The following is a 72,089-nucleotide window of genomic DNA, read 5'->3' as shown; positions in this document are numbered from 1 at the left end:
GAGTCCGATTTTTCGAATAATCCAGGATTTTTGAGGCTAAGCGAGCTAAGCCTAACCCGGGCGATACATGGGCTGCGTTCCAATACTCCAAGTAGACGGCTACTTAGACGTCTAGCCGGACAGCCGCCATCTTGGGACGCGTTCCATTTCTCGGCGAAGCAGTCTCATAAGACTGCTTCGCCGAAGTCCACATCAATGCAGGCTAACTTGCTGTCTAAAGATGGCGGAGCTGATGTACGCAGATGAGCGAGTCGTGCTCTTGCGGGCGTCGGACTGTACACGGAGTATAGGAAAGGAAAAATGTGAGCCATTCCATTATGTTATTTGGTACGCAAACTAGTGGCTAATTAATCTTCGTGGACGTGTAATTCCTAGCAGTGAATCACGCAGGAGAAAATCGTGCAGTTGAGAGCTTTGCTAAAGCAGCGGACGCTGTAGGTCTGTTTACGTGATCCGGCATCTGACGATGCCGGATCTTAATTAGCACCTTGATTTTAGAGAATACTCGTCCCTGTCGTTGGTTTCCTCGACGGGCGTTAAGACGGCTGGCGTCATGGTTAACAAATGTGTTCTTCTGTTGCTGTATTAGTTGCACCAACTCTTTAGCGTGCATTCTTTTTTATCTTTACACTCTCAGAACAAATACACCGGCATGTTGCGAATTGATTTTAGTCTTTGCAGGATTAAAGATCGCTGCTGTATTTAGGTCTCTCGCTGTCTCCGAGTGCCTCGTACGGCAGACAGCAGGTTTAATGTCACGTATGTGTTTTCCTGTTGCAGTGTATATTAGCCGTATCGCATTTTGCGCATATTGATTACAGTCTTTCGTATTCTTTCTTATGTTTACAGGACCATCTGGACGAGCACGTTCGAGGAGCATGTACAGTTTAGCATCAATAATAAAAGAATAATCGCATATCACTTTAGCGTCGTCTTCGGAGAGCGGTCCCGTCTGCTACAAGTAGACTGACCGATAGGCACATCCACCAGTCCGGTTTACGCGCAAAGTCATTGCAGAAGAAATGTGTAAACTTGTTGAAAACACGTTTTTAATTATTGTTATTGCTCAGTTTGTGAAAAATAGTAGTACAACTGTTCATAAGCTTTAGTTACATTATTACGCCGCGAGGCGGCGTGAGCAGTAGACAAGTTCCAATGCATGGACATGTAGACTGCTTCCTAGACGTCACACTAGACGTCTTGCTAGACGTCTAGAGTATTGGAACGCAGCTATTGTCGGAGCCCCGGCGGGAAAGCCGAGGGAGCAGCAGCGGCGCAGCGGCGCCCCTAGCGTGAGGAGCAGCAGCGCCACGGCGCGCGGCACGAAACGCGCGGGAAATTTGAAACGAGGGCGGCCATCATGGAGGTGGTTGAAGGTGACGAAGTGGACCCGCGGGAGTTCACGGCGCCGGGACAGTGGTTCCAGTGCAGAGGGAAGAAGGTTGTCCCGCTCGAGAAGAGCAGGAGGGAAATCGAGGCCGAGCAGTTCAGGCTCCGGCAGGCCGGAAGAAAACTGGCAGCATTTTCAGTAGAGAAACAGGAGGCACAAATACTGGAGGGAGCGGACAAGATTATTCTCCGACCCAAAAGTGGACTAGATAGACTCCTTCAACGTGGACCTGCATACTTAACAAGAATGATCAAGGCGTCGGCGGGCGTGAATATTCAAGAAACGGAAGAGGAAGACATCGTGATACCCAACACGAAACAATATTCCATCCTCATCGCTACGACAAGTGGGGAAAGGAAGATGAAATACGTGAGCATAAACCTAATCAAGCTAGGGGAGGAAGAACAGGTGCCAGTCTTCGCCTACGTGGCCACTCCGGACGGCTGCGGCAAGGGAGTGGTGCACGGGGTGGATAGGATTTTCACCCAAGAGGAGATCATGCAGATGCTAAGGCACAAGGCAAACCCGGAGGTTATCGGGGTAAGAAGACTCGGGAAAGATTCCACGACTATATTAATACTCTTCAAGGAGGAGAGAGTACCGCGAACAGTCATCCTTGGGGGAGCCCCGCACAGATGCTACCTGTATAAGAAGAAATACGAAGTATGCAAGGCATGCGGAAGACTAGGCCATAGAATCGACGTGTGTCCAAACCCGGCAAACATCAAATGCCGTGGTTGCGGACAGGAAAATCCACCAGAGGCCCACACCTGCAAGCTGAAGTGCCAACTCTGCGGGAAATATCACATGCTGGGGGACAGCAAATGCAAGCTGATCCATCGTACACCGTACGAAATCAAAAAGAGACACTGGGAAAAGAAGATGAAGGAAGAAGCGGACACGGGGGGAGCAACCAACCGCATCGCAAAAACCCAAGAACACCAGAGCCGCCCAAGGGCCAGACCAGACGGGGAGAAGGAAGGATACAAGCCCAGGACGAGTTCCTTCCCTAGACTAGGAGAGGAGCAGCGGACAGCCTCCAGGGGACGAAGCTCTTCCAGAGGGAGGAACCAATCCAGGGGACTGTCGAGCTCGAGAGCCAGGACCCCCAGTCGAGCCCGAGGCGCATCAACAACCCATAATGGTGAGAGCAAAGGCGGGAGCTTCGCAAGCACGGCTACCCAGGGCGGAAATATTAAGGACAAAAAAGACGAGGAAATAGAAAAATTGACAAACATTATTAAGAGCATGAATGCAACGATCCTTAGTTTAAAGGAGGACATACAAAATTTAAAAACAGAGCGCAATACTGTGACGCCTCAATCTCAAACAAAAGCAGGCGGATCTAAAATAGCGGCGCCCAACAAAATCGAAGGCGACCCTCTTAGCGCTCAAGCCGACAGCCAGGGTGCGGAGATTAATATGATGGTCGAGGGTACCTCTCCACCCCCATCTAAACGCAAAGTAAGGGAGGAAAACTACTCAGACCTGACAGTGGATGAAAAGCTAGAGAAATTAAATGCGAAACTGGAGAGAAGTCTTAAGAATTTTGCTAAGGAAAGAGACAGTAAACTTGAGGACTTAGCCAATCAGATTCAACAAATGCAGATAAAGATGCAAAATCACTTTCACCTCATGACGGAGGCGCTCCAGCAATTAAAGGGGGAAACCGCCAACCTAAATGCGAGAGTAGCTCTACTTGAGGAGAACATGACAAAGTTGAATAATGGACAGACCACCCAATAACATCCAAATTTGGCAGTGGAACTGTCGCGGGTATCGGCGCAAGCGACCGGTATTGCAGAGCACGCTGTCGCTCCGCGAATCAGCCCCCCTTGCTATAGCGTTGCAGGAGACCGGTGGCCCGGCCAAATTACAAGGGTATCGCGCCTTCCACAGTGGGAAAGGGGACAAATAGAGAGTTACAACACTGGTGCAGAGAAACGTAGCAACGATCGAACACGAATTAGAAGACAACGTCATAGAAAACGTCTTTGTAGAAATTCTAACAGGTAAAAAGGAGGAATCACTTTCCTACTCAATATTTACAGCCCACCGCGACAACGGAAGGTCCGCTTCAGGGCGATAATGAACAAGGCACTTAAAATAGCGGGGAACCAGCCGCTAATTATAGTAGGGGATTGTAACGCCCATCACCCGGAGTGGGGGTACGCTAAGGAAGACGCAAAGGGGAGACAGTTGTGGGAGGACACGCATAACCTGGGGATAACATTGCTGACTGACCCGTTACACCCCACGCGGGCGGGGAACAGCATTACCGCCGATACCTCACCGGACCTGACCCTGATTAAAAATGTAGAAACGACCCAATGGATAAATACGGAACTCAATCTGGGGAGCGACCACTCAATAGTGGAAACCACGGTTGAAATCAGTAGTAAAGTCAAAGGAAAAAAGTGTTTCCGGACGAAAATCACAGACTGGGACCGATTTAGAGAGATTAGGGGGAACAGAGACATAACAAAGATAGGAAATATAGAGGACTGGTGCGAAGCGGTAAAGAAAGACACCAGGAAAACAACTAAGACGCTAGAAGGAGAAAAAGCTCCGGAAATAGCGGATGCCCGACTCTTACACATGTGGGAGGCCAAACAGGGCATGGAACGTCGACTTAAAAGGCAAGGTAGAAACAACAAAAACCTCAGAAGAAGGCTGGCGCGTCATAACAAAGAAATAGAAGATTACGCCTTTAAGCTGTGTGAACAAAATTGGACTAACAAATGTAGTGACATGGAAAGGAATATGAATCTCCCCCAGACGTGGAATATCCTAAGACATTTATTAGACCCTGACACGTCCAAAACACAAGCACGAGTCAAAATGGCAAAAGTTAGACACGCATGCGAAGAACAGGACGACGACATATTCATGAAAAAACTCGTCGAGACATACATAGGCGACACGGAAATTAGAGAGCTACCCGACTACCACGGGATTCCAAATGAGAAGTTAGACGCGCCCATCACGGGAGCTGAAGTAAGGGCGGAGATAGCGAAACTCAAAACCAAGTCGGCTCCAGGGCCAGATGGAGTCACGAATAAGATGCTCAGGAACTTAGATGACACCTCGATAGAGGCCCTTACCAGCTACAGGCAGGATTGCTGGGAAAAAGGGGAGATCCCACCGCTGTGTAAAGAGGCTACCGTGATCCTGATTCCAAAACCCGGGAAGCAACCGCAGCTGGAAAACCTCCGGCCTATATCACTCACGTCATGTGTCGGAAAGTTAATGGAACACATCATTCAGACCAGAATTTCAAATTATATGGAGGAAACAGAGAAATGGCCAGACGAGATGTATGGCTTCAAGCCCCATCTGAGCACGCAGGACGTCATGCTGCGGGTGCAGCAAGACATAATTCATTCCAGAACCAAAGACGCGAAAGTCATTATGGGACTAGACCTAAAAAAGGCCTTCGACAACGTCAAGCACGAAGCCATTCTGGAGGGGCTCCAGCAGGCAGGAATAGGGCTAAAAACCTATCGTTATATCAGAAATTTTTTAACGGACCGCACGGCGGTTATAACTTTCCAGGAAATACAATCCGGCGTGATCAGGCTGGGTAACAGGGGGACACCTCAGGGATCGGTACTGTCACCCATTCTTTTCAACATGGTCATGAGAGGGCTCCCGAAGGAATTGCGAAAAATTGGGAACTACAACTTAAACTGCAGCCTGTACGCGGACGACATCAACCTCTGGATCAACAGAGGGAGCGACGCAGAGATCAATCAAACGCTGCAGGCGGCAGCAGACGTCATCTCAAAGTACGCGGAGGACAGAGGACTTAAATGTTCGCCTGAAAAATCAGAAATCTTCGTGTATAATGACAAGGCACTCAGGAACAAACCTCCCTCTGACCCACAGGTGTACGTGGAAGGTAGGAAAATACCAAAGGTAGAGACAATACGAATATTGGGCCTCCACTTACAAACACACGGGAGGAACACGATCGCAATTAACAAATTAGAAAACCACGCGACCCAGACATTAAACCTCATCAGGAGGGTCTCACGTAAGGGAGGTGGCCTCAAGGAAAAAAACCTCCTAAGATTGGTACAGGCCTTCATCATTAGTAGAGTGGGATACGCCACGCCAGATCTGAACCTAAAGGCAGATGAGAGGAGCAAGATAGACGCGCTCATCAGGAAATGCGTAAAAAAGGCCCTAGGGCTCCCAATCTGTACATCGACGGAGAAGCTACTGGCCCTAGGACTGCATAATACGATTGCAGAAATCGCGGAAGCGGTTAAAACCTCGCAACTTGAAAGACTCAGCACGACGCGAGGGGGAAGAGCTACGCTAAGTAATCTTGGAATGGCCACAGACAGGGGGCAAAAGGAAAGGGTCGACATTGACAGGGAAATCAGGGCGCACCTAAGAATCCCTCCCCTACCCAAGAATATGCCCCCTGAGTTTAATAAGGAAAGGAGACAGAAAAGGGCGGAAGCGACAGAAAGAATATATCGGGGTAAACCCCGAAATGAAGTCGCCTACGTAGATGCGGCAGGGGACAGACACAGTCGATACATGACCATAGTGGCGGTAGATGGGGAGGGCACCCTCATCACGGCGGCCACCATACTAGGGAAAGAAACCGAGATAGCGGAGGAAGCCGCGATAGCGATCGCTTGCGCTGGCACCAAAGCTAGATATATTATTAGCGACAGTAAGACTGCAATCCAAAATTTCAGCAGAGGGAGGATAAACCCCCTCACCAACAAAATTTTAACACAAGGAGTGATTGATAGGACGATCAACATCATCTGGACCCCGGCGCACGAATCTGTCAGCGGTAACGAGGCGGCCCACAGTGCAGCTCGAGATCTCTACCTCCGTGCTGTACAGGATGGGTCGGCTCAGGCCGAACATGATAGAGAAGGGCGATTAATCTCGTATCAAGAGATTACAGAACACTACAAGCAATGCCGGAGGTGTTTTCCCCCACCAAACACGGCGTTAAATAGGAGTCAGGCGACGGCGTGGAGACGCCTGCAGACTGGAGTATACCCAAACCCAGTACTAAACAAACATATCCGATCGGACTGCGAGGACGATAAATGTAAAAAGTGTGGGGCGAGAGGAACCCTCGACCATATAATTTGGGAGTGCGCTTACTCCGCAGGCTGGGCGCAACACATTAACAGTAGGGAAGCCTGGGAAACCTTGTTGCGGAGCTCGGACCCTGAGCTCCAAATCACCGCCGTCTAACTGGCAGAAGAGGCCGCCGGCGAAACCAACCCGGCCAGCATCGAATGCGACCATCCCGTGCGGCTGGGCCGCTCCTAAGTCCTCTCCCCTGTAAAGGGGGGTGAGACAGAGCGGCCCAGGTGGTGTGGTCTTTCTCTGTTGGACAATAAAAGTTTTCAACAACAACAACAACATAACGTAATGAACAGAGTTTCACGAGTTTTCTTCGAACCGTGTGTCCGTTGAACGAGTTGGTGCTGGGTCACCGGCGATCAGTCTTGTTACTCTGTCCGTTTGTGCCGCGATCTTCAGCTTCAAGGCAGATCCTGAATTCCACCAGCCGAATCGTCCAGGAGTTCCGCCCAGATTCCAACCGCCCTGCCACGCGATGGCATTTGCTGAACCGCCGCCCAAGGCGCACTGCTTCTTCCTGTGTGTGCCAGAAGGTAGCACTAAAGACATCAGCGATGCCTTGGAAGTTGTTACCTGCCCCGCAGGTGTCAAGTTCCTCCAGGAAATGGGAGGAGTTAACTGGCGTTGCGGCTGTTTCGCACAGCGCAGCATCAAAGATCAAGAACAGGAGAGCCATTCTTAACGGAGTTTCGGTACCTGTATCAAGTGTTGGACCTGAGATTGTTCACGTCTCAATCTTTAGAGTACCGTTATGGGTGGCTAACGCTTCAGTCACGGCAGCCTTATCAGAGTACGGTAACGTACAGCAAGTCCATCAACCTGTTTTCAAGGGCCGGCCTGGAATCGGCACAGGCATAAGAGTGGTGAGGGTTGAAATGAAGACCCCGACCCCAAACTTTATCTCGGTCCAAGGTCACACTGTTATATGTGACTACCGCGGTGTGCAAAAGTTGTGTTCAAGATGACAACTTGCGGGCCACATCGGACGAGATTGTCACACCCCCCGCTGCTCGAGGCGCAGCGTTTTCGGGCACGCAACCAAGGGGTGTGAAGAGCCGTGTCGAAGGTGCGCCGGGGCCCACGCCACTGTCGACTGTGTACGACCACGATCTTTCGCGGCAGCCGCGGCTGCTGAGGTGCAGGTCGTATCCACCCCTGCTACAGATGCACCAGGCGACAACACCGGGAGCGATTCAGATCAAGCTTCCGGCCCTGAAGATTTGGTTATCGATGAAAAGATAGGTGAGGAAGATGCACTGGCAACCACGGACACCGATGAACCACAAGACAAATCCCCTGCACTCCGGTCAACCACGCCAGACGAGTCTAGCGGAGAGGGCACAGGCGGGAGCACTCCGCAGCTGGCCACTGCAACTTCGCCGAGAAGTGAGGCCAGCACTAGCTGCAGCGGTGACAGCAATCAGGACTTCACCGAGCCACCTCGCCAGTCGGCTGGACGTGGCACCCGTGCAACAGGACGCGACACCCCAACCGGCAGGCATGACATGCCGGCTAGTGTCGTGCAGAAAGTGCACATGAGCAGGCTTTTAACCGACTCACGGAAAATGGACTCGAAACATCCAGTCGATCCCCTCGTTGGTTCACCCGCGGGTGACGATGCCATGGACTGCGACCGTAAAACCATGAAACGAGCACACCCCGAGACGACCGACAGCGACAGCTCGCCTAACACCAGTAAGCCCCACAAGATCCCTTTATGGCTTTAGTTTTGTTTTTCCTTTTTTTCTATGTATCGAGAATATTCGCGTGTGCTATTCTTACAATGGAGGCGGTCCACTTTCTCTCTCTGAATACTCGGGGCTTTAGAAACCTGGATAAGCAGAGGGAGATAGTGCGCTTCGCCAGAGCACACGACGCGGATATTCTTTTCCTACAAGAATGGAACTTTAGTTCCCCCTATGATGTTCAGTCCTTTTGTTCGCGCTTTTGTGTTGATGCCTTTTTTACACTTACGGACTCTTTTATGTCTGGCGTTGGAGTTGTCTTTCTCAAGCCACATTTCCGCCGCGGTGCCCACTGCACGTACGGCTTTGATGGTCGCACCCTAGCCGTGGGTTTTAACCTTCATTGAAGGCGAGTGAGAGCGCTTGTAGTGTACGCTCCAGCCCAACGTTCTTTTACATGTGAGTTTTTTTTTATTCTCTCGATTCTTTCATGCTAGATAGTTATCCAACTCTTATAGTAGGGGATTTTAACTGCGTCGAGGATTCCTACAGGGATGTAAGCGGTCGCAGAGAAGGCCGGCTGTATACCATGGTGTGCGAGCTTTAAAACAGCTCATCCGTAACTTTAACCTTATAGGCCCATGGGTCGGACTACATGGTAATGAGTTTGCTGCCACATGGCAACGGGGCTCGAACATGAGCAGGCTCGATCGTTTCTACTTTCCCCCAATTCTCGCTACTCATGTCACTAGTTGCGATGTCCTGGCTTTCCCGCCGCATGTTCTGCGCATAAACGACCACTTTCCAGTTTCTGGGAGGCTGCACTTTCGTCAGCCCTCCCCATCCAGGAATTTTTGGAAAATGGACATGACACTAGTGAATGACCCCGAAAGTGTGGCCACCCTACGCGAAGCTCTCGCAGACACGTGCAGTCATTCCGCACAACCACGCAGCTGGGACGATTTAAAAGCTAGTTGGCGTGACAAGCTGACCAAAACTGTCAGAGATAGAAAGTTACGTTTAACGGCACAAATTAACCACACCTGTCGTGCGCGCCTGACTTGGGCACATCCGGAGCCCCAAGTAAACACGTGCGGAACGCCGCCTGTGTGTGGACAAGAGTGCGTACGCTGTGATATCATTTTCTTTTTTTGACTCCACATGGAACTAATGAGTCAAGCGGACGGCGCCGGAGGGGAGTGCGGGGTGCGCAGGCGACCCAGCTTGGCGGGGCCTTATTGTTCGCAGCCCCGCTCCGAGAAGCAGCAACGAAGACGCGCGACGCCTTTCATCCCTACCGCGGCGACGCTGCCCAAGGCCATGACCCGGGCGGCCGTCGTTGAGTGTGTGGCCAGGAGGCAATTTTGGAGACACGTTCCTCATGCTCACTGTGAGCACTTATCAGCTCCATATGACTGCCAGGCACTTCCTGTGCACGTGCGGGCATCAAAAAGAATTGGGGAGCGGTGGCGCCTTAAGTGGCCCCTCGGGGACGGCTTTCGACAATCTGTGTGGTCCTCGCATGCTCTTTAAGCGAGTAAACATGCCGCCCCGCGGAGGAGGATGGAGGGATCCGAGAGTGAAATTACTGTTAGTATTCGTGATAATGACCTGTCCCCTCTCCCCAATCTTTGATTGGGCGTGCTTTACTCTTCTCTGTCTCCTTTTCAATGTGTTTTCCTTTCCCATGTGTTTTATTGGATGTGTTTTCCTTTCCCCGGTCCTTGATTGGATGTGTGCTTGTGTTTTGACCTAATTGGTTGGTGTCCCCACTGAGGGCAGGGACTTAGGGTTTAAAAGAACACGTTTTGGTGGGACCGGGGGTTGATTTCGTCTGGTCACTCTGCGGATCAATCAGTATGTACATAGTTCTCCTTGTTGTACCTTCTGTTCTGTCTTAACTATTTTATATGTGATTAAACAGTTTACTTCTTGAAGTTCCTCGAGTAATGTGACTGAGCAAGTTTAGAACCTCAAGACGTCGGCATCCAACATCTTCTACCTTTCCCCTTCGGGCTGACATCAATGAAGAGAAAGGGGCAAAAGGAACAAAACTACACCCTTCGAAGGGCACACATTGTGCAGCGTGGTGCGCCCCTCACTTTTACAATGCAGGATTACCTCAATCAGCTACAAGCGCGCTATGAACTCCTGCTCCGCCTCAGCTCCGAACTTCAGCAAAAACTTATATTAGTGGTAGACCAGTCGCGGACCCCGCTGTACTTCGCAGCGTTCGCTGCGGTTCCCTAGAGGGTCGAGAAACCATCCCGTTTGTCGAACTTCCGAATGGTGAACAGTCAGGTAGCGGCTGAGGATATCAAGGCTATCTTTAGTGAACATTTTACATGCCTCTTTACAACTGAGAGCACAGGCATAAGCGATCTAAACGCAGCTGTTCGTGAATTTTGTTCAGGCATAGCCTGCATACCTGAAGAACGCCGCGACAGCCTATGTAATCCAGTCACGCTGGAAGAGCTTCGCCTGGTTTTCCAGGATGAACGCCTCCGCTGCAGCCGGTCCAGACGGGCTACCACTTTTTTTTTTACAAAACTTTCTTCAAGGAGATACATGTGCACCTTCTGTCTATGCTCAATGGCCTTTTTGTCGACGGGCTTCGGCCGGAATCTTTTCGCGAGAGTCGTGTAGTGCTCCTTCCAAAGAGTGGTGGTGTGCCGTCCGACCCAAAAGCATGGAGGCCTATCTGCCTCCTGAACTCCGATTATAAAATACTAGCTGCAATATTAGCACATCGCATAACGTCAGCTCTCCCTCACATAATAAGCAATGCTCAGACATGTTGTGTGCCCGGACGCACAATTTTTTCGTCACTAGCTTTAACCAGTGATTTGTTCACTTTTGCTACGCGCACGCAGGTTTCGGGAGCTTTTGTTTCCCCAGATCAAGAAAAAGCCTTTTACCGCGTTGAGCGTGACTACCTTTTCACAGTTCTAGACTGCTTTGGCTTCCCAAGGCGTCTGATAGATGTCCTGAGTTTGTTGTACACCGACCTAGCAGCAAGCCTGGTAATCAACGATCAGATAACCGACCCCATTCGAGTGAGCCGTGGAATACGCCAGGGCTGCCCACTGTCATCAATTCCTTTCGTCCTTTGCATAGAACCGCTGTTGCAACAAATTCAAAGTTGCAAGTCGTACGGGGCTTTCCTCTCCCAGGCTTGGGCGAGGTTAAAGCAGCAGCTTACGCTGATTATATTTCTCTGTGTATTAGAAACATTGACAGCTATAGAGCATTTCTGAGGCTCTTTCGGAATTACAGTTGCCTGTCAGGTGCACGTCTCAATCCTGCTAAACGCCAGGCGCTACGGTTTGGATCTTTTAATGACCAATTTCCCGATGGTGTCCAATGGGTTGGTGGCGTAAAAGTCCTTGGGGTCACGTTCCTCGCCTCCGGTAAAGTAGCCCGAGCCACCTGGAATGAAATAAAACGCAAGGCTGATCAGCGTATCGAAGTCGCAAAATCCTTAGAACTACCTTTCTCTGAACGAGCTTACCTTATCAGAACAAGCATAATAACTACCTTATTCTACGTCGCAAAAATAGCGCGCCCTCCTCGCCGCGTCCTCCAGAGGCTGGTCACAGCGTGTGGATCTTTCTTCTGGGGTAGACACGCAGAGAGCGTTGCAAGAGTTTTTGTCCGCCTGCCCACCGACATGGGTGGCTTCAGCATCCCTTATCTTGAAGTTTTGTGTCGTGTATTGGCCTTAAGGGCCATGTGGACCTTATCTCAGACACAGCATACCGAGGAAGAGCACTCACCGCATATTTGATGGGAACATCGCGTCGCTTCTTTCAGTTATCAAATTGAAAAGGCCCTGCGGCTGAAAAGTCGCCAGCTTTCTGTACATATGTCGTGAAATCCTCACATTTTTTTGAAGGTACACTTCTTGATTGTGATTTGAAAGAATTGTCCGCGAGTGAAACTTGCCAATATGTTGCGCTTCGCACCCTGAATGTAGACCAGCGCAGGAAAGTGCGAAAAAGGCGGAAAGAAAGAATATTTGCCTCTCTGCTCGCTGATGTATCCAATTTTACCTGGCTTCGCTAAAGGGAAACGTTACCCACAGCTGACCGCCTTGCGGCGTGGGGCGTGGCGCCCTCCGCCTCATGTCCGCAGTGCGATCGAACTGAAACTCTGAACCATGCCGTTTTTGAATGCTCAGTCGCGCGTAATTTCTGGCGCTTGGTAGGGCGCATGCTCCAGGTGCGCATGCGGTGGCAGAGTCGCAGTCGCGATTTATTTGTTGAATTAATAATGTGGGTGGGTGCTTATGTACTGTGGAAAAGGAGGGGACTTTCTGTCTTGCGGGGTCGCCCACAGAAAGAAATGTTCCCTTTACTGTACCGCGTTAGAACTTTGATGCTGAAACACTTAAATGAAGAACTCGTCGTGTTGGGTGAGGAGGCCTTCCTCCTCCGCTGGCCAACAGGGTTCATTGTTGTTAGTGATAGAGGTGTGTCCACGCCCATCCTTCTGTATTAGAAAGTTTGGCGAGTGTTGCTCATTTTTTCCTTCCTTGCATTCCACTTAAGGGCATAATGAAGCTGCTTTAAGCCAGCTCGTGTAGAAACTGAATTGTTCAGTGAAATGTCATTTGCATATATGATACCTGTACAGTGATGGCTCATTGTGATGTCCTCGGAAACCAGACCACTTGTGTAAAGAGTCCTTAGCACTATAGATATTTTCGGAAAAATAAAATTCTCTTAAATAGTCTCAAGAAAAGCAGTTTACGAAAAGCGTTACACGTTATGAAGTCAATATGTTTATTCCAACTAAGAGTGTTAGTGACCAAGAGCCCTAGATATTTATTTTCTGTTACTTTTGTCAGTGTCATGCTGTTAATACAATAACCGAAAGGTAAGACTTTCTTTTTGTGAGTGATTCTCATTAGTACAGTTTGCTAAAGGTTAATGAACATTTGCCATGCTTCACACCATGCGAAAACTGTTTGTAACGCACTTTTAAGTAATAGTTGATCGGAGACATTTCTTACTTCTGTACAAATAACACAGTCATCAGCGTAAAGTCTAATCTTCACAGGAATGTTAGCGACAATATCATCAATATATATTGAAAACAACAGAGGCCCAAGAACAGAGCCCTGAGGGACGCCAGAGTGAACTGTAAGCCTGTCAGAAGAATGATCATTAAAAACAACGAATGGTTCTCTGTTTGAAAGGTAGGCTAAAATCTATTTTACTAATTGTTCCTTATAAAGTACTGTGTCCAATTTATAAATTAACTTTTCGTGAGTAACCTTATCAAAAGCTTTCGAGAATTCCATGAATACGTCATCAATCTGCGTTCCATTGTTAATTGACGAGGCAAAATCATGTATAGTTTCGTCTAGCTGTGTACAAGTTGAGTAAACCCTCCTGAATTCATGCTGATACTTAGTAAAAAAACTATTAGCTTCGAGAAAGTTTGGTATGTGATTGCACATTATGTGTTCAAGTAGTTTACTTGCAGTTGATGTTGGTGAAATAGGGCGGTAGTTCATGATCAATCGCTTGTCTCTACTTTTATGAAGCGGTTTGACTCTAGCAGTCCAGTCTCTCGGAATTTGACTTTTATTTAAGGACCTTGCAAATAAAACAAACAAATATTTAGATGTCCCTTGTGCACATCTTTTCAAAAAGGTATTAGGTATGTTCTCAGGTCCAGGTGATTTCTTTATATCAAGGTTAAGCAACGTGTTTTATATGCCATGCTCACTAATTACAAGGTGGCCAGAGGCGGCAGTGAAGCTTCAAATTTTGGAAAGATATTATTGTCATCAGTAAATACGGACTTAAAATGTTCGTTGAATACATTAGATACTGTTTGCCCATCACTGACCAGAACCACTTTGATTTCAAACTCATTATTGATCCTTGAGGTTGAGGAGACCAAACGCCAGAATTTCTCGGGATACTCTGATATAAAGTTGGGCAAAGATTCATCAGAGCAACGCTGTTTGTCAGTGACAGTGTTCTCTTTTAGTTGAGAACTAAGCAAAATAATTAATTTTTTTCTAATTCGGGAGAATGACTATTTGCTTTTTTTTCTTTTTCCTCCGTTTCAGTTTTCTTTTTAACTGCAGTGTCGCCCGAGAAATCCATGGGTTTTGTTATGTTTTTAACAATAACCGTCACGCGGCATTCAATACAGTCATGTATCATAGCTATAAACCAGTCCCTAAGTTTGTGAACACTGTTAGTGTTATTGCAAAATATATCGAAACTGAAGGAAAGAATATCGACAATGGAAACATAATCAGCTCGAGAGAAGTTTCTAAAATGTATTTCAGAGCAATTTTTGTCAACAGTCAGGCCGGAAAGAGTTAGTAAAATGGCCTTGTGATCAGAGATACCGGGTATCACTACACATTCAGCTGTATCCAAAATTGTGCCAGAAACAAAGAAAAGGTCTAGCATGGATTTTGAATTCCCTTGTATTCGGGTCGGGTGCTCTACAATTTGCGTCAAATCACATGAGAACGCTATATCAAGCATGGCCTCACTTGATTTATAGCCGCCGCGGTGGCAGAGTGGTTACGGCGCTCGGCTGCTTGCCCAAAAGACGCGGGTTCAATCCCGGCCGAGGCGGTCGAATTTCGATGGAGGCGAAATTCTAGAGGCCTGTGTACTGTGCGATGTCAGTGCACGTTTAAGAACCGCAGGTGGTCGAAATTTCCGGAGCCCTTCACTACGGCGTCTCTCATAGCCTGAGTCGCTTTGGGACGTTAACCCCCCATAAACCATAAACCATCACTTAATTCATCATTATGGATTTTGATTACCGAAGTTGGCCAGTCAACATCCGGTAAATTGACTTAGGTAAATAAACTTAAATTGACTTAGGTAAATTCATTTAAGGTGGCTTAGTGGGGATTCGTGGGTGGACTAAAGTGGAGTAGTCGGACAGATTAATATCATCCAGTTTGAAAATTCAGTGGTAGGTACTCGAGCATACTGATCGTAAGATTTTCAGATTTGTCTGTGCTAATGACGTCACGACCGTCTCGATCATTCGGTGAATTTCGTTACGGTGAAACTGGGTGGTTTTTGCAAGGCGATAACCTGAATGCTGTCGCATAAACACCGTCTGGAGCTGAAGATGCAGCCACCTCCGCGTGAGGGCAAGAGCAGTTTTGTGGGGTGCACACCGAAGCAACCAAGTGACCATCAACTCGGGTCGAGTCTTGGGCTACGGACCCGGACTCCCCGACTATAAATGTAACAGCCTTCCTGGGTAAGAAATTTTCTCTCTCGCTTTACCAGAAGAGGCCAAAGTTGAAAAAAAAAAACTATTTTTCTTTAAATGAGATCATATGTACACGTGCCATCAGATATTTTTAAAATGTAACTATTACAGGCAAAATTTAATTTATTTGCATTCAGATCGCATTGCTGAAGACATGGTGGCGCACTAGAATATTCGCATAGTCGGAGTTAAGCTGTATGCCCATCTTTCAGGCCTGTGTACAAAGCCGGCGAAGAAACTAAGCTTTTAACATCAAATCCTTTTTACTCTCATTCCCCGCAAACTCAGGCGAGCATCGTAAGAAAACCGCGGAAAACCTATAGGGCCGGACATGCGGCCGACCTCTGCCGAAATTTTCCGCCCGAGTGGTATCTAGGAGAAAGAAACATCATATCAAAGCCTTCAGCAGGACTCAAAGCAGCACCGCGCCGCAAACAGAGCGACTTGGCTTCGCGATGCCAAGACCGTTCTTACACTGCCTCAGCGTCTCGCTCTAGCGGCTGAATAGCCTTCGTCATCTTTCACCAGTTAGTTCTGCGCTTCCAGATGCTCGGCACTAGTAGCGCGGCCGCCATGGCTGTGCAACGGAGCCAGATGAGTCAAGAGATGAAAAAGTTCGCCTGCGTCGCCAGCGGCGCTGCACACATTTCGCAAATTCCGCACAGCTGGAAACAGAGTAAAATGAATTTGATTTATAAAGGGTAAGGCGATAAGACGAACATAAAATTCTTCCGACCGATTACGATAACATCAGTTATATTCAGGCTGGCGATGCAGGCGGTGAAAATAAAAATGCAGTCTTGGGTAGAAAGTAATAGAATACTCGGAGAATTTAAGAACGGGTTCAGAAGTGGTAGGCGCTTAGATGATTGCCTGTTCGTGCTTACCCAGTGCATAGATATAGCTAAGGCCGAAAACAGACCTCTGTATTTAGCCTTCCTGGACATAAGCGGTGCATACGACAACGTGAACAGGGAACTCCTGTGGAACATATTAAAAGGTGAAGGCGTCGATCATGCGGTGATTGATTTTCTACACGAAATATATTGAGAAAATAAAGTTGAAATAACATGGGAAGGAACTATGAGTAGGACAACTGTAGAGGTACGCAAACGATTAAGGAAAGATTGTCCTCTAGCACCGCTGCTGTACATGCTTTATATGATAAGTATGGAAAGAAGGCTGCAAGGAAGCAATCTAGGTTATAATCTGTCCTACAGATTAAGCGGAAAGGTTGTTGAGAAACGACTACTGGGTTTAATGTATGCGGACGATATTGTACGGTTAGCAGATAGCCAGGAAGATTTGAAAACTCTGGTTAATTGCTGTAGAGACGAAGGAGACAGTCTAGGTTTCAGTTTTAGCGCAACTAAGTCAGGTCTGATGGTTTTCAACGATGCAACTGATCAGGAGCTTACAATACAAGGCCACGAAACACCCCGAGTGGCTGAATACAAAAATCTCAGGGTATGGGTAAACGAAGGGCAGATGTACACGAAAAAGCACGAGCAGTCAGTCTCTCCTAGCAAAAGGGCGAAGAGATGCCGCGATAATGAAACATAGGGCACTGTGGGGGTACAACAGGTGTGAAGTACTGAGAGGCATTTGCAAAGGAATAACTGTGCCGGGACTCACTTTCGAGAATGCAGTTTTGTGCTTAAGGGCGGTATTTCAGTCGGGATTAGAAGTAAATAAGAGAGCTGTTGGAAGATTAGCACTAGGTGCCCACGGGAAAACCTCAAACGATGCAGTGCAGAGGGATATGGGCTGGGCATCGTTCGAAGCACGTGAAGCTCAGAGTAAAATACTATACGAAAAACGCCTGAGGAAATTGAACGATAACAGATGGGCAGCTAAGGTATTTAAATACCTGTACAGAAAGAGCGTTGACTCACAATGACGGAAAAGAACTAGGCAGATAAGCAGTAAGTATGCCAGACACGAGGACTGAGAAAGAGCATTTAACGACAGGTTAAAAACGCGGAAGGTAAAAATTGGAAAAATTCAATAGAAAAGAAGCATAGTGTAGAACTATATCGATACTGGAAACAGCAGATCAGGAAGGAAGCGTTTTATGAGAGCTCAAGAGGCAGTGCCCTACTCTTTGAAGCTAGGTCAGGATTTCTTAGAACGCGCATGCAGCTATAAAAAGAAATTTAACGAAGATGACACATGCGCTGTGTGCGGTAAATATGAACGTTCTACCTGCAGCCGCTTCCTTTTTCTTTTACCGTTGTGTCCGCCAACTCTATCTGCGTATCTCTAAATCAAGAGTGCATTCCAGACCGCGCAGTTTCGTTATTCCCAGTAACTCGCTCGATTGTCGCGGCTTTTCCGGGGTCATCTCTGGCGCTACCGATCAGCGCTATTGTTTTGGACGTGTCGGTCGTTGCGAAAGCAGCGTTACAACGCGCATTAGTTTGGTTTACGGGAGTTTAACGTCCCAAAGCCTGCAGGCTATGAAAGACGCCGTAGTGAAGGGCCGCGGAAATTTCAACCACCTGGGGTTCTTTAACGCGCACTCCCATCGCCCAGTACTCGGGCCTCTAGAATTTCGCCTCCATCGAAATTCGGCCACCGCGGCCGGGATCGAACACGCGCCTTTCGGGCCAGCAGCCGAGCGCCATAACCACTCAGCCACCGCGGCGGCTGCGATGCGCATTACGATCCGCAGTGTCGCATTACTATGCTCCGCAGTCTCCCGCCCCCCACCCCCCCACACACACACACACGTCAAGGCCGAGAGCAGTGTCCTTCGTGCCTCCGCGGTTCACGGACATCACGTGGAAGCGCCCGACGAGCGAAGGCGCGCGGCGCCTTTATTGATGGAAGCATTCTTCCGGTCCTGTTCGGTATCGCTCGCGCGACGTCTTCGCACAGGCAACACGCGCTAGCAACACATCGCCCTCGCAGTGCAGAGCAGCAGCGGACCCATTTCCGGATCGCGCATGGGCGTCCTTGGCGTCGGCGGCGGCTGCTTTGCGGGCATAAGCGCGAGGGGGGCAGTCCTTGATTGTTGCCGCCGAATGTTGCAGCTCTTTACGCGACGCCCCTTTCGGGGAATTTGTAACGGCCGGCCGCGTGCGAGCAGCCGCTCTTTTCGGGCTCGTTGAGCGCGTATAAACGCACGCACACAAAAAGAGACGGTGCCGTAGGCGCGCTCTCTGTCATGGTGTCGGCGCCGGAGACAGCGCTCCCCCATGCGTAAGCGCGCGCTGTTTGGGCAGCACGTGCTCTCGCGTTCCGAGTTCCTCGCGCACAGCCTCCAAGAGGGAGCTTTGGCGCTTTGGATGTTTCGTTGCTGTTAGAGGTACACGCGATTAATGGCCGGATAACGGCCACTCGACGATGCCGTTTCGAATGGAAGGCGCCTGCTTTCGAGCAGCTCGTAATTTCCTTCCGTTCGCTCACCGTCAGCCTGCTGGGGGCTCTTGCCTTGTTTTCTTTCGAGTTTTTTCCTCTTAACAAATGCGCCTCTCGCCACTATGTCGGCCGTGCGTTACTGGAACGCGAGAGAACCTTTAATCAGTGCGACTTGCGTAACCTGCATACACCGTTGTCGCTTCTGTGGACGTCACGGAAAGGCAATCCGTCAACTTTGCTCTCGCACCGGTGGCACGAAAATGTGCCGTCGGTCACGTAGTGTCCTGCTGTCAGTCATTTCTCGCAAACGTGGTGACAAACGAGTCGCCGCTATTTAGCGGGCGACGCAATCGGACGTTCATGTTTAGCTATTATATGAAGCTCAGACAGCAAAGATAGCGTTTACACAATGGCTTGTTTTTCCCCGAAAGTGAATCCTTTTGCCGCTCACGTCACTTTATGACAACGTTAATTTTTTTTTTTGCTTAAGGAAAGCTGATAGGTTTCGACGCACGAACGCAAAATAAGTCTGCGTTTCAAGCTTCCCATGTTTTCAGTAACCTTGTATATTAGTCACGCACGCCCGAGAACGGGCATTTCACCTGAAAATCAATAAACCTCACCTGGAGTAGAATCCAGGCCCCAGTGCACCTGGATAAACATAAACAACACCCATGTCCTTATAAGCGAACACTGCCTATGTGGCCGGGACACGTAATCCATGGTATCCAGGCGAGCTTGGAAGAAGTTGAGAGCGAAGAACCAGTAGACGAAAAGCATAGTCTCGAAGAAAATACATTGATTTACATAGGAGCTTCCGTGCGAACAACAGAGAAAAAGCGCACTGTCTAATGCGCGAAGCACTTCACCACCCAACCGCCGCGGTAGCTCAGTAGTTATGGTGTTCTGCTGCTGACCCGAAAGACGCGGTTCGAGCCTGGCCGCGGCGGTCTGCATTTCGATGGAGACTAAATGACAGAGGCCCGCGTACTGTGCAATGTCAGTGCACGTTAAAGGATCCCAGGTGGTTGAAATTATCCGAAGTCTTCCACTACGGCATTCCTCATCAGTCGCTTTTGGAGGTTAAACCCCGTAAACCAAACCAAACTTCACCACCCCTTGTTCAATCACTTTGTCGACAAAGAAAAATAGACGTCATTTACGCTTGTTGGGTAAATCCAGAAAAATCAGTGAAAGGTATAGTAAATTGTGACACTGTGCATAAATCACTGCCCTTTTTCAACCTCTCCTTAATGTTCTCCTTCATAGCACGGTACAGGTGTAAACTCTATGTAAGACCGCTAACGCGCATTTGCTTTCTTTGCAACTGTACTTATATAACTCCTGCGCAGACGAGTGATCATTATGGCTTCGGCAGAGCGAGGACGCTTTTGCCTTGAGCTATTCGAGTATTCAAGGGTGAAGCATCACCAGCGAGGACAGGCGATACTGCTATCGCTGAGTTGACCGCATTACGCGGCATAGCTTAAACATTGTCAATGTTTGTGTAGGAAATGTGTGGGCAAAAACATGCGTATCTTATCGGGTCGCGCCCCGAACGCGTTCTTCGTGTGTTCAGCCCTTCGCAAATTCCTGGGTGCTGGCCGTCACTTGATTTGAAAGGCGCTTTTGACAACGTTTCTCACAACGCCATCTTGAAAGAGCTCAACGCCCTCGATTGCGGACCCAAGATCTTCAACTACATCAAAAACTTTCTCAGCAACCGCACGGCCACGATTGGCATGGGAGATGTCCGCTCCGGCACAGAGCAGACACCCAACAAAAGCACTCCCCAAGGCTCTATCATCTCTCCTCTCCGCTTCAATATAGCTATGATCGGCATGGCAAAAGCACTCGAGGCTATTGAAGGCATAGGCTATACTATCTACGCTGATGATATTACCATCTGGTCCACCTGCGGTTCCCTTGCCGACAAAGAAAACACCCTACAAAAGGCAGTCAATTGCGCTGAAAGACAAGCAGCAAATTGCGGCCTCCGCTGCGCACCCGACAAATCCGAAATTATCCGCATTCAGGGCTATGCCTACAAATCTCCCGGCGACATCGAGGTTTACCTCGAAGGCACGAGAATAAAGGAAGTCCCTCTTATCCGCATCCTGGGCCTTTGGCTTCAGAGCGACAGGAAAGCCAACCACACGTTACAGCGTCTCCGGACAACTGCCCTCCAGATCTCCCGCATGATTCGGCGCATCACCCGCAACCGAAAAGGCATGAGAGAGGAGGATAGAATTCGACTGATACAGGCTCTAGTTATGAGCCGCCTGTCATACGGTCTCCCATTCCTACCACTTCTGGGGAATGAGCGAGACAATGCAGATGTCATCATCCGTACCGCCTACAAACATGCGTTAGGCCTCCCGACGTACACGGCCAACTGCCACCTCGAGGACCTGGGACTGACCAACACAATAGAAGAAATTCGAGAAGCCGTCCTAGCATCGCAAAAGGAACGCCTCCTCACCACCAAAGCTGGACGCGCAATCTTGGAAAGAGTGGGTTTCCCGGCTGACATACGCGCCGTCCAGGACAACCGAGACCTAGCCTCAACTCTGCGAACTCGCGTGTATGTAGCTCCACTCCCGAAGAATATGCACTCGGACTCACAAAAAGGACGACGAAATGCGCGAGTGGACTATCTGCGCCGCACACATCGACAGGCACAAATGCTGTATACGTCGACGCAGCCATGTACCCCGATTCAACAAACGCGGTGGCGGTCGTCTTGGACACCAATTTCAAGGAAATCGCCAGCGCCTCCCTACGAAACTGCTCTCCCACAGTAGCAGAAACTGCTGCAATTGCCCTCGCAATCCAGCACGGCGATGCTACGGGAAATGAGTTAAAAATTATTACCGACTCCCAGTCCGCGTGTCGCCTCTTCCTCTCTGGCAGATTTCCACACTCCGTCGCTCCCATTCTGACTACCCCACAAGTTCAAAATTCCACATGCAAGCACCAAATCACTTGGGCTCCTGGGAACGAGGGGCTCGAGGGAAACGAGGCCGCGGACAGTCTAGCTCGAGCGTATAATAACCGAGCGACTAACCTCCCCGACCTCACCCCTCTCCCCTCTACGTACGGCGAGCGCCTCCTCCTTCTCCGAACACAAAGACAAGTCTATCCCCCACCACACCGTAAGCTAACTGCGGCAGGGGCGAGGGAATGGCGACAACTACAGACGAACACCTTTCCTAACCTACACAAGTACCACATCATCTTCCCCGACAGATATGACAGCATCTGCCCCTGGTGTGGCGGAATTCCAACAACATATCATGTAACATGGGGCTGCTCCGGACCCAAGCCCCCCGATCTAGACAAACATCACTCCGAGGAACAGTGGGAGTCTGCCTTGCTCAGCTCTGACTTGGCGACGCAGCGAAAGCTGATATCCGAAGCAAGAGCAACTGCGGTGGACATTGGGGTCCTGAAATAAGGACTCGAGGAATGCGAATGCAATCGAGGAAGGCGAAGAGAGACCGGAGATATGCCGCCATGCCGCCGACGCTGCTGCTGGGGTGCTAGGAGCGACAACCGGAAGTTGCAAAGCGAACGTCATCTGATGACGTACTCATAAACGGGGCCCAACCCCATACCTGTTTTCTTTATTTTTGTCTGGTGCCCAGCGTGTACGAGTTGAGGGGGAGAGGAGGAGCGTCATTTTTAATCGTCTATATCTTCGTTGTTATTGATGCTAGCATAAAAATTCTTGCGTTGGGGTGACGAGTGATTAAATGCCTATCTCTCGTCTGATTTACGTAATCTCAATATATTTATTGCATAGTCCCTTTAACGCTGTCGCATCATACCCTTAAGGCGGGGCTTAAGAGTCCCATTTTTTGACAACGTTCGGCGTGTATGCATAACAATAAAGCCTTGCACATTATGAACTCGTGCAGTAGTAAAGACCAATCTTAGCGCGGATATGACTGCATATTTTACCTAGTACAAAGGGCGTGGTAGGGCAGGAGGGGTTTCTGCGTACGCGTCAATATTTGGTGGCATTGTTGATGAGGTAGCAAATGACACTCCTTCGAGAGGAGCTGTTACACATGCGACTGGATTGTCAGCGCTCAAAAGCCGAAAAAAAAGCAAATACAGAGTTGATTTCGCTTTAATAAAACAAGACGAAAACAAAAAGGCATGCTCATAAGGAACGGTTTTAGGGCTTCTATCTCCACAATTGTTGACGACCAGATGGCGAATGCACCGTGATACATGACGCGAATCTGCTGGCGTGTTCTTATAGCTTTAAGAATGATGGATGATATCTTTGCAGCCACTACATTCGAACGTTTATTTATATCTGCGGCCCTTTTTTGTTTTCTCTGTATGGCTCCGGTAGAACGAGACAGTGATGCGTGCTCTTAATGGTATACACCTCGAAGCAAGCCACGTAGTCGGCACAGAGCAGAAGCCATGTCGCGCGCGTTCCTTTTTTTTTCCTTTTAAAATACGCAGATATTTGCTTCACGCCCACGACTTCAAGCACTGGTGCATAAAGTTTGAGCCACGTTACGCAGCGCAGCGCTCATGGAATGATATCTTGTGAGTTCCTAATACAGTCTGACTGTGCGCGTTTTCCGAGTCTTCTGGCCTTGCGCTTGAGACGAATGGTGCTGCGCGTGATCCAAAGCTCCCCCCACTTGCCGTCGTTGTGTTTGTTCTCAATGGGGTTATCAGAAAAAGGAGCTTAGATGCGCACTTTGTAAATCGTTACAAGGTGTCCATATGTCTGAAACCAGTTAGGTGGATTTAGCGCGTTTTGTTATGCGTGCTTTACTCCGCACGTGAGGAGACTTACGAACGCCGCAGGGAAGAACTGCACGCATAATAAGGGGCACGGGGAACGCGAGTCAAATTCTCACCGCTTAATAATAGAAGAGACCTTGCACAACGAATTAAGCCAGCAGTGCAAAAAAAGTAAAAAAAAATCTCCCATTGGCGAGAGCGAACCGCGTGAAGCTTACGCGCGAGACGAAGTACACGGACGGAAGAGGGAGCTGCTTTAATGAGGGCAGGAAGTGTCCGTGTAGCGGATGGTTTGCTTGCTTTGTCTGTTGCTTCCGCTGATGATGGGGGACGAATGAGGCGATTATGCGGCACACTCGAATGCAGCAAGAGTTATTTCCAGAGTATGATTCAAGACCCTCGTACTGCGGAAGGGCAGCGGTGGTTCCATTGCCCACTCTGTCTCAGTACTCACGGCTGCAGAGAGCGTGGCTCGGATCGAGGACGCTGTAGTCGCACATCAGAAAACATGAGCTTTCTTTCCTATTATTCGAGGTTGATCATAACGGAATGTTAGCTTGTTTGTACACGACGAAAAAAAAACACAGGAGCCGCATTTTGCAACGACTCTTTTCACGACTGATTCTATTTTTTCATGCCGTTGGTAAGTCAGCCCTGCCTTCAATTCCCGTGCCGGCGAATTGCACTGATCATTTAGCTGTCAGTCATGACGTCACAAGATGCAGCTTCCAAGGGTACATAGGTGCACAGGCCATACCCACCTGGACCGTGCGATCACGGTGACGCACTGCCGAGAGCTCCCGCTCCTAGGGCCCGTGACCCAGACATCGATAGTTAGCCACATTCCGATTGGCCAGGAGGTGAATGGGGCAGTTTTTGGTTACGACGTAATACGGCACCTACAATGAACTCCGTGAACTCCAAGAATATCCCTCATAGAGATACTGCCTTAAAATAAAAACGGTTGATTAGCCATCTTTCAGGTGGATGCGATGAAACACAAACTAAACAGCAGCGTCTGTTTCTAATGGCACTAATGCAGCGGTAAGAATACTACAGTAATCCTGCTTCATAGGTAAACATAAAATCACCTAAATTAACCTATATGTCACAGCTTTTTTCCACAAAATGCCTGACCTGTTTCGAAAACGGCGATCGTGGAAGGCCGCCAGAAATATTTAAAAGTATGTTTTTTTGAGAAGCAAGGGCATAGTTTTGGTACGGTAGTGCTAGTGGCGGTGGACTTCAGGAAACAGGTGAATTGCATTAACTAGTAAACTGGTTTATTAAGTTCTAACAGTTAACTTTTCAACTATTACAGCTAGGCGCCTGCTTGTACTTAGAGATTTATAGCCAGCTATAGAACTTTGAAAACGCTACTATGCTCGACGCTGTGACACAAAGAATTCTGTGCATCTCGGCGCGTCCAACTGAAACCGTGTGGCTGTGGATCGCACCTCGCCACACCTTCCAATAGAATTCACTCGACGGCTCGTGAGTGACGCGACTGCTGGTACTAACCCGAGCAAGAGTGGCGAGTAGCGCAGACCGGGCATATAAAGGAGATAGCTGAAAAGTTTTCTACTGAAATTTAGTTAGCGCCAGTCATAAGGCAGGTGAATAGTTTTTTACCACGACCCATCTGCCGTCTGACTGCCGCCATCAGCGCGGCCACTAGGCCTTAAAAGCCATCTTTGCACCTCAAAACACCTATTTTCTGCCGGGCTTCGCTGAAATGCCCAGTGTAGTCCGACCGCTACGTATTTAGCCGGGGTATAGAAACTGACTTGGCCGCGCCAGGAAGCGCTGTTTCCGATCTCGGCACTATATTGAGAGAACGTTGCTTCCATCGTACGTCGTTTCTCTTTCGCTGGACGCCCACGAAGCGGTTTTGTATTCTGCAGCGTACATTTTGTGTCTTCTCCGGAAAATGGCTGCGGAGTGTTTGCCAGCCATGCAAACTAACTGCCCTTCTTGCAACACAGAGGCCACGCCAAACATTAGGCACTTGCTTTGGGAGTGCTCTAATTTCGCCGACGCGCGGCGGAAGCACCGGGGCTGGTCGCAACCTTCAGGAGTCAATTCGCACCTGGGTAAATGCACTTGACGGTTTCAGTTCTCAAACATTTGAAAGAACATTTCCCTTTTTCTACTACCATATAATTGAAAATGCAGACTTACCGCTGATTTTTCTTGTTGGTTTTGTGACTTATGAATGCCCAACCGCTTCAAGTCTCACTTTTCACACATGCCATTCATTACAGAATGTTAATAAGGTGGTCTGCTGAGCTAGTTTGTACATGATAAATTAAAACTTCAGCAGAGAGAAACGAAGACCAAGAAGAAACACACACACGACGAGGACGACGCTGATTACCAATGGGAGGAACCACGCATTCAACATTTGCTCGGTTCAATGGAAGCGGTCAAGTTTCGAAACGAATTACCGTCCCAGGCTCTCATCTTGAGAAATTCGTTCAACAGGCGAATCTGTCTCCATAGTTCTGAGCGTAGTATCCTCATCACCTTTCTTGCATTGCCCCATGCAGGCGAGATCATCCCGAGATCATCATTCAGCATCAGTGCTGAATGATTCCTATTCTATTCCGATCACGGCGGCCACATTTCAATGTAGGTGCCATGATAAAGCACCCGTGTACTGAGATTTTGGTGTCCCCATTCCAGGTGGTAAAAATTAATTCGGAGTCCCCCACTACGTTTCCTCTCACGCCCACAGCGCTTCTTTGGCGCGTAAATATCTAAGGAATGAAATATATTGATTCTCTGTGCACATATGCATTCGCCCCTAATTTGAAGAGTCGATGTCTAGAAGTCTGTGCCTGAACAGTGCAATTATTCCAGGCGCAGCAGCAGTAACCTGAGGTTAATAGCGGAAACGTTTTTCCCGAAGGTAATTATCAGCCTATGAGGAAACCCTGAATTGCATGAGGAGTGCCTGGACTATGGCAGCACCTTGGCGGAAAGCTCAGAGTAAATTTCGATGCCCTGGGAATTTTGAACGCTCCATAAATACTCAGTTCACTGGCGTTATTGCATTTCGCCCCCATGGATAAATACAACAGCCACGGACCTTTCGCTCATCAGCAGAGCGGCAATGCTGCTGAAGCTACGCGGTGGGTGTCCAACACAAAGAAACCTCAGCACAGCCATAATAAAGTGGTCTGCGTGTGGTCCGAATCTCTTTCAAACGGCTGAATGCGCAGAGGTGTTTACATCAAGTTCGTGAATCGTGATAGTAATCTGATGCGTACGTATTGTTAGGACCCGCTCTTTGTTAGCGAGCTAGTAATCAAATTCCAGCTCAATGAAATAACTATACAGAGATCAGCTTTATTAGCTGGCCTGAATTTTTTGCTGTTCTGTTTGTTCGGTATCGTTTTGCATGAGTGAAAACGGGACAACTGGCAAACAAGAAAGCCCTCTTACCTATAAATCACATTGGCCCGGCTGCGTCGTCACCGCTACAATGTTGAAAACGTGACTTGAGCTACGTATATATGCCCAATTAACGCACTTCTTCTAAATAACCATGTGTGATCACAAAAAAAAAACGATGGAGTAAAAAACCGTTTGTAATGCACTCTCTCGCTGAGCCGGAGCCGGGCTTGAGTTCTGAATGGTAGCTTCCTTCTTGCTCACTTTCACACTGAAAAGGGCTCACGCGCACACACTGACGCTAGCTCCAAATACTTCCGTTTTCCAATTAGGCGACTGAAAAGGTCCGCGTATGATCACTATCGGCACAGCGCAGGCAACGAAAAATGGGGCAAAGGTCACAAAAGACCTTAAATGACGCCATGACTAGACGCGCTTCGCTATTCAAGAACCGTGTTATACACGAGGTGGATATAGAACCAGGTTTGGGGCTAAGTTGTTCGAAAACAGATGTGTCTGCAGCGCTCCTGTTGTTGTGCTTTCTGAAGAGAAGACCCTGCCTTCAGACTTAATTCAGCAGTGCAGTGATATTCAAATTTCAGCTTTCAGCTCTCCTTTCAGCTGTCTCACAAAAGAACTTGAATGTATGCACTAATACTTCCTCTTCCGTATTTCGTTAAACATTTTGACATACGTCTAGTACTGATTAGTATCGCGATAAGAACCACTGGTTAATTCAACGTTAATTTTGCGTTGCATTGTGGCACTTTGACCATCGTCCGCTCGGTTGATATAGCATGGCTGCGAAAAACCAATTAGCATACATATAATCGTTATACATGCTTTTCAACAACGGTTTCTCATGGTCTTCGTGCAATCATAACAAGAAACGGTTTTTAGCGGCGCCAGAAGCACATGTGCACACGGCGAGCTAAGGTCGGCTGGCGATATGTGAACGAATTTTGTAATTCTCAGGCAGTGCATATGATAGGAATCACACGAAGTTTATCTCATTCTTCATTTATTTCGTTGGGCACAGAACACATATTTTGTTAAGTAGGAATTCTGTGAAAAAAAAAAAACATGCGGTGGAATGCCCTTTGTGGAGGAATGATGAAGTTGTCATAAAGCGCTGTAAATTTCAAATATCGACAAAAACATGAACATATTGCACACAAAAATGCGATGCCTGATTGCGTCACAAAGAAGTGCGTAAGCGAAACCCGTGTTCTATAGTTGGATATAGCTGAACACAAAAAACGGCAAATGCTTTGCAAGCAATAGCATCCACATGCTGTTAAGACGCCGCGGTCCGCCTTCCAACTGGCGCGGCCGATGGCATGTGCGCGCTAGCTGGTGCAAGGGGGTTGACCGCGACATCGAGGCAATAGGTCGACGCCACTGGCTGGAGGGCCTCTTTTGAGAGGCGTTTGCCGATCGCTTCTTGAGCTGTATCTCAAAGTGTAACGAGCGTCTTGGTCTGAGCGAAGGTCGCGACGTTTGGAAACACTGCTTCGTGGTTGTAATGTTCTCGCTATGAGAAGATGCTGAACGAGGAGTGTGGAGTGGTTAAGTCGACGAAGTCAATTAATTCCTGCTGCTTCATAAGCCGTTAAAACCCGGACTGATTAGAGGGCCATTCCTGGAGCGGAGGGATTCATTTCCATAGATTCCTGCTTACGGGCAAATACAGACCATCATATCAGAGAAGTACATAATGAGAGGAAAGGCAAGACGACAGGACAAACGAATGAAAAAGTGCGTAACCTCTTTGTTCGTTTGTCCCATCATCGCACTCTTTTCCTGCACCCACCATCCTGAGTTAGCACTCTACTGCGGAACACAGATGTCTTGCTATCGTTCTCTTTATGCAACCCTTACTACCACGTGTGTTGCCAGCCATTGGAAACCCGCAGCCACCCCTCATATCTGGCAGGACTGGTCACGGCGCCGTTACAGACTGTTGTACATCTTGGAGCGCGCACACAGGAGCAGCATGTCGGCCTCGCTCATGCTGGCCCTGGGAGCGAGGCCGGCGTTGGCGGCACGTGGCAGCGTCTTGCACCAGTCCTCGGCGTCGCGCAGGGAGGCGCCGGCACACACGTGGAATTGGCGCAGCAGCGCGCGGGTACGCCTCTCCTTGGCCACGTCGTACCAGATGCAGAGCAGGCCACTGAGGCTGACTACCGTCAGCACTATCCAGGGCAGGCTCACCACCACGCTGAAGAGCACGCCCAGCGCGGCCAGCGCGCACATGGCGATGGACATGAGCGCCGGGAACAGGTACAGGCCCGCCTCGTCCTCGCCGCTCTCGGGACACTCGAGGCTCACGAGATGCGCGCCACTACGCTGGCCCTGGGAGCTGCACGCAGGCGCCATGCCACCAGCGACGGCCAGGGAAGGCCGCTGACCGGCGGGCGCGGGGGGAAGCGCTGCGCGTCGCTTTCTTCACCGCATCGAAGGCGAAAGAGCACCGCGGGAGCGAGCACGAGCGCCTGCCGGCTTTCTGCTGTGCGCTCGCTGTTCTGCCGCCGCGGAGGTCACGAGTGCCGTTGCATTTGAGCAGTGGCTCGCATGCCGAGTGAGACCTTCTCCAGATTCCGAGCAGCTGACGCCGTGCGCTAGAAGCGCAGATGAAAGGAGAGAACAATGAACTCCCCCGAGTGTCATCGATCAAAGACTCCAGACCTCACTAGTTGCGACAAAGTTTACCAGGCTGGGTCTGCGTAGAGTGGAGGTTGGAATCTTCCGCAGCTTGCATTTCGCCTCTGGCAGTCTCAGCTTAGCCCGGAAACGTGTATCGAGCAATGTGTTCACAAAAAAGAAAGCTTCAGTGTTTTTCCGTGTGTCATTCTTAGGTACGTGGCTGTCGAGAGCAGTTGTAGCAAGTGTTGCTCGACCGCTGCTCAGTCGTTCGTTGTACAAAGAAACTCACCTAAATAACTAAAGTCAAGACGGCTACGACAAAAAAAAGCAAACGAAAAAATTCACGAATCGTACGGTTTTTCGACCATACAACACAGCAAGAGCACCATCCTTCCGGTTTCACAGCGTACTCGCGAACTATTGGCAGATAGCAAATATAGGCATGCAATTCGATACTGAAAAACTTTGTCCAGATTGTATTTTTTGGGACGCTTGTACTTTGTCGTTATTGTACTGTGCTTTTTTGGCTATGAAACTTTTGAAAACAGGACCATACAGGAAAGGCAAACGGTTTCAGCATACTTTTTGAGGGTGTCATATGGAACGCAACCGTCAGCCTCCCCAACAGCCCGAAGTAGGTAAAACTAGATGGTACTTGTAAACAATTAGATTTGCGTGCATGGACCATCTCATAGTAGATTTATACTATTCACACATTGATTGGTATCCTCCCTTCAATAAACTGAACATGCAAGCTAAATCCATTTGGGCAGCCTGTGTGGTGCTGCACTTCGAAGAATAATACGTTTCCGCCCTTCGGACGACCGCTAAGTCTTGAAATTCGGATAAGGTTGCGAGTCCGAGCAAAACAAAGTTCTAAAGACGTAAGACTGAGAGTACTGTAAACGGAAGACGCATCAATCAGTGTGTAATCTCATTGCTTACGTTGCGGCACAGGCAGGGGTAGGAAACTTGCATTGTCCAGCTAATCCTGACGTCGGCGCCAATGCTTCCTATAGCGGCCGGAGGTAAGCCAACTGGAGCGTCGTATCGTCGTCATAGCAACGGTATCTAGCAGGAAAAAAAAAACGTCATGCCAGAGTGAGAAACAAGCCAATGCCAGCGAAAACAGAGCAACTTCAGATTTGTGTGCCTCAGACGATTCGGTCACTTGTGGTGTCTCTGGTGATGACTGCATGCACAGGAATTATTCATTTTTAGCCATCAGTTCGTCTTCAGTCACCAGGGCGCGCTGAAGTATTTCGAACCAAACAACAAGGAAGAAGGAAGATTTTCAGAAGTTCATTGACTTATGTGGTACAGAGGGAGATAGATTAGGTTTCAAGTTTAGTAAGGAGAAATCTGCAGTCATGATATTTAATGATGAGGGCGGCGAGCGTAGAATACAGCAGTTCCCGCTAGAAGTAGTGGATGAGCACGAGTATCTTGGGGTGTGGATAAATAACGGTGCTGATTATCTGGCAGAGCATGAAAAATATGTAATGATTAAAGTTAATAGGAATGCAGCTGTCATGAAAAATCGGGCACTGTGGAATTACAATAGGTAGGAAGTGGTAAGAGGGGTCCGGAAAGGGGTGATGGTTCCTAGGCTGACTTTCGGTAATGCGGTCCTGTGCATGAGACCAGATGTTCACGCAAGGTTAGAAATCAAACAATGCGGCGTAGGGAAGCTGGCTTTGGGAGCACACGGCAATGCACCAAATCAGGGAGCAGAGGGTGATATGGGATGGGCGTCGTTCGGGAGCATAGAAGCTAGCAGTAAGATAGCATTTGAGGAGCGATTGAGAAAATTAAGGGGAAAGCAGTGGGCTAGGGAAGTTTTCAGATACCTGTACATAAGGAATGTTAACGCGAAATAGAGAAAGCGAACTAGAAAATTGACAAGCAAATATCTGGACAGCAGTAAGGGGGCAAATCAGCCATTATCGGTTAAGAAAAAGGTTAAAGAAACAGAGAGAGCTCTGTGGAAAACAGGGATGCTGACGAAATCAGCACTGGAAACATGCAGGATCTTTAAGCAGGAAATTGCCAAAGAAAATATCTATGATAATTGTAGGGGAAGCTCTTTGTTGTTTGAGGCCAGGACGGGAGTTTTGCGGACTAAGACATATAGAGTCAGGTACCACGAGATAGACACGTTGTGCGTTGCGTGCGGAGAGGAGGAGTAAACGGCTGAACACTTGATACTTTTCTGTAAAGGGCTTCACCCTAGAGTGGAAAGCAGCGGGGCTGATTTATCCAAGGCATCGGGGTTTAGGGACGGTGAAGGGAAATTAGATTTTAAGCGGGTAGAAGTAACCAAGCGATGGTTATCTCATTGGTGTCTAAAATCAAGACAAGAGTAAACTTTCATAAGTCATGGCTAGGTGGCTTGAGCCACCGCCCAATTTAAAGGGTTCAGCCTCATCCATCCATCCATCCATCCATCCATCCATCCATCCATCCATCCATCCATCCATCCATCCATCCATCCATCCATCCATCCATCCATCCATCCATCCATCCATCCATCCATCCATCCATCCATCCATCCATCCATCCATCCATCCATCCGTCCATCCGTCCATCCGTCCATCCATCCGTCCGTCCGTCTGTCCGTCTATCCATTCATCCATCCCTCCAAAACAAGTTGGACTCTTCTACCCCTGGCACGGGATGTCGAAAGTGGTTATGCGATAGCATTTCTATCTTCCGCGAAATACCTGCAACTGGCTCATGTCATTCATGTTAACACTTCCAAGACTAGAGACAAGGCCGGTATTCAGGCTCAGAAGCTAAGTAGAATACTGCCTTTCATGGTTTTGCTTTGCTCATGAACTATTAGAAACTGAGTGCTGCACTGTGACGTCACTAAACTCATAGAAAGAAGTACTTTTTTTTTCAAAGAGTTTATTTTTTCCTAACCAAGCAAGAGGAAGCTGAGGCAAAAGGCCTGTAGCGCCTGACGAGGTCTCAGCTTCCTTGTAGACTTTGCAATACAGTGCGGCGGTAAAAAAATAGAACATGTTACAAATAAAAAAAAATTCAACGTATTACAGAGAAAAACAGAGAAGGGGCTTGCACTTTGCATAAAACGTAATTACAACGAAGCAACAAATTATAACATGAAACCAGACTTCTCTTGCGCACTGAAAATAAATAAGTGCAATATACAAAACTGTTACAATACAATATAATACAATATTTTTATTCCGAACAACGTACACAATGTACATGTTTGAGGTGATGGGAGAAAAAGCCGCATAACAGCGGCTTGACGATGCTCACCGTCACGTATGATGCGTCCGGCAGCGCGGTGAGCGATGTCATGAAGTATTAGGGATCATAATAATAGCAAGAAAAGAGCATGAATTCAGGAAACGCGAGGGCAGTTTAACATTTTGAATGGTAACAGTACTGTTCAGACACAAAAAGGGGCTCTATTTAGTAGGTATGCTACGATTGTGCCAGAACGTCAGTGCACAAAAATTTGAGGAATAAGCATGTCATTTTGCATTAAGTAGCATTAGGTTATGGCATTAGAATGCTTGAGAGAAACCCTAAAATCGAGATTACCCAAGAATTTATTTATTTAGGGTATCACTGTTTTTTTCGTATTAATAAAACACGTTTAATTCACGCCAACCATCACGCCAACCGAGAGTTGCGGAATGTATCGTTTTTGCCAAACGTAGCCGGGAAACGGGGTTTGCTTTTCAGGCGTATACAGTGGAAGACCTATGGCACCCCTAAAGACCAAAGGGTCTCGAAAGTTGAGGACAAGGATTCTCTTTTCGTTACACGGACTCTAAGCCTAAGGGGTACCATAAATACTTCTCCACACGGCAAGCAGTAAACCCCGTCGCTTGGTTACTTTTGGCAAAGACGGTAGAGTTAGAAGATACTCGCAGTAAGTTAATGCAGTTAATATATCCCATGCTGTATATTACACCAGCGTATTTCTAGTGTATTCAACCTTTCTTGACAGGAGTGGTTCATTGCAAACACATGACACCGACGCTGTGTTGCTGGTAGCTGTGCTGCTAGAGTTGAAGTGCTTTGCAGGAGAAAGCTCTATATGGTAGGCTTTCTATCGCCGCCGGCAACCTCTACAGTTTGGTTACTTTGCTGAAGGAATAAGCGAAGGAACTAATTGGTATGGTATGGTATGGTATGGTATGGTATGGTATGGTATGGTATGGTATGGTATGGTACGTGTTTGACGTCTCGTAGATGCGTTTGGGCTATGATACCGTAGTGGAGGGCTCCGAATTAATTTCGATTAACTGATGTTTAACGCGCACTGACATTCAGCAGCATACAAGCGTTTTTTTTTTGGTCATAACATTTTTTCGCTTATAAGTTCCATCTAAATGTAGCCGGGAAAACAGGTCAGAAAAGGAGCCACTGGGGAGGCAGGAGTAAGGAAAAGTGGCACAGGACGGTGATGGACTGAGGGGAGACGCCGTGTTTCACGGATGGTGATGAGTGGGGGCCACGGCGCGCCGCGCTGTTGGCGAACATGTGGTCGCATGCTGTGCTGAACATTAGGCCCGCACGTGCCGCGCTGGCAGCACTGCACGTGCTGCACCGCCCATGCGCATGTAGCTTCCGGTACGGTGGCAGTGAGGAGGTGAGGAAGCCTAGAAAACGCGAGAGGTTGGGAGTGAGAGCGTTTGGTCGGATATTTAGTTGTGGTTTCTCTTTTACAATTTGCTTCTTTCATATCAGCATGGCAAAGTTTCAATCGGGAAATGCTTGCACATCTACGGAGTGGCATTGTTCACTCAAACCGTCAGGCCAACTCTGTGTGTGAGGGCCTTTCGCCCTGTCCCCGCGGATAATGCTAAAGCTCTGTGCATCCGTGATGGATACGCCTTTGGAATGAACATAACCAAGCCACCACCTGTTGGCTGACATCCGCTTCGGAGGAAATGCTGATGATGCCTCTGTTGCCGCGGAGACGTCAGCGGACGCAGCTGGCGAATTCATGGAAAATGACGCATCCTCGTGCACCGCGCCCACAAAGCTGCTGTTGTAACGTCGCGAGCATTGTTTCCTGGTGATATACTGTATCCAAGCGCTCTTACTCACGTACATCCGCGTCGCAAATATTGCGGCGTCCTTTGCTACAGCGTTGCCACCTCGGCATATCCACGGAACGTTGTAAATTACCAGCGCGGACAACAGCGACGAAGTAAAGGAGCACAAGCACTTGTGCCGTCTTGTCTTGCATTTCCTTTCATTCATCTTCGTTTTTTTTGGCGCTTGTAGTTTACGATGTATCGCCAGCTCTCTTATCATGCCATTGCTTTAGTCCACGGAATGATCCCTCCCGATCGGCCGTCATGACGAATAAGCAGCTCTTGCGGCTACTCTTTAACCGCCATCGTAAGATCGTGCGATGTTGCGGGATGTCTGAGGGAGAATGTGTCATATTGTAGAGGGCCTCTTCTCTTACTTTTAGAAGCGTGCGCAGTTTTGCATTCCTCCTGCTGCATCGCATGTTGATTTTGTTCCTGATGGTTGCATGTATAACAAAACACAGCATTACTGTCCTTTGAAAATTGGTAGGTTAGAGATATTCACTGCGAATTCACTGAAAATGTGCCAGCCACAGCCCCCCGTCACTCTTGAAGAAGGAGCCGAGCCGGCTCCGAAATGTTGAGCTTCAAATTAAAAAAGTTTTGGTTGGAGATGAGTCACCGTTTACTAAATGTTATCAAACACACCAACCAGACTGGAAATCCTGTATAAATGCTTAGTTTTCACGCAGAATAGTGCACTGGTGACGGAAGTGTACTGTGGCTGTAGTAGGATACAACTTAAAAAAAAACAGCAGTTGCTAACAATGGGCTATGGTTCATGGCATCGTGTATTCCTCCGCTGACCAATCACAACAGTACACGAAACCAATATTTTTTTTGACAATATCAAACCAGCCACAGGCATCGAAACTCTAGGGCATATAATTTCGTCTTTTGATAAGCTTCATGGTTAGGTAACAAGAAAAAGCTTTAAGAGCGGACTACTTTTTTCTTGTCGCGGAGGAATTCTGTGTGGCGCTCCTGAATGCGGATGGAGCTTCACAGCAGACAAGGTGTATCCGACTATAGCAGCAACTACATCGAGAAGCGATGTGTGCCTAGGAAAGAAGGCGTTCCAGACATTCAGTTTAGTGTGACAACTTTCAGTTTCACCTTTTAACAAAACAGGTACTAACCGGCAACAGGCAGAAATTGAACATACTTCGTATGACCCGGAAATAATGGCCTGATTTCAATGGAGCTTTTCTTCTGTGCAATTTTGTGTCCAAAAGGCTTTTACATTTTTAAATGAAGGAAGCCAACTGTCACTAAAATCAAGGAAAGCATAGGGGGAATGTTTCTATTGTAGGTGTTGGTCAATGAATGTTGGTGTTGATCAACGAGGAATTAGTAGCGTCGTTATTTATTTTATTTTCTTTTATTTTATTTCCAAATACTGCAGGCCCATCTCAGGCCCATGCAGGAGTGGATACAAGGTAGAAACAATGATAACGGCGGATTGAACAAGGGAGACAAGTATATGCACAAATAAACACAAAATAAGAATTTCATCATCACAGAAGCTTCACATTGGGAATGATTTCGATCAAGGTGATTAAAATGTTCTAAAAAAGATTCGACTCTGTTGCAGCTCACAATAGATGGTAGTTTATTCTAGATAGTTTAACGGAACAAGGAATATTTGTGATATCAATGTGGCTTATGGGTTGGCGAAATGCTTTCATATTGTTAGTCCTCGAAGAGTCGCGGAATGGTTCCCGAAGGTACGGTTCTTTTGTTATTTTGAGGTATCCAGGATAAAGTAGGCAGAAAACATTAAGTCTTGATGCTACCCTACGCTGAGATAGGCTGTGTTTATCTGCTTTCTTTAGTAGGTTAGAGATTTTAGAATGCCTGGAATAGTTTGAGCATACAAAGCGTACTGCTAGGTTCTGAATTCGTTCTAATCTGCCTATTAAATATTTCTGGTCAGGACTCCAAATAGTATCAGTATACTCTAGGGACGGTCTCACGAGTGTTTTGTATGCATTAAGTTTTACAGCATAGGGAACATTGCGTAATCTTATTCTTAGGAAATACAACTTTCACTGGGCCTTTTTACATATTTTACTTACGTGTTGTTCCCAGCTCAGATTACTTGTTAGCGTCCCCCCTAGGTATTTAACATAATTGGTTTTTACGACTGGTACATTATTTATAGTGTATGAAAAATATAGTGGCGCTTCTTTTGTTGGTAAAAATATGGTATTTGTTTTCACGGCGTTAAGTTTCATTCCCCTATTAATGCACCAAGTCTGAATGGATGATCAAAAATAATTTAGTTTAATCTGGTCTACTGAATCTATTGCCTTATACACTACGCAGTCATCCGCGAAGAGTCGGATTTGTACCCCCGGCTCAACGTATGAATCGATGTCATTGATGTATATTAAGAATAAGAAAAAGTGTAATTGAGCAGGAAGTAGAAGAAAAATTGGCAGTGGCTTAGCTCGGCTATGCCATGATATACGTAGCGAGAGGCACGTTTCCCTGGCTGAGCTTGTTGCGGTCACTGTATGTTTAGAAATGAGAGACATTGGGTATACACATCTTTTATTCATATTGCTTGACAGAGACGAATACTGCCCGATTATCTGTGAAGTAGCATGCAGTGGTCTCAATTTTGTCGATACAGTATTTCGATGTGGTAGAGCCTCTTTAGTATACAAGCTCTATCGTTATTCCCCATTGTGTAGTCTGGACGTGAGAGTTCAAAGCTAAATTAAAGTCAAACTTTTCTTTCATACACCGACTAAGAGAGTCCTGTTTCCTGTTGAAATCACCCAAAGTCACACACAACTGTGAAGCCATGCCGTAGGCTGGTATACACGTGGCAACCACATCAATCGTCTGCTTGACAGATGTTCCCGATGCCACGTAGACTCTTTGGATGATAATGCCGCTTTCCAGAAGCCGTACACAGCAGGCTTCACCATTATTCATCGCAATCGAAGGGAGATATCTGACAGTGGTGATACGTTGTTTCACGTACAGACAGACTCCAGCGTTGTTATTTAGTTCAAGCCAACTACCAGGCGACAACCTCAGGACCGGAAGAGTTAATATTCTCTTGTCTTCTCTTCGGATGCCATGGTAACGGCGCATGCGCACAACTGCCCTCTCCTATGTACGCGAAATGCTCGACTGGTAGCCCAGCGTAGCTCCCGCTACAAAAACAACCACATGCCGGCGGCGGGATCCGAATCCACGACCTCCGAATTTCGCGTACGGTGCTCTACTAACTGAACTGCCAGGGCGGCTGTCCAATCTACTTTCGGGGCATTTATGCTGCGTGTAAGCTGACCTTGAGAGTGTTCAGCAAAGCCACCCCTGTCTATAACGGCCGGCGTAGTAGCTCCTTTATTAACGTGATCGAACGGTAAGAACATGATGAGCCCCCCCCCCCCCCCCCCCCTAATCCCTACTCGTGTCTCCTCAATTTGATTCATAAAATTATTGCTAGTAGATACACCTTCTTCACTATTGTCAGTTTTTCAACGTCATCGTAAGGCCAAGGAGTGAGACGGGAATATGGAAGAGAGAGAGAGAATGGGCGCAGCGCACACCGCTGATTGGTTCTCCGCCTCGCCCTTTTCTCTCATTGCGATTTTCACACCGGGCATCCGCCTTAATGGATGGATGAGCGACAGTGCGGGACCGTGAAAGTGCATGACGCACACCTGCCTTACACCCTAACCTCGACCACACTACTGTGCACCCCAACCCAGAGTTACTAAATAAACACTCCGACTATCATCAGCATTTCACTCCAGCGCAACTGTCACTGAAATTCGCACCACCACGCGGGTAAATTTCAGGTAATTTTTTTAAACTTCTGTATAGTATGCGTTTATCAAGTTGACAATCAAGCGCTGACACTGAACTGCAAAGAACGGCGAACAGCTGACCTCAAATAACAGGTCGCCATTGAACTCGTTTCCGCATGTCGAATATTTCACGGCGGGTGTCAATAACCGCTTCAGTGCATGAGTCACACGCTTATAAACTAGCGCGATCTCTCGGCTTACTTGGGGAAGGTCAATTCCCCAGGCCCGAGCTAATAGTCTTCTATGGCCTTCGCAAGTCGCAGGCGCTAACGATGTAAACAGAGGAGCAGTGGCCCGCGCGCCTAGTGGCGTCAGCGTGAACTCCTGGAACTGATGTTTTATGTTGTAAAACGCCTGGAGAGTACCAAGAGCACTGCCGCGCGGAACTTGAGCCTGAAATTTTCTAAAAATGAATAAGGTGTTTTTGCTCTCACTTATCCTTAAGCCCCCCAACCCGCCCAAAGACTGAGGCATAGGGCAACTTCAAGTCAATCCAACAGATTGCTTTTGGAAGCTGTGTCTGAGTTAGTTGGAGTAAGGACGTCATACACGTTTTGCTTGTTTTCCTCATTTGGTTTCTTCACGAAGAAAAGAGTACGCCGAAAGTTAGAAAATCGACAACATGAAGCATTCTGGACAGCTTTTATTTCCCGTCCGTGCTACGTTCTCTGGAGAAAATGAAATGCCAAGCATAACCTGTGCAATAACTGTGATTACTCATAGCGTCAAATTCTCAATGGAGAGATTGGGCATGAGGAGAGATTAATTGGTGCTGGATTACCACTCTGAAGAGATGGACTGCCTGTGATCATCATCATCACTGCAGATCCTTCCACCCGTCCCCCATTTCTTCTCAAGAACCGTTTTGTTTGACAATGCCCTTAACTTTTACATAACCCTCCATCTAAATAAAAAAAAATGGCCGGTGTAGAAAGAACGATCTTTGATGTTCGGTTCGAAAATCGGCGAAACGAAACGCACTGCCGTTCGCGTTTCGTCAAAAAGACGGAATTTTCTCCAGTGCTAGCAGAAGCCTCCCGTTTCATTTTGACGCCATTCCTTTTATAGGCGCTTTGCTCGAGGAATGAAACAAATTGTTATATCCCCGCCAGGTGGCACCCTTGGAACTTGGCGACGACGGCGAAGTGTGTGCTTGTGCTCCCATGTTTTGTGTGCTCGCATTTCAGGCTGCGGGTAGCAGCCTCATGTTCCCTAAATAAACTCGTGTCGGCTCCTTCTCTACCATTACAACAGAAATACGGAACAAAGAAGAGTACAATAATCCCGCACGGCGTTTTGCTGGTTCGCATTTACGCTCCTGGCTTTTCTCGTTTTTTTGTTCTGTTTTGGTGCTTAAAATGGCAGAGTCGGCAAGCACTGACGTGAGATAGCAGCTGTCGCGGTCGACTGCATTTTCATGAGAGGTTTTTGTTTCTTATATCTGCTTGATGCTGCTCTTAACCGACCTTTTTTATTTCTTTTTGCAGTTGCGGCAGCCAGCTAGCGAAGCGTTAAAGCTACACTTTCGCTATCCTTAATTTCTCAACCAGCCTCCGCCTGGTGCTTAGGAGCAGCAGCCTCTCCGTGCCATCTTTATTCGTTCGTACAAAAGTGTACGCAAATTGAGCTCCGCGCGACGAACTTCCCTTGGCAATGTTAAGAGCAAGCGATTTTTTTTTTCCCGGGGAAAACGACCTTTTATCCAAATTGCCATTGTGTTGCAAGTTTCACAGTTGAACAATGTAACCGCGCGAGTACCCGGGCGTGCTTCTTTTTTTTCCCTGCGTCGCGCAATTAGCGCAGCACGAAACAAGTCCTGTGTAAACGCTCACGGTTCGCGGAAATTTTTAGGTGCTGAAATAGGTTACGCGTGTCCACACCCAGCAGCAGTGAAACACTCGTGGCAAGCATCGTGGCTTAAAACTTATCAGCGCCAGCACATGCTGCGAGCTATCAAGGCTGCCGCCGCGTCACAATCTGCCATGGCCCTCGTTCCTTTGTTTTCTTTCGTGTGCCGCTTGCGCGATAAGCACTGATGTCCGGTCCGTCACTGTGGTCGGCGCGCCCTGTTCGTGATCTCCGGACGAGCTATCATGCGCCTCATGTTACTATCTGCAGAAGGAACGTCTTCGTATCGTCATGGTCCCCTCCCCTTCGCTTCGTCGCGATGTAAAATATTTTCCGCCCTAGGAGCCCATTCCGCTTGTTAAGTGGGCCCAGCAATGAACTGCAAAGACACGTAAGTTTGCTTCTTTAATTATATTTCGTGTTATTGTAGGAGTGATTGCGGGACACTGTTCCTTTTGTGGAATCATAAACACTTCACAGGCTCAGAAGGCAACAGCTTGGACACGAATTGGTTCAAGCTGAGGGCTGTTCTCCCGCGTTAGGCTGCCCACAATGGCACCATTTGCAGAACGGTCCTGCGTGTGTGCGTTCCTTGCGAAAGCTCGTCAACCTGATCTCCTTCAACTTAGGAGCCGCTCAACTACTCGTATGAAGTCTGACTGGAAAGCTGGTTGCAGGCGGAACATAATGACGGAAGCTGTGTGTTTCGAGCTCGAAACCGACCAATCTATTCCCCTATTTCTGATTTTGAATGACTTCTTGCTTGCTACAGTCAGGTACAACGAGTTAAATGCGTCGTGAAATTAAATGTTGTGGACGAGAACAGATACATATGAAGCCTACCCATGCGCTAAGCTTCTCGGTTATTTACTTTCGTCAAGTTCAGCAGCTGTTCGAGACTTCGGCGTGGACGTTAGAGTGTATGTTGCAAATGGCGCAACAAGGACGTAAGACAGAAGAGCAAGTGACACAACGCAGACGCTGTCACTTTCTCTTGTGCCTTTTCTTTTAGGAGAGAAAAGTGGGGGAGGGGCGCTCTTTTTTTCAGAATGTTCACGAAGCACTGCTCGCCATTTTGATGTTAGATTTATTTTGCTTTTTTTCTCTAGTTCCATATTTTCACAGCAAAATACCGCCCAAAAAAGAATGCCCGCGTTATCGAAATTCTGCGATACGTTAAACAATCCCCACTTGTACCTAGCCCAGTCCAGAACATTTCAGCCGATTTTGTTCTGTATACGAGTTGGTCTTGAGCGCAAAGCTGGCCTAAATTTATCGCTGCCTCCAACTCGCGACTCCCTCGTTTGTACTGTGAGCCTGTGGCAGAGATGAAAATCCAGCGAGTACACGACTCGGGGAAGTGCCGAAAACACGCAAATGGAATATTTACAGCTTTGTTCACTGCATGGTGAAAGTGAAGGCTTTTATAAAATGTAGACCTGAGCTCGCCACTGTGTCGGGTAGTATTCTCAGTACATAATATGGCAGAATTTTACAAGACTCACGACGCGTTGGCGAAAAAAACTGCTTCGGAAAAAGATTGTGCGTGTGTGAAGGTTTCAAAAGCGCCATGTTCTTTCCTAGGACCTGTGTACACAAGATGCTGCACAGAAAAAAATGTATTTGTTGCTTAACACAGCTGTCCATTGCTAACAATGAGCCCCTAAACTTGTTTTTCGTCCGCTAAAAAAGCAACGAAAACATTTGTTTTGCACTGTTTTTCAGTTCGTTTGCAGCGGCACCACTTGCATAACCCCCGAGCAGAATAAGGGAGAATAATGCAGCTTTTGAAGAGCAGTGCGATTGAGCGAGCGTTCTTCCACGCCTTTTTTTTTCTTGCGCGCAGATAATTGCGAAAAATCTGAGTTAAGGAACCTTGTTGCCTTGGTTACGTAAAATCATCGAACTGCTCAAAGCTCTCGGCAAAAAAAAAAAATGAGCAGAGCAGGGAAAAAACGCCAGAGCTAAGCAAATAACTGCCGGCTTGTTTTTAGACTGCTAGACGACACTGAGTGTACGCGCACTTCGCAATGACGACTGCGTGCGTTTCGTTAACTTCCCACGTCTTCTGGCTTGGGAGCAGTAAATTTCCGCTCGAAATATTTCACAGGCTTTTTGCACGTTCATTCATCTGGTGCATATTTTTCATAAAGCCAGAAATATTAACGCATGCGTCATTGTACAAGATATTGAGTTCATATTAGCAAATGCTTCATTTCCGCAAGCACACGTGGCTGTTTCGCACATGGTGCGAGGCCTAAGAGGTTCTTGCTCCTCCCGGCCCAGTTTTAATAAAAAAGGATTGTTAAAAACGCTCGGCCCATATTTCAAAACGTGATACCGTGCCGTGAACTATTTTGGCCGCTTTAAAGCTTTGGAAGGAAGCATCGGGTGATAGAGGGTCTTGTTTTTTCAAAGGGAACGTTGCGCATCAAGCGTCAACTCTGTGCTTTCGCGCAGCAACGTGAGTTCTGTATCTCTAAGGCAAAAGACGCCCACACACGTCTCTGCGCTGTTGTTTCAAAACAGCATCGTACCGTTTCGGACAGCCCAATTTCTGCGAGCGTGTTCTGAAAAACTGACCGTGACGCGAGAACTAAAGCAGCCTTGGGCGAGGGGCCCCGTGCCAACAAATTCTAAATGCTCCAGGCCTAGGCTCGCGCGACTTCGTGAAAGGGAATTAGTGCATGCGAGCAAATCGTTTGCGAGCAGCGGCCACTGCGACAAAATAAAAAGCCGTAGAGCAACCCGAAGAGAAGCGTAGCTTACGCATGAAGCAGATGACAATCTCAGAAAATAAAGGTCGGGACTAAATGGCTGACCGACAGGTTCGGCGGCAAGAACTGCTCGTTTCCTTTATCTTACAAGCGCGGTCATGAATGCATGGTGTCAATGAGTTGAGTTCAGCGGCTATGGGCAGTTTTTCCTGTCACTGATAAATGGGTAGCCAACTGTGTGGCCCGGCGACACAGAAACATGCATCAGGAACGACCGTTTAAGTACATTGTGGCTCCTTAGGTTTATCTCAAGAGCCGTTACAACAAAGAGCCCTTTGTTTGGATTGAACTGTGTGCTGGCGCGCAGCCCTATCTTCGGGCACATGTGGCAGCCGACGCTAAGCGCACTCGAGCCATGCGCGCCTGCTAAAGGGACTCAGCGAATAAATTGAAGTTACTTGTATCGACAGATTACCGCATTCTAATAAAAAATACGTTATTTTAACTGAAAACTTAGCTTTTGAAAGGAATAAAACGGTAAAAAAACAAAATAAAGGTACCGCCAACACCCGCCGATTTCGAGAGTGAAAAGTTTTTTGGGTGCTGGACTACACCGCCATTCTATTCAAATCGGCGATCACGGAGTACTTTGTCGTGGTAGAGGTCGCGAGCTTGAATCTAGTAGCGAGAAAAATTTTGAATGAAATTTTCCCAGCAATCAACGTGCCTTTTATTGCCGGTAAAACACCGATATACCCAGAAAGAGCTATAGAGGATCGATTGTTACCAATGTGTACTACATACAAGGAATGCATGCCACGTTCAAGAACAACTGAGCAAAGTCCTTTAATTGCGAAAGGCGTGCTCTAGAAGCCTTCTCTATGCGGAACGATTGACATAAATTCAAAATTAACCAACTAGTCTGCATCGTGCACATTGCAAGCTGCCCACTATAGAGAACTCTCAAGGAAGTACAGCTTCCTTTGAAACAATGACTCACATAGTCCTTGAGCTAGACCATTGAGCTTGAGAAACAAATAACTCCTCTGTACTTTTTGAAGCAGTTATTGTTCTTTAGCAAAGCAACCCCGTAAATATGATGTGTTTTCTCGCCAACGGACATCCGAAATCGCAGTGAGAGTCATTGGTTGGTCAGTGACTCTGGTTGGCCACGGTTCGCCTTGTTTGACCAGGGCGAGCCAGTCCTCCAGCTGTGTTGATGACAGCCAGCCACTCCAGGAGAGGGGTGACGACAAATGGATCAAAAGAATGAACAGGGCGAGAAAGCAAGAGGATAGAGTGCTCTAGATTCGCACAGGGAGCAGGGGAGCTAATTGAGACAGGAAGGTTCAGAACGCAGTCGGAAATGGAACTGTCGGGCAGCTCTAGTGAGAGTATTCGTTTGAATTCTCCCGAGTATGTTCGTTTGGTAACGTTACCCATCGGTTAGGGGTGCAGTGAATGTAATTTTCAGTTGTTGCTGTAATGTTCTCTAACTGAGCGTTTGTAGGCCAACGTCTTGTACTTCGTTCGAGGGCTTGATCAGGGGACCACAAGTGCAAAGATGTGAAAATTGCGGGCTAAGTGACGAGCCAGTTCATTTCCTGTGATTCCTGCGTGGTCAGGAACCCTCCGTCCGGTGACTGAGGACGGCGTCAGGAAATGTAGAGTTTCGCCTAGGCTTTCTCGTGTGTCATACTTTCGTCATACTCAGATGAGCTAGCGCGTGCTGACCTTACAGCGAAGCATCCGCGGAGATATTTCATAGCTATTCTGACAACACGTTCCTAATGTACATACATCTCTTGGTGAGTGCCCTTGCTGTACCGCCTCGATCCTCGCCCTTTAACAGAAGATAAGATCCTGGGATTGTGACAACAGCAATCGACTGCCCTCAAGGCCTACAAGGCACTGTTTTGCTTCCTAAAAGCGACTGGATTGAGGGGAAATTTTGATTGTGCCCCTTACCCCTACTCTTTCCCTTCTCAGTCCCCTCCACCCTCTTCCCCACTGCAGGGTAGCCAACCAGAACACCCTTCTGGTTAACATCCCTGCATTTCATCTTCCTGCGTATTTCTATCTTAAAGCGACCCCTACTGTGCGGGGCCTCGGATAGCTTTCACACGCGTCGCGCTCAGTTTATTTATAAAATCCGCAAATGTTTAGAGTGCGCCCTCATCGTAGCAGTGTCTGCACGAAAGCTGCGATGTAGCTTCTGCCTCAGGTAGATTTATCATCTCTGGCGAAGACCCCCTCACTGCAGCCGAGGGGCCTTTCAGCACGTGTCGAAGCACAGGCGCAGTATAGAGCACTGACGTAGATCTGTCCCGTAAACTCTGGCCCGTTCTTGAGAATGGGCGCGCCTTGTTTCTACAGGTGTCGGTGAGCAGCAACCGCCAAATTACCACCACCCCTTACTGCAACCGCACTAGGGGCCGTCCAGAATGCGGGAAGTACTGGGGTAAGGACCCTGGTGCCGCCTGTAATCTAGTGCTTTATTGCGGATGTGTTTTCCAGGGTTCGCAGAGTAGCTTTTCGTGGCACTGCAATTGCGGCAGCGCTTTTGCGTCCGCATTGGTGAGGTCAGTGAGAATTGCAGCACTAACGCGGTACTCCGGACCATGAATTGGTGATCAACGGTAGTGACAAGCGCTGTTTAAATATCGTCAGCACCGAATGAGACGCATTAGGTGCGAAAAGTAAAAGAACCACCGCCGCTGCGACGGCGCAGAATGACGTCACAGGAATTGGGAAAAGGACCGCATCGTGTCAGGAGGTCCATATTCAGTGTGCGCAGATACTTGGACAAGGCTAGACGTGACCATAAGTAGTTTTGCTTTTGAAAAAAAATATGAGGCGTAGTTTTCACGCTACAAAGTTAAAGCGGAGTTCATTGTTGTGTTGGTTGGTTTTTGGTGGAAAGGAAATGGCGCAGTATCTGTCTCATATATCGTTGGACACCTGAACCGCGCCGTAAGGGAAGGGATAAAGAAGGGAGTGAAAGAAGAAAGAGAGAAATAGGTGCCGTAGTGGAGGGCTCCGGAATAATTTCGACCACCTGGGGATCTTTAACGTGCACTGACATCGCACAGCACACGGGCGCCTTAGCGTTTTTCCTCCACAAAAACGCAGCCGCCGCGGTCGGGATCGAACCCGGGAACTCCGGATCAGTAGTCGAGCGCCCTAACCACTGAGCCACCGCGGCGGGTATTGTTGTGTTGCCATAGTCATTTTATGGACAAAAGCACTTTTGATCAGGAAAGAGTTTACGAAAGCATTTTTTTTTCATACATTGTAAGGTTTCACTATTAAAATCTATATATCGGCAGATCTCCCGTCCGAAGGTTTGCATTTTTTTACTATTAACGTTTTTGCTATCGACAAAAGCTGTTCCCATTGATTTTTTTTTTATGGCAGTCTTAACGCCTCGATGCGAGCGATGGAAAAACTTTAAAAGATTTTAATACGCATCGGAAGAATAAAGCATTACCTTCAACATTTCAATAAACAGTACCTCAAAAATTTTCGAATCTTCAAAATTTTTGTCCAAGAATGCTGGATATGATACGGCGTTGTTGTCCACGCCAGACAGTCCGAAAACCCACGTGACCTCATCAGGAAAGAAAGCAAAATAAAATTCGTCTGGAAGTGGGTTCCAACTCAGGCCGGAGCGAACAGATCAGCTTCGCTGGCCGCTTCCTTAGAGTAGCACGCCATCACCATAGCTCAACACCCCACGCGCTAAACTGCAGTCTGTCGCGCTGGGCTTGTGTATAGTCGTCTTCATCAACTTCCATTCTTACGCCACTGTGGCTAAGTGGATATGGCACTCGGCTGCTGACCCAAAATACGTGGGTTCGATCCCGGCCACGGTGGTCGAATTTCGATGGAAGAGCAGTTCTAGAGGCCCGTGTACTGTGCAGTGTCAGTGCACGTTAAAGAACCCCAGGTAGTTGAAATTTCCGGAGCCCTTCACTACGGCGTCCCTCATAGCCCGATTTGCTTTTGGTCGTTCAACCACCATAAACCAAACCAAACTTACATTCTGGTGGCGCGAACAGATCAGCTTCACTGGATAATGTATTAAATAGTACGCCATCGCCGCAGCCAAACATCCCGCGTGCATGCTTCCGCATTAACAGCACGTAAGTTGCTTTAAGTGCCCTAGGTAATTTTTTTTGTCTTACTATTTGTGTGTGGGCTTTGATAACGTCGGTGCTTATCGTCGATGCAGCTTCGACAGGGAAGTCTTCGTTGCACCTCGATCGGCAAGCAAATTCAAATCATCTGTGCACGTGTATGTGTTATGTCCAATTGCAACGCTGACCCGGTCCTCGGTGTAGGTAATATGATGTTGCGTCTGAACATCGCAATTTATGTGCCGTAATGCGCAATTTGGAAGCGTAATTGGTGGGAATGCCTTTCTGCAGCATTTTCCCCAAGCGTTTAGCGTTATCTGCCATCTTTTCTTTTTCCATTGTATGGCTGAACTTTCCCATAGCGGTTGCTCCAGTATTTAAAGAGAGTAACTGACGGAATTAAGATTTTTTTTTTTGGGGGGGGGGGGGGGGGGGGGGCTAGCATTTTCAGCCTGCTTTTAAGCAGAGAAGAGGCACGTGTGATTGTTGAATCTTATCGGGAACTTGGGAAGGAAATGCGATTAAAGTGATCATTCAAAACCCCCCGGCAGAGTTTTTTTTTCTCATCGATGGGGATTTCGGCTGACAAACTGTTTAGTCTTTGTAAAAATAGCGGGTATTACTCAACAAGTTTGTGTCATTCTCAGTTGACGTTTTAGTTATGTCTTTGCGCTCGTGTTCTCGCGAAGAATAGCATGGTTATTTGCTATGGTCAAAGCATGTGCGGCGCTATTTTAAACTTATTTTTTCCGTGCAATGCTGCGTCCAAGAGTTAATTCCGTTGAAGAAAATTTTTTTCCGCCAACCCGCATCCAGCAAACTTTTGTCCCTGACCTTGCACTGCGGATTCGAAGCACACAAAACAAACGTGGATGATTGCAGCAATTTGAAGCTTTCTACCGCGGTTACCTGACAGTAAGAGAGGTATATACCTGTACAAGCCGGCTTAAGGCGTAAAACCCTTCTCATTTGAATTCTGTGCCGCGTCGCGTTTCGCGCGCCTTCGTTCTTTCTCGCGCTCCTTTTCTACCGCTCACGGCTCGCGACTCCGTGAATGAGCGCGTTGCTAGGGGATGGGCGCCCCCAATGGCCTGGTCGCCGAGGCGTGTGAAGTGCACCAGTAGGCGGGGATTTCCCCGCTTTTCTCGGCCACCGCGGTGCGCTTCGGTGGCCTTCCAGCAAGAGCAGCAGCAGCCCGAGGCGGCCTTCAACACCGGGAATGCGCCAACTGCTTATCCGCTAATTTGCCGCCGTTGGCCCTCAGGCTCGGGCGCAGAAAGTGCTCGGGCTCGGACGTAAATAATTGCCACCCGGTCGCGAAGCCCGCTCAGCGCTGACGTGTGTATCGTTTGGACAGGTGGCACGGCTGTTACTCGATATATTTTCTGTGCTCTCCGCTGTGGGAAAGTGGATAGACCCGGTAGCGACATTCGGTGGCTTCTGCTAACAACAAAGGTGCGGCGGCGCCCATCGGCCGCACCGCTTAATCGGGAGAGATGACAGCGGCGGTCAGCTGCGGCATATACACAGTGATACAGCAAAGCGTCTTGACTTCTTAGTGAACCCGGCAAGTCAAACCTCGCTCTCGGGAAGAAATGTAACGTAATTACAGGGGCGCTTGTTGCTTACCTCGCGTAGGCAGTTTTATTGCTAATGCTACTCAAGACGCCTTGAGCAACCGGCCTCGTAACCCTGACTAAAGCGGAATTCGACTCCCGAAGGGCTCGGTAGCCTCTAACTAGTCGCTCTGATACGCCTTAGTAAATGTATCTTCGTCTATATCTTCGTTAAGCTACAGGTGAGCTTAAAGCAAGAAGCAAATAGCTACTCGGTGCCTGCTAATGCTGCTATTCAGAAGCGACTTCACCGGAGAATATGCCATGCCACGCGAGCCCAGAAAAGGCGTTCAAAATAAAAAAAAATATATTGAGCGGACATTTAAGCTCTGCCTTAAGGGTATGACGCGATAGCGTAATGAGTTCATTCTCATGTATGCAGAAGGTCACTGTATACTTCATTCATAAATCCCTAGGCGCTGTGGTGCAGCGGTTAAGCAATGCGCCACTGCCCTGCGATGGCAGGTGCTGCCACCGGTGGAGGGCCTTGTGCGACACCAAGGTTGCTCTTCCCGAGCAACCAATCTTTAATTTATTAAACTGCCACCTTCCACGGTGGTCAATTTACTCAACATATCCGGTAGACGGGTTGTGATGACGGCGCAAGGTCACCTGGTCTAGGGGCTATTGCCTCCTAGGTTGCTCTCTGGGGACCACCAGCCAGAGCTATGCCCGTGATTTTTCGATCACAACGCCGACACCGGATTTTCTGCTGAACGGGGCCTTTAACGATATCCTTCAACATTAAAACAATGGATTGTTTGTAGTTGCTCACCTGTGTGTAAGACTCCGCATTCAACTTGAATAAAGCAGTATTAGAGAATCTAGGGTGGCGATAGTGCAATTGCTTGATTTGCTCGAAAATCTGTGGTCGGCTCCCGTTTATAAGGCATCGACATCGCTAGTTCCGCATGAGAGACATGTCGCTACAGTGCTCTAACAACCTTTCACAATAAGCACCCGTACATTCGTCATTTCGAAGGAATCGTAATAATATATTGACCTTTATCGTTCTTCTCGTCTTTTAATTTTTGTCTTCCGTACGTGACCTCAAGCGACCGCACTGAGTGCAATCATATCTATCATTTCGAAAGGCGAAAAGGTGCACAAAAAATTCTGTGCAGATATTCTTAAATTATCCAGCACTGCTGTCCTTATACACGTCCAAGCAGGGTGGATGAAAAGGCAAAGAAAACACAAAGCAAGGACTCTATCATCATGTGATTTCTGAAAAGCCAATAGAGAATTGTTCTTATCGATCACAGCGCGAGGAAAGTAGAAAACTGAGAATGAGTCTATGCATGCAGAATTTATAGTCAGTGAACTATAAGATGATGGCGGCGGGCTCGCTTGGCGCTAAAGGCCACAGGTGTGATGGAGCGTTAATTACTACTTGTTTACTACTTGTTTCCAGGACCAGAAAAAAACATACTGCAAACGGCTTTGTCTTTTTAGATTCGAGGCACTGAACGCTATTAGTCTTAATTATTTAAAAAGACTTGTGGGGCCGAGAATTTTCTGATGTGCAGTTTTCCAGACTGATAATGTCAAGATTAGTGAATAAATGTGAAATAACGCATGCACAATCATATATATAAAAGTTGACGTCTGATTAAGATATAGTAAGCAATAAATTTTACACTTGGAGGTCAATTTTTAAGTTTGAAGGATTGCATTTGCGTACAAATATGCATATGTGCGATTAGAACACCAACAAGCGATCTCTTAATGAGTTCTTATTGTTTTGATGCGTTAGCATTAGAACTCCCATGTCGGAAAAATGCGTTCGTCTATCTGAATGAATGATGATGAATTTTTATGGCGCAAGGGCAGCTTTGGCTAAAGAGCGCCATGACACAAGGTAGTTTTCGTTTCACAAGGTGGGGTCAGAGACCCATTTCCCAAGCATTTCACCCCAATGAAGCCGAACACTAGACCAGGGGAAACCTTCTACCCATTGTATCACCGGTGGGTACCCGGCTGCACTGAAGCCTCTGTCTGAAGCCTCGCTTGGCAGGTGTCAAAGTGGAGAGGGGAATCGCACACTCCGCGTTCAGAGGAGAGGAGGGAGAAGGATAGTGGGAGAGGGAAGATGAAGAGAGGTTGGGATGGCGGCTCGGGTGGGAGAGAGTGGACCGGGGGTACGGCGTGTCATGCGGTGATTGATGGGCTGAATCACGCCACCCGCTCGCATGATCTGACCGGTCAGCGGCAGCGGAGCCCCGTCCGGGTGAAACACTAATGCTAACGCATATGCTGTCGCATCAATCGCGTTGATGTTTAATTTTTTGCACCGTCACTCACACGATATGCGCTGTTACCACGGTCACAGTGGGTTTAGTCAATGCATTCTCATAGAAATGGGAGTTTAACTTAAGACAGAGTTACTGAGTTGGTCTTACTAACAAGGTGCCTAGTTTTGGTGCTCTTGAAAACAGCCGTAGTGACTTCGTCGCATCTATGTGTGGCTATTCTAGAGTGCGGACTGTCGTGCCTCAAGGTATGTCTGGAAAGGTGGCGTTGCGATAGCGCTGCGCTTCGGGTGCCTCGCTGCGCTTATAGATGGAAGTGCCTTCCTCCGCTCATTAGGCTGGGTGTTAGAGCCCTTCATACGGACAGTCGTCCTGCGAATAAGTTCAGAAGGACAAACCTTTTAACAAGTGACATGGTTTTTCAGCGCACTTTTTATTTTCTAGTTCCGGTTATCACCAGCAGCGACCGTGCAACCAAATGACCGACGCGTTCGACATTTACAGGCTGTCCCAACTAAAATGGATGAAGATTTAAAAACAACCAAAGCGTTTGCCTGATTGAAATGAAAGGAATGTGGTTAGGAGTTATGCAAAGTATCGGCCAGTATTTTTTGTTTGGCGTACATTAATAATTCGTTTACATTAACCTCTTAAACATGACTTTAAACGCTCAGTTGTGGATTGCAAAGTTGTCTAGCGCGATGAAAAGGACCTGGCCCAGGTGCTTCCGAGGAGGTAGTTCCTTTTTCTTGTGGCAGAAATGAAAGCCCGCAGGAAAATTAAAAAAAAGCGGTACAGCTTGCTGCGGGCGCCTGAATGCGCTGCCACTGCAGCGATCCCCACCACGACTTTGTAAAGCGCTCATAGTTTCGCGCCTTTTGCGCATAACAAGGTTGCGCGTTGCTATTGGTTTCAGTATAACTGCCAGCGGCTGCTAGAGGCACGCTTTTTCAACACACCGTCAGCAGCCGTTGGTTCATGGCGCTGAAGAATGCTAACCAGTGTGCGTAGTGTTGAGGTCTCACCACGCCCTTATATATATTTTTTATTAGGCGGCTGCTGAACATATGTTTCGGGGTACGCGTATACGTGGAAACCTTTGGCTCGTGTTACCCATATCCACCAGGCGTTGCACCCAAACACAAAATTTTTTCATAGACTTTCTTACTGAGGTTGTGCTTTTATTTTCCTTCCGTAACGTTTCCACTACGGATCGTTTCTGGCCTCTGCATGTGAGGATAGATGCAAACATTCGCAATTGCATCTGTCCCGTCTCGCTTGCTATGTGCTGTCCTTTTGCGGCGCTACAACCCTTTTCTGGAAACATGCACCAACTAGCCTCCCAGCAAGTATTACTCAATACCGCAAGCCTTATAGCCTCTAACTTAAACAAAGTTAATTTACAAAACCGCCACGGTGGCTCAGTGGATACGGTGCTCGACTGCTGATCCGAAAGATGCGGGTACTATTCATTTCGATGGAGGCGATATGCTAAAGACACGTGTACTGTGCGACGTCAGTGCCCGTTAAAGAGCCCCAGGTGGTCGAAATTATCCAGTCCTCCACTACGATGTCCCTCATAGGCTGAATTGCTTTGTTACGTTAAACACCATAAAACCAAAGCCTATAAAACCAAACAAACTTGTCTTACGGCTCTTGCTTTCTGCACACGAGTAAAATCACGTGTAACATTTATAGCAGCAATGCTGAGAGCCAAGGCGCAGGTCTTCCATCAGTATCGAGCGACAACTTGGTTTCTCTGGGTATACCGTGGCAGTGTTTTATACGAATTAGGCTGTTGAAAGCCGCGTGCCCGCAGGTGTCCACCGGAGCCGTCGGGAGACTGGGACCTAGAGGACGTGTGCACCGTGCTGGGCGTGGCGCTGCTGCTGGTTGTGGGGCTGCTGGGCCTGCCACTGTGCCTGTACTGGGACACCCGCTGCGTGCTGCTCACCATCGGCTCGCTCGTGGTGCTCTGCTTCGTGGCGCGCGCGGTGCACGAACGGCGACGGGGCACCGCGGCGCTCCGCGAGCGAGACCACTGGCTCTCGCTCACCGCCTCCTTCCTGGTCAGGCACAGCTCGGAGGAACGCGAGCCCCTGGCGGTCACCAAGTGCTCATACAGTGTCTGAGAGCCCTCACCAACTCGTGCGCTGCACAGACTGCTTACCGGCGGCGGACGGACCCTGCGAACCGCGACTGCTGCCGTGAACACAACGTGAACACATGCCGAAGGGTCAAGCGAAGTCGCGGTCCGAGCTTGCGCGACCCGAAACTCGAGGGGAGATCCGCGTGAACTGGACATTACAACGTGAATGCTCTCCTTTCCGAGCCTTCTAGCGGGAGTTCTCTCACTTCGGAGCTGCGTCGATCATGAGAGGTGGCGCTGGCGCATCACATATTAAGTTTGTTGGGAAGCCATATTTACGGACTCCTCGAAATGTGGAAGGCTCAGTCGCTTATTCGCGTTTAAAAGCCGCTTCATGGCTTAGGCCTGACCGCTGAAGTTACCGAGGCTTGAAACGCGACACTGTCGCGCTTGTGTTAAAAGAAAGACTTAAGCTTCGCTGTCATTGGGAGCAAAGCTCGTTCCTCGAGTCTCCTTAATTACTCTCTAGCATGCTATACGTAGCCGCCTCCCAACGTCTGCCACTGCCATTTCTGAGCAAGAGCTTCTATGAACAAAAGGGTGGCCTCGCATTTTATCTACTTTGGCGAGTTTTGCCGGGTTTACTCGCAAAATAGACGCGTTTAGTGGTCACCGTGCATGTTTTTCATGACGACATTAAATCGTTCACTTCATATTCGCGACAGTTTTATGTTATTTCTACTTTACCGGTCATGTTCGTTTCTCAACACTCTCGATGTTCGGTCTCGTGCTTTTAATTCGTGTCACACTTCCACCTCACCGCCTCCTCTTGCAGCATTGTATGAGGCAGTGCTTCCAGCGAACTAGTATTTAGTCACGTATTTCGTTTTACAGTCTTCATATATTTAACCATTTAACGCCTAGTGTCGTTTCCACATCGCGTGCTCATTAACATGGAGCTTACGCCCAAAACTGCATGTCAAGAAATACACAGCAGACAGCGCTTTACAATCAATGTTTGTCCTCTCTGTGAAGAAGCCGTGTGAAGAAAAATGGGACGCGAATGTGAGCTTCAAGCCGGCGTTCAAGAAGTCCGCGTTTCTTATGTTGCGGCAAGTTTCGCTGGCCGAATATAGGAAGGCATTTGTTGGATAAAAACTCGCCTACTGTCCCTGGGCCATTGAGTTGGCTCGAGACCTTCACGTTGGGCTTTCAAACAGCTCTAAGTAACTGCACAAGATGTAACAAGTGCTAATTGTTGCTAGCTGACGACATACCGATTTCTGAAATTCTACCGGCACTAAGGAATTTTTGCATACCACCATTGGAATGCCAGTACTACATTAGCTAGCGTAATAGGGAGGTAACGATTTTTTTTTATTCTTTCATAATTTCGTCATTGAAGGGCTAAACTCTGCAAGTTTTGTTTCTTCGTATTGTTTTAATGGGTCACCCCTGTGCGACGCAGAGCTGTGTTCGAAGGTTTAAATAAAATGTTGTCAATATTCGCATCGTCGGTCCAAGAAACGCTTTGCACCCTAAGTAGATTCCTTCCCGTTCACTGGCACATCCTACCTTTCCGTGACCTGTTTTAGTTGGCACTTAAAATATTTTTTGATTCCATTGTTTTTGTGTATGCGTGCGTGCATGCGCGCGTGAAACTACTGTCTGAAACCAGAAGTGTCATTTTAAACACATCAATAGAACCCCCTCGTGTTCAATATACGGAGCTTTGTTCTTTCTCGTGGCCTAGCGCTGGTTTAATGGCCCAACTAAACTACGACTTCACATCGCCCGGGCAATTCTCACGATTTTTTGCCGATAGATACCGCGGGCTCTAAAAAAACTCGTCTCACACTTGCCACCTTTCGCGAGCACCTAAACTTCTTACCGTACAATAAATCCACTGCAGAAACGTGCCACTCTGGGCGCATGAACACTGCCCCGCACGGCCAGCGCCCCGTAATAATTTCCTTAAAGATTGCTAGGCGTGCTCGCTATACGGTGCACCGTGTTCAACTTGGCGAAAATGCTCGACGTGCTCTCTTCTCCTAATGTCAAAGACCTGCACCTGGGCTACGGAAACGATCACACTCAAGCAGCCCCGCTCACATTAAGACGCATGTCCTGTCCCGTGTCTGTCAACATGCCCGCGTCACGAGCTCAGATATTGATCTATGTGCTCTGAATCCTGAATGCGTCGGGGAGCGCAGCCTATAACTGTCTCTGCTGCTATAAGCCATAAATTAGACCCGAAAAAAATTCTGCAAAAATCTCCACAAAAAACTCATCTAGCTAGGCAGAGGAACTGTTTTCGAAACAAATAAGCCTAGGGTGGACACCTGAATACTAACGCCCAATGCACGTGTTGTCCCCGAGCATAACGGTGGATGAAGTGCGAAGCAAATAAAAGGAAACACCGCCTTGCCCCGGGGGAAGATCGATCTCACGACCTTCAGATTATGAGACTTACGCGCTGCCTCTGCGCCACCGAGGACGACGAAGGGCTTTTGCACAGGGTCCGAGCCTAGGGTGGAAACCTAAGCAGTACCGGCCATTACCCGTGCTGTCCCCGAGCGTTACTAACGGTGGAACCCTGCCCTCACGGGGTTGTAGGCTACTTGTGTAGATGTGTGTGTACATCTCCTTGTACGTCTTGCTCTGTTTGTCGAAAGCCCGCCAAAAAAATGCTGTGGGTAATGTGCGAAGCAGATGAAAGAAACAGCCTTGCCCCGGGTGAGGATAGATCTCACGACCTTCAGATTATAAGACGGACGCGCTGCCTTTGCGCCACTTTTTTTTTTATTGCGGGCTTCGGCGTTACAAAACCGATATAAAAATTATGTACATAAAATATACACAGGTTTCCAAGAACCCGGTCACATGGCCTGGCTTCGTCAGATTAAAATTCTCTGAGCGTTAGCAAGAGTTCCAGCCTTGGCGTCAACTCAGGAACATACACATTTAGCTTCTGCACTTCCACAAACGCGTATATTGACGCGATAGCGTTAAACGTCCAGTGTGGCAGAAAAGTCGGTGTCGGCGGCGTTGGCCGTTAGCGAAAAATCCCAGAAGCATTAATAAATAAAACCGAGTAGTAAGTTGGTCGAGTTGGGGAATCGAACCAGGGCCTCCGGAGTGCGAGACGAACACAACTCCCCCACGCCAGCTCCTTTTTTCTTTATTTCCTGGCTTTGGCACATAACATTAAAACAAAAAACACTAAAAAACACACAAAACACTATGTATATAGGACATTGTCGTGGTCAGGCAGCACTAGTCTAGGTTCGTCAGATTAAAATTCCCGTAACATACACAACGGCTCTAGTTTTGAGAGCAACTCGAGAGGCTGCCCAGCGGCTTTGTGGATGGCAAGAAACCGGACCATACTCTCCGGAAAACAAATTCGGGCAGGTCGTGCATCTGTATCACAATGATAGCCTGCCATTCTGGAGCGCCATAAACAGTGGAGGCCCGTCAGCATAATTAAGTCGAACGGTACGCCGTCCTCATTTTCTACGCATAAGCACCGTGTGCCGTACGGGTCTAGTGGCAATTCTTTCTTTAGGGCTCTCAGCAGTACATCGCAAAACTAAACTCCTTCCCAACAGTGTAAAACAACGTTGTCTATTGTTTCCGGCTTTGTACAAATTAAACAGAGACCCCCAGGCTAAAATTAATTCCTTTTACTCTAAAAATTTTTTATCCGGTAAGGTTCCGGTGAGCGACTTAAAAAAGGTTTTTTTTTTCCTGACCGCCACGCCTGCTCGATGGTTTGAAATGAACAAAGGCGCATCTAGTGCATACAGTGTTGTCATAGAAGGGTGCTTTAAAGACATGTACTGTGGTATCTTATTTGCACACCAAGGAAGCATTTATTTGCACTACAAGGAACCGTATGCTAACGTTTTCCTGTAAAGATGCAGTGAATAAATTAAGTGGTGTCTTATTTTGCTAAGAAACTGTATTTGATACTGAACAACACCAAGCAAAACAAGAAGTGTTCTCAGTTTTGTAATTATGTTTGCTGTCCAGGCACCTTTGTTGCCACAAAGGTGTGATGTCAGCGGTAAAGCGTGAACATGTCAGTCTGAAAATAAACAGAAACGCAATGGAGAAAAAAAATAGTTTTATTTTGGTAATAAGCTGTGTTGAAAACTCAACAACACTAAGGAAAATTAGAAGCGTTCTCAGTTTTGCAATTAACTTTGCTGTAGGGTAACTTCTCTTGCTATGATGGCGCGCTGGCAGTGGTATAACGTGAACATGGCGGCCTGCAAGAAAACAGCTGATATCATGAGTAGTTCCTGCTTTTTTGCGTGTCGTCTAAAATCAAGGTACTTTGCGGATGTTTTAAGTGCGCGGAAAAATCTGTTTGAAGGCAGTGAATGCTATGGGCCTGCGGAGATCAACTTACAAGGAGTGCTCGGCTCGAAAATTGACGAAGACAATTTTAGTCCGTATTCTCGTTCGACGCCTACTATCGATGACCGAGTGACGAGTGGTTCTGTTTATTTTTGTTTACAAAATACCAGACCACCATGAATCATCACACAGCAGCAACTGCCGACTCTGTAGCAGACAGCTGTTGATAGCTAGCGATTTCTGTGCGGGAAATGAGAGCCGACACGGCCTGCCTCTATGGCGACAGTCACTCTTCTGCCTCGTAACCAAGTGATGCCGCCCACATCGGGCTAAGCACTTGATGTTCCGTTAGTGGTGTTGTTGCTCCGTTCGGTTGATATTCAGTTGTTGCGTTAGTTTTTTTTTTTGCCTCTGCAAGATGCAGACATTGCGAAGTTTATGCTCCATTAAGTTTGTTTAGAGAGAAAGGAAGCACTTGATTTGATAACTTTGCGATTGCCACCGAGGAGGGGACGAGCTTGTTTTATTAACATCTTTCGCTGATCTAATAGATCCGGGGTCAACCAACAAGAAGTAGTTTGCTTGTTTTTAATTGCAACAGGACAGAAAGTTGAGCAAGTTTGTTCACGTTCGCTGGTACACAGCGCATGAATTCTCCACAGTAAATTTGTAGAGGCAATGTTCAACTTTGCGCATGATCCAGTGCAGTGGGGCAGGTAGGAAAGGGCAGTGATGTGTAACATGGAGTGATGTTGGTATCGCTGGGTTTGGTGAGGGCAATGTCTCTTGGGCTTTAAATACTTTGCATAGCTTCTAACAACATGGATTTCCTTTCAGCTCGGAAGAACACTTAGGTTTTTTTTTTTTAATTATGGTCCACCTTATCTGAGGCACCCTTTATGCAGGCCGCTCCAGTAGGAAAGGGAACAGCCAGTTGAATATGACTAGGATATTAAATAGCTTAAGAACAGGTACACTTGTCACACATACCTTCGTCCGTAAAGTTTCGAGACTGATTTATTTTCTTCTCTAGAAATGATTCCCCAAAACAAATGTTCGTGCGTTTGTGTAGCGCCATCTGTTCGGGTTAACCTGAGCTATTTATGTTAACTGCTGTGGCATTCGCTAGATGGCACTAAATGTAGAAAAATACGTGGACAGGAGCTAATGTCAAAGAGGAAAACAGGAAAATGTTAGAATTTATTGCAAGCGACATTGATGAGCTAGGAGGACAGGGCGAGATAATTATATTAGGCGACATGAACGCACATATAGAAGACCTGGATGGGTACACAGATTCGACAGGAAGCATGCTGCAGGACATGTGTGACAGGCATGATTTAGTTTTATGCAACAGTACCGAGAAGTGTGAAGGGCTCATAACATGGGAGGCAGGGAGTCTTCACTCGACGATAGATTATGCACCTATGTAAACAGAGGATGTATAATAGATTAGGGGTAATGAGCATAGATGAACACGGTTCCAGAAGTCTAGGTAGTGACCACATGTGTATCAAGTTGAGTTTCAGAAGAGAAACCAAAGTAGGACTGAAGCGAGATGAACATTCAGAGGGGAATTTTTACTCAGAAAAGCAATTGGAAGCAGCAGCCAAACAAATTGAGAAAGTAATTTTTGAGGATAGTGAAACAGAATGGACTTATACCAAATTAACTCGATTACTGGAGCTAGAGCTAGCTAAGGTGCGATTAAAGCTAAAAGGGAAAAGACGCAAACCCAAGAGTTGGTGGGATGAGGAGGTCAAGAGGGCGATAGAGAAACGTCATGAAGCGTCCAGGGAACACAGATATTGTAAGAAGAGGGGGAAACCAGAAGTTGAAGTAGACAGAAAATGGGATACCTTCATAAATTGTAGAAGAGAAGCATCCTATTTGATTAATGAGAAAATTAGAGAAGAAAGGGTGCCCTATTGATGTCGAAAGTAAATAAATAGGATACAAAAGCAGTTCAAAAATTCTGGAAGCATCTAAATGCAATGAGTAATAAGACTAGGCTAGAACAAAGGTTTATTGTTACAGATCAAGGTATTCGACTAGAAGGGGATGAAGCGAAAAAACACATAGGAACAAGGATGACAGAAAAATTTAAATAAATGTTGCACATAATTAATCGAAGGAGGATAGATCGGTTACTGCAATAGCTTCACTTGACCAAAGCGAGTGGGAAAGGGCAGAGAAGAAGGTTCCTAGTGGCACGTCAACAGGACCGGATGGTATTCCTATTACGTTAATATAGAAGCTAGGGCCAAAATCCAAGCAAACATTAATACAGGTAGTGAATAAAATGGTAGTGGATGGGAAAGTCCCCGATGAATGGCGATAAGTAGAATGAACATGATATATAAGAGAAAGGGGGCAAAGCTGACGTAAGTAACTACCGTCCCATAACAGTGACATCTGTGGTTTACAGGGTGGGGATGCAGATTATAAAGGACAGATTGCAGGCTTGGAGAACGAGGGGGTGCTAGGGGAGCTACAAAATGGGTTCCGGAAACAAAGGAGGTTGGAGGACAATCTGTTTTCATTGACGCAGTGTATAGAGATTGCTGAAAAAGAACACAGGCCCCTATGGCTACCATTTCGGCATATTAAGGGAGCCTACGACAACGTTAATCAAGAGTATCGGTGGGACATACTGGGCACATTGGATGTGGAAGAAGGAGTAATTAATCTTTTAAAAGATATATATAAAGGTACCAGAGTGCTTATATAATGGGAGAAAAAATGTATCAGAGCCTGTAGAGATACAGCGGGGGCTTAGGAAAGGATGTTCTCTGTCTCCTTTGTTGTTCATGTTGTATCTTCAAGGGATGGAGGCCAAGCTAGAGAGGAGCGGTCTAGGCTTAAATCTTTCTTTTTTTAAGCAAGGAGAATTGAATAAACAGTCATTACCGGGACTAATATACGCCGATGATATAGTGCTAATGGCTGACAACAAGGAAGATTTACAGAAGTTGATAGACATATGTGGTACAGAGGGAGATAGATTAGGTTTCAAGTTAAGTAAGGAAAAATCTGCAGTCTTGATATTTAACGATGAGGCCGGCGAGCATAGAATACAGGAATTCATGCTAGAAGTAGTGGATGAGTACAAGCATCTTGGGGTGTGGATAAATAACGGTGCTGAGTATCTGACAGAGCATGAAAAATATGTAATGAATAAAGCTAGTAGGAATGCAGCTGTCATGAAAAATAGGGCACTGTGGAATTACAATAGGTATGAAGTGGTAAGGGATCTGGAAAGGGGTGATGATTACTAGCCTGACTTTCGGTAATGCGGTCCTGTGCATGAGACCAGATGTTCAAGCAAGGTTAGAAATTAAACAACGTGGCGTAGGGAGGCTAGCTTTGGGAGCACATGGCAATACACCAAATCAGGGGGTACCGGGTGATATGGGATGGGCGTCGTTCGAAAGCAGAGAAGCTAGCAGTAAGATAGCATTTGAGGAGCGATTGAGAAAAATGGGGGGAAATTTGTGGGCTAGGAAAGTTTTCAGATGCCTGTATATAAGGAATGTTGATACGAAATGAAAAAAGCGAACTGGAAAATTGACAAGCAAATAACTGGACAGCAATAAGGGGGCAAATCAGCAATTATCGGTTAAGAAAAAGATTAAAGAAACAGAGAGAGCTCTGTGAAAAGCAGGGATGCTGACGAAATTAACACTGGGAACATACAGGGTTTTTAAGCAGGAAATTGCCAAAGAAAATATCTATGATAATTGTAGGGGAAGCTCTTTGTTGTTTGAAGCCAGGACGGGAGTTTTGCGGACTGACATATAGAGTCAGGTACCACGAGATAGACACGTTGTGCGTTGCGTGCGGAGAGGAGGAGAAACGGCAGAACACTTGATACTTTTCTACAAAGGGCTTCACCCTGCAGTGGAAAGCAGCGGGGCAGATTTATCCAAGGCATTGGGGTTTAAGGACAGTGAAGGGAAAGTAGATATTAAGCAGGTAGAAATAACCAAGCGAAGGTTATCTCATTGGTGGCTAAAATCAAGATAAGAGTAAAATTTCATAAGTCATGGCTTGGTGGCATGAGCCACCGCCCGATTTAAAGGGTTAAGTCGTATCCATCCATCCATCCATCCATCCATCCATCCATCCATCCATCCATCCATCCATCCATCCATCCATCCATCCATCCATCCATCCATCCATCCATCCATCCATCCATCCATCCATCCATCCATCCATCCATCCATCCATCCATCCATCCATCCATCCATCCATCCATCCATCCATCCATCCATCCATCCATCCATCCATCCATCCATCCATCCATCCATCCATCCATCCATCCATCCATCCATCCATCCATCCATCCATCCATCCATCCATCCATCCATCCATCCATCCATCCATCCATCCATCCATCCATCCATCCATCCATCCATCCATCCATCCATCCATCCATCCATCCATCCATCCATCCATCCATCCATCCATCCATCCATCCATCCATCCATCCATCCATCCATCCATCCATCCATCCATCCATCCATCCATCCATCCATCCATCCATCCATCCATCCATCCATCCATCCATCCATCCATCCATCCATCCATCCATCCATCCATCCATCCATCCATCCATCCATCCATCCATCCATCCATCCATCCATCCATCCATCCATCCATCCATCCATCCATCCATCCATCCATCCATCCATCCATCCATCCATCCATCCATCCATCCATCCATCCATCCATCCATCCATCCATCCATCCATCCATCCATCCATACGTTGTCGCCAGTCGTCTGCGCATTCTACTGTGAGTGAATGTGGAGAGATGGAAGTTCACCTCGATCAGCGTGTAAACATAAAATTCTGTGTGAAGCTTGGCAAGACGGCCAGACAGACGTATGAGCTCCTTCATGACGCATACGGCAACGAGACATTACCGCGGGTGCGAGTTTTCGAGTGGCACAAGAGGTTCGTTTCGTGGAGAACGTCGGTGGAAGACGACACAAAGCAGGGGCGCCCTTCAACCTCACGGAATGAAAACAACCTGGCTCGGATCATAGAAATCGTACAGCAAGACAGCACCATTACACTCCGCATGCTATCAGATGCTCTCGACATTAGTAAAACAACATGCCACCAAATTTCGCCTGAGAACTTGGGGAAACCAAACCTGAATGCCAGACTTGTGCCGCACTCCTTCACAAAAGACCAGAACGACACGGGGTCATCAGTGAGCGCTGATTTGCTCTCCGAGGCTGAGAAGGATGCTACATTCGTCGACAGCATCATTGCTGAAGACGAAACATGGTGTTTTCAATACGATCATCAAACAAAGAGGCAGAGCGCCGAATGGCGGCCCACAAGCTCTCTGGCGTCGGGAAAGGTGCGGCGACAGAAGACCAAAACAAAGACGACGATGATAGTTTTTCGATGTCAGAGGTGTCATACACCACGAGTTCGTCCCACAAAGACGGTGAATCAGGAGATTTATATCCGCGTGCTCCAACACATGCGTGATGCACTGCGACGCCATTAGCCTGACTTGTGGGCATCTGGACAGTGGAGCGTTCTCCACGATAACGCAAGGCCGCATGCTGCTTTCAGCGTGATAAAGTTTCTCGCCAAGTACACCATAACTGTACTTACCTATCCGCCATTCTCGCCTGACTTCTCCCTATGCGAATTTTCCGTTTCCTTGTGTAAAGAGAGCCCTAAAAAGTGGCTGGATGGAGAGCGTAGAGGCCATTTAACACGCCACGACAAAGGAGCTAACAGCGCTGTCAAAAGAAGTGTTTTCCAACTGTTTCCAAGACCTCAAGAAGCGTTGGAAGCTGTGTATAGACTGCAAGAGAGACTATTTCGAAGGGGCGCTGCACAATTGATTTCAATATTAAACGAATTTTTTTAATGGACTCAGTCTCGGAACTTTAAGAAACAAAGGTTGTATTGTGTGATAGCATAAGGAGCTTGTCGGGCCATTTGATATTGTCACCGTGGACAAGACTTCAAAGCCGTGTGTAATCGTAAACCAAGCGAGGTGTCACTTATGGGGGATAAGCGAGTCCTCAAATTTTCCCATAGTGCAGCTGCCCTTATATTCTTAGAGCTGTAGAGCATTCCTAGTCACAGCGTTGCATGTTTTGTTATTGTAAAATGACCTCTATTCACACACCAGCTCCTTCGTGATGTTTCTGTGATGTTTACACATCTTTGTCTATTAGTGAAGATGTTCTATTCGTTTACCAGTCATTGCAGCCACTACACCTTACAATGTTTGTTATGCATTGTTGTAGAGCGTTCTCCTTGCAGTAGGTACAGCTTTTAGCACCGAGTGAAACACCTAGCCACATACCATCAAGCTAAAAGCTTAGCTTTGGTATTTACACATCTTATATATGCCAAAATGTTTTCATGTCCTGAAAATGCATTATGTGCACTGTATCATGCAGTATTGTTTGTACACGTAGCCTCTGTACGAAAATAGGCACTTCGAACTGAAAATTTTATCTTAATTGCACTTGAAAATGCCATATGGTAATTGTACATAATGGTAAAGTATGCTTGTATGTGCAGTGTCTCTTCTGCAATAGAAACACTCGTGTGAAGTGCTGTGCCTAAAAAAATAAGCGCGCTTGCTGAATGTAAGATCAATAAAAAAAGCTTTGGTGTGTTTTTTATTCTAACAAACATCACAAATATTTCGTACCTTACTCCAGCACTACACTTTTGGTTTATGCATGTTCGTCACATGGGTAATGACCACAGGCACTCCACCGGGCTGGAGGGATAGCGTGGAAGGGGCAGGTTGGCTGACGTAAGCATTGGCAAAAGAGAGAGCCCTATGATGCTTTTCACATGATGGGCGAACTGTTACAACACCTTTTCCGCCTTCAGGAAGAGACTGTGCAACACGCTGCTGAGGGACTGGGAGCTATACTGGCAAACACACTGCCAATGAAGTGGCAGCCTATGGGGGCACTTGTTTGTGACTGCAGGCTTCTGGCCGCACATAGGTTGGCCAAGGGGACAACCACATCACGCAGTTGCTCACACACTTGCAGACGTATGTTGTGCACTGACATGAGACAGTTACAGTGGCAACAGGAACAGTGACTGATATTACTCTCCACGCCAGCATGGTGAGTCGTCTCTAGACGTTAGAGTTTCCACCACAACTGTCGCTGCACCATACCTAGTACACCTGCCTCTGGAGACGGGTAGTCCTAAAGAGGCTGAAAATACAGTAGCGCATTGCTCTTCCCAGGAGGTGCGTGAGGAGGGATCCTGTCTCTACGAGGTAGCCACCATTTAGAGGTGGCCCGTTGTTATCTGGGTCAGTGGCAGTGTCGCCTGCATCCTCTGCTGATATAGGCGCATCCAAACAGAGGCTGTAAATGTGCAGCACGCGCGGTGATGATGCGCACTATACGCTCCCATTGGCAGGACTTTTAGGCGCACTGACGCAGCGCTCAACCACAAACTGCTTGAAAGCATGTGGCGTGTTGTACAGGCCTTCTGCTGAGTTGGGTACGTGATGCCACGCCACTGGAGCAAGCAGCCATGGCTCCAGTGGGTAGCAATTTTCTCCTGCATAAACAAATGACGCAGTTGAGCGTGTCCTTTCTCGGTGATCTGAACAGCATTACAGGAAGCACTACTATAAAAAGGAGATTCGTGCTAAGTAACCCACAGCCGGACAACGCATGATATAGGCGTATAAGTGAGCACTGCAGTAAGGTCAGGCTTTTACCATTATACTGATATAAATGACGTGCAATGATTGCCTGCATGTCACAAGTGCCGTCAGGTGTATTTTGTCTCGGTTTCTTAGACAGGAAATACGATGTATTTCAACAATGTTATATGTGTCCTCTGTTTCTGCTGCAATTATAAAAAAGGGTGACAATACACTGTATCATACTGTAACGTGATTGCATAGGTTTAACTAGCCACACTGACTCTTTTAGCTTTAGCAGATCCGGGTAAATGCATTGTGCTGGAGCTCAATATATGCGACAGAGGTGGCTCGAAGGTTGACACAGGTTTTTTTCTGTTACCCAGAAAAAACTCACTGTCGTCCAGCAGGCCTTCCTCCGCCTTGGAATGCCGCCAGACAAACGCGTCGTGGAAGGGTCCGGGTCACCGCGTGTGCGCGGCCAGAAGGCAGAGGTTCACGCCACAGATCTTAGAAAAAACACGCACAGCGCGAACTTACTCTCGTTGCCGAGGCCCGCACTTGTAGCCGAACTCCTGCGGTCAAAAACAGTGGCCGAGGTCTACTCACTACCATTTTCGCAGCGTAGAACCCCTTGCTGCTTGTTCGTAGCACTGCCTCGCGGCTCCCTAATGGCGACGAGTGTGCAATCGACACACCCGACGACACCGGGGATGGTGCCGCGGCGAAAAGTTAAGCGAAGGAAGCCCTCCTTCGGCGCCGTCTTCTCTTCGGGTCTCCCCGGAAAGCGAACGCACCCCTTCTCTGACCCAACGTTCACAATGGTCCCCGCTACCCACCGCAACCACTTGCTCACAGTCGGTTGGGATACGCCGACGTTTGCTTCATTTCCTACGGTGCCTTAACACCCACCGGGGGCAGAGAAGCGCAGCGCGCACAGCACCTGCCGCTCCACTGACAGCCCACTCATCCACACACCTCCCAGTTCAACAGCGAGTTCGTAGCACAGCCACTCTGCAGTCTCCTTCCTAAGTCGAAGCGTCGCAATAACTCATCCCGCGCATCAAAATAGTCTTCATGCACTCTCCTACACCGTTTCTCACGTGGCCACCCACGTATAAGACGCTGTAAACAGCCGCCATTTTCGCTCACAAAGATTGTGAGCGGTTAGGTGCTACCTTTTTCGCTCTCAATTTTAAGCCCGCATAATGAGGTGCGCAACGTCAGCCGTGTTCACTACGTAAATAGCAGGCACCGGTGACGCAAAAATCGTCGGCCAAGGCCGACCAATAGGAGCGGGCAATATGGCGGCATTGTGAGCGGTTTAGTTGAGAGCGGTACAGAATACGGACTCAGTTTGCAAAAGAGAGGAATGAGACGTCATTATACACATTTCCAAGGGCGTAGTCATGCTAGGCTAGATAGAGCTTACGTTTCCCTCGAGCTAGCAGCGATTTGCGATAACTACATCGCCGAACCGGTTACATTTAGCGATCACTGTTGTGTCATATTCACCATGGGAGAGAACCTGACACCTCAAGCGAAATTCAGCTGGGACTTGTGGAAGCTCAATGGAAAATCATTAAAGGGTGACACGTTTTTTTCAGAAACAAAGAACGTACGTATTAGAAAAAGTTTGTTGAGTTATGAGAAAAGTTGGGTTAAATTGAAGGCCAAAATCAGGGCTATCGAAAGGTCCGTAGAAATCAAAGATGCTGAAAAAGCTGAACAAAATGATCTTAAACGGATGTTGAATGAATTAATTATAGAGGAAAAAAGAGCTCCGGGACTATACACTGATCTTATCAGTGAAGTTAAAGCGATGAAAGCTTGAGGCTATCGATGTGACAAGGTTTCAGGGAGCTGCAATCCGGGCACGAACGGATCGCTTGCTGGCAGATGATATGCCCCGTAGGAGGAATTTGACGACAGAAAAAAAGATACGCTGTAAGGAAAGATATAGTAGAAAACGAAAACAAAGGTGCTCTGACGGAAGATCCGAAGGTGATAAGGGAGTCTTTCAGTCAGTATTATCGTGATTTTTCGCTTTCAAATCGGCTTTTAAATCTATAACCCGTCCTGACCAGTGAAGACACTGACAGCCTGTCTGCCGACTTATAAACAGTGGAATTGGAATACGCTATTTATAAGCTCCACTTCGGAAATACGCCATGTCCTAATGGTATAACAGCGGAATTTTATAAGGCGTTCAAACGCGAAACTGCTCTCATTTATGAAGAGTCATTTATAATGGCTATTTTACCATCGCCGTTTTCTCGTGCGCATACAGTACTTATACGGGAAACTTACAATCCTGCTAAGCTTAAGCAAGTTACTGGTTATCGGCCGATAACGCTTACTAATGTTTATTATAAATTTTTAATGAAAATATTAGCCGAACGTTTACAGTCAGTTATGGACATCTTAGTTGCCCTCCACAAGACGTGTGGATCCCGCGGTCGGAGTCTTTCGGTGCCGTCATTTTGACGTCACGCTCTCAAACATGAGAGCGATTTAGAGAGCGGTGCAGAAAACGGCCTCTGGGCTACGCCTTGAAGTGAATACTTTTCAATGTTTTCTTTCAAGAAAACAGCACTTTCGGTTTCGGTAACCGCTGAGCCTGATCGGTCATATGCACTGAGAACGCAAATGAAATCCCCCAAAAGAATGACAAGTTTATTGCATTCGATGTGCGCACACAGTTCCTGGAAGGAAGAAGACATTCACGCGGTTTTGTAGCAGCATACACACAGATAACTCTCAAATTTTTCTCCCCGTGCAACAGTCACAGAGCACAAACCTTCCACTCGTGCAACACACCACTGCTTGTTCCTCGATACCAAGATAGTTCTTAACAGAACACAGCCCGCTAATCTTCCCACTGCATGACTAGCACTCACGATATAAGGCGATTTGAACTGCGCAAACATAGCGTCTGTCACGCTTTCACTTTCTTTGTTTCTTGTACTGCAAGACTGTCAGGGTCTTTTTTCATACAACAGACGCCTTAGCTGACATTACGCCTAGCTGCTAGTTCATGCACGTTTAACGTGCCGCATTTTAAATTTGACGGAAGACAACCCATGCTGGAATCCTGAGCACGAACAAGATACAGGTGCCTTAAAAGGCGTGCGCCTTACCCCATAAGAAGGGGAGATTAATCAGCGCGCCTTGCGCTGCGTACGGGAGACGCGGACGAAGACCGAGAATCAGGCACATACTTCCCTTTGGCACCAGTGGCTCTGAGCCACTGGCGCTCTAGGCGTTGCAACCTGACCTCGGTGGAAGGTTGTGAAGGGGATGGCAACACCGTCTTGGCACGCTTAGCCTGGCCGAAGGTGTCATCTTGTGATGCCCTGTCATCCTGGACTGGGTCCGCCTCGGCGTTCATTCTAGACGCCTTTTCGCTCGTCGACGGCGGTCCAGTCGCGTTGCTCACAGCACCTTGCTCGTTCGGCGTCTCGCTCGATGTTTTCATGTTTCCGTCACAGACACTTCCTTGTTCACTAGAGGCACTCTTCTTCCACGGCCGCGGTCATCAGCGGCCGTCTTTCAGCTTCCTCGATTTCCATGATGCCCTCTTTATCGTCACAGTCCTTTGAGGCCACCCCTATCACATTGGTGTACGTAAGTATGCAGTCCTCACGGGCATGACCAAAGGCGTGGCACTTCGTGCAGCGAGGCGTCTGGCAGTCGCGGCGGATATGACCGCGTCTGCGACACCGGAAACAAACAGCTGCCCTACCGGGCACAACCACAAGGACGGAGCCCCCGTAGAACTTGAAAAGATGCAGTAGCTCCTCCGCCGTGACCCCCTCTTCAAGCACTATTCTAGCGACACGTGTTGTCGACTAAGTTGATTCAAATCCTGGAACATTTCAGTCCTCATGCCGAATTTCCATCACTCCTCCAAACTCGCTCAGGGCCTTCCGAAGGGTATGTGCAATGGCACCCAGTGTATCTTCACAATCATCTCCTTTCGGCAGGGGCCAATAATGGTACAGCAGCCGCCATTCATACTCAGACCTCCGGTCGCAAGTAGAGCGTCCTTCGCCTCCTGGGTACGGAACCTCACGATCCTGAGGTGGCTCACCTGGTAAGCATCAATGCCGCTGATATCCTTAACGACGCCGATATTTAGTAATGGTTGACGAAAGTCCTCTATTCGATACGGACGCTTCGAGGTATCACCATGCAAGAAAACACAAAAACGCATACCTTCGTCAGACAACAGCGTCGACAGCCGAAAGCGATAACCTAGGCGTGGTCCAGAAACCGATTGATCCCGGCCAACAAAAGACATTGCGACACCTCGCTCGAGCCATTTCGGAGCGAGCCATTTCTGCGTCCGTCTAGGAGGATAGCCAGAAGCAGAACTTTCGAGGAGGACGGAAGGATGTCAAAAGGCCCAAGACTTGGGAAGAAACCCAGGAGGAAGAAGAGATTGCGCAAAGGGTCCAAGCTTAGGGTGCAAACCTAAGCGGTACCGGCCAGTACCCGTGCTGTACCTACGGGGCAGAAACGTGGAGGCTAGCAAAAAGAGTTCAGCTTAAGTTAAGGATAACGCAGCGAGCCATGGAAAGGAAAATGATAGGTGTAACGTTAAGAGACCGGAAGCGGGCAGAGTGGGTGAGGGAACAAACACGGGTTAATGACATCCTAGTCGAAATCGAGAGAAAGAAATGGGCTTGGGCAGGGCATTTAATGCGAAGGCAAGATAACCTTTGGTCCTTAAGGGTAACGGAGTGGATTCTAAGAGAAAGTAAGCGTAGCAGGGGGCGGCAGAAGGTTAGGTGGGCGGATGAGATTAAGAAGTTTGCAGGCAAAGGGTGAATGCAGGTGGCAAAGGACAGGGTAAATTGAAGAAACATGGGAGAGGCCTTTGCCCTGCAGTGGGTATAGCAAGGCTGATTATGACGATGATGATGACCCGAGCGTTACCAGCGGTGGAACCCTGCCCTCACAGGGTTTTAGCATGCTTGTGTGGATGTGTCTCCACGTCTCTTTGCATGTTTTGTTCTGTTTGTCGAAAGCCTGGCAATAAAAAAAACGGTGGATGAAGTGCGAAGTAAATTAAAAACAAACAGCCTTGTCATGGGTAAGGATGGATCTCACAACCTTCAGATTATGAGATGACACGCTGCCTCTGCGACACCGAGGAGGACGAAGGGATGTCGCAAAGGGTCCAAGCCGAGGGTGCAAACCGAAGCAGTACCCGTGCTGTCCCCGATCGTTACCAACGGTGGAACCCTGCCCTCACGGGGTTGTAGGGCACTTGTGTGGATGCGTCTGCGCATCTCCTTGTATGTTTTGTTCTGTAAGCCGCTGCGGTGGCTAGGTGGTTACTGTGCTCGGCTGCTGAGCCGAAAGACGCGGGTGCAATCCCGGCCGCGGCGGTCAAATTTCGATGGAAGCGATATTCTAGAGGTCCGTGTACTGTGCGATCTCAGTGCACGTTAAAGAACCCCAGTTGGTCGAAAGTTCCGGAGCCCTTCACTACGGTGAACCTCAAGGCCTGAGTTGGTTTGGGACGTTAAACCCACATAAAGCAAAAGCAAAAAAAAATGCTTTGTTATGTTTGTCGAAAGCCCGGCAATAAAAAAAAACGGTGGATGATGTGCAAAGCGAATAAAAAACAACGCCTTGCCTCGGGTGAGGATCGATCTCAGGGCCTTCAGATTATGAGATGACACGCTGCCTCTGCGTCAGCGACGAGGACAGAGGGCTTTTGCCATGGGTCCGAGCCTTGGGCGGAAACCTAAACTGTACCGGCCAATACCCGTGCTATGCGCGAGCGTTTTTTTTTTCTTTCTTTATTGCCGGCTTGGTGAAAATCAAGATTACTGTACATGAAATGTTAAAAAAACGTCCTCCCACATTGGATGGAGCGTTCATTAAAAACGTTTCAAGCTTGCAAGTTCTTTCATTATACAAATCCATTCTGGGGGGGGGGGGGGGGGGTCATTTTTTGACTTGAGTGCATCTCTGACATATAAAATGCTCTCAATAAAGTACTGCCTCGCAGGGCGAATATTAATGTCTACCTTCCATACTGCCATGCGCACTTTCCACAGACTGTGCAGGCCCAGTAGCATGACTATATCTAGAGGTATGCTACCAAGGTTTTGGACAGGTAGAAAACGGATGCCACGAGGTGACAACGGGAGGTCCTTTTTTAAGGTTCTTTGAAGGCAATCCCACAGGAATACGGCATCCCAACACACGAGGAAGATATGTTCTGTGGTCTCTGGCCTTCTACAGAGTAGACAGTTTGTAGACCACGGAACAAAAATTCTCTTTGTTTGAAGACAGGGTTTTACCGTCAGTGTATTGCTGTGGAGCTGAAAGAAGAATGGTTTGGCTGAAGAACGAATTGGCATCTTTTTAACTCTTTTTAGGACGTCTTCTCCTGGACCTGCACTGTATATGGAACTATACAAAGGCATGGGCATCAATAAATCACATATATCCTTGTACAATTGCTTCTTAGAGACAGTACACAAAAATTCTAAAGAAAAACGAGCTTTCAACGTCTGGAAAGCAGCAACAACCTCAAATAGGAAACCGCGAACGCAAGTGCTTCTTACGTCACTCGTCGACACAACGAAATTGGGAAGGAGTTCACGTAGCCTAACTTGTATAACGCTTCTTAAGAAAGGGTCACTTTCGTCCCACAGAAACATAAATCTGGAGACGACCTGTCTCAAAAACAAATGAGACAGCCCCGCACCTCCCTCCCTCACCGACGGGAACAAATTGGTCCGACTCGTTCGCTCCCATGTAGAGCCCCACACAAAAACGGCGAGAACTCTGTGCAGTTTCTGAACATTTACACGTTTCA

At 47.7% G+C, this 72,089-nt stretch overlaps 2 protein-coding genes across 2 annotated transcripts in view; one reads left to right on the top strand and one right to left on the bottom strand.

Annotated features, from left to right (window-relative positions):
- The first annotated feature begins 40,590 nt into the window (after positions 1 to 40,590).
- On the top strand, positions 40,591 to 53,933 carry LOC144114120 (uncharacterized). The gene is made up of 2 exons (XM_077647628.1): positions 40,591 to 40,796; positions 52,949 to 53,933. The coding sequence occupies exons 1-2, from the start codon at positions 40,780 to 40,782 to the stop codon at positions 53,259 to 53,261; spliced, it is 330 nt and encodes a 109-aa protein (XP_077503754.1). The 5' UTR covers positions 40,591 to 40,779; the 3' UTR covers positions 53,262 to 53,933.
- Positions 53,934 to 71,142: 17,209 nt separating this feature from the next.
- Positions 71,143 to 72,089, bottom strand: part of LOC144116392 (uncharacterized) — a 3,985-nt gene continuing 3,038 nt past the window's right edge. Inside the window, exon 2 of the mRNA XM_077651158.1 lies at positions 71,143 to 72,089. This exon is cut by the window's right edge and continues 79 nt beyond it. Within this exon, the coding sequence (XP_077507284.1) occupies positions 71,143 to 72,089 (947 nt within the window).

Source organism: Amblyomma americanum, chromosome 1, assembly GCF_052857255.1.
Source record: "Amblyomma americanum isolate KBUSLIRL-KWMA chromosome 1, ASM5285725v1, whole genome shotgun sequence".
In the NCBI taxonomy this organism is placed as follows: Eukaryota; Metazoa; Arthropoda; class Arachnida; order Ixodida; family Ixodidae; genus Amblyomma; species Amblyomma americanum.
The sequence above is the reverse complement of the archived record's forward strand: the minus strand, read 5'-3'. Positions and strand labels throughout refer to the sequence as shown.